The sequence below is a fragment of the Ctenopharyngodon idella genome, chromosome 21 (genome assembly GCF_019924925.1).
Source record: "Ctenopharyngodon idella isolate HZGC_01 chromosome 21, HZGC01, whole genome shotgun sequence".
Lineage (NCBI taxonomy): Eukaryota > Metazoa > Chordata > Actinopteri > Cypriniformes > Xenocyprididae > Ctenopharyngodon > Ctenopharyngodon idella.
Window position 1 is genome coordinate 370163 of NC_067240.1, and position 60948 is coordinate 431110.

Here is a 60948-nt window from a genome sequence, read left to right on the forward strand (position 1 = left end):
ACAGGAAGCACACGGGACATCGGCCATTTCAGTGCCAAAAATGCGACAGAGCCTTCTCTCGGTCCGACCACCTTGCACTGCACATGAAACGACATCTATAACCAAAACTGGAAGACCCCCAATAAAGTGACTAGTGAACCACGTGTTGCCTTTGAACAAGAGTCAACGAAACTCCATGACAAGCTGTGTTGTCCACAGCATCAGGGTTGGGACTTGTCTTTTTTTTGTTTTGTTTTTTTCCCTTTTTGTCGTTGTCTTCCAACATGCTGGTGGCCCTGTCCGTTTCCTGCACACTGGGACAATACTGGAATGTGCATCTACTTACCGACAAAACTTGGAGATGCCAAGTGCCAAACTAAAGACTGGAAATATATGAATATCAGGGATACATGGAAACATTAGATTATATGTATTAAAGAGGCCTTTAATTGACCTACATTCCATCACTCAATCCTCAAACACTGATCCGTCTTCTGGATTGTTTTGTTGCTCTCTCTAAAGCCATTAATTTCAGGTACAGAATAATTTATAAGTGTGTTACAAGATGGTGCTGAGTATAGCCAGGTGTATTCAGTAAGGTACCAAAGATAAAAGTGGATTTTAATTGAAGTCTGTGAGTTTTAGGGGCGAATGCATGACCTCTCCTTGGTGATGGCAATCTAAACTGCACTGTGGTTGCGAGGTGCAATAATTTTGATATGTAAGACATTCATATTTTTATATAAGAAGCAAACAAACAAAAAAATAACTCTGAACAAAGTTGTTTTTGTTTATAGTCAGATTCATGTAATATAATCTTAAGTTTTGTACATTTGTAAATACTTTTTCATTTTGTATTTTATGTATGAATGCAATCCAATAATAAACAAAACATAAAAGGTATGTGAGTTGACTTGATTTTTCAATTCAGTGAATAATAATGCATGATCAACAATTGTTCTATTTGCAACAAGTCTGAACGTTTGCGTGGATTAAGCTGCATTCAAACATAATCAGGTTTTTCTGCCTGTCTTAAGTTGCTTCTAATTATCATCTGTTTAGCAGCTTTTCTGTTTGACTTTCTTATTCATTTCTCTATAAAATTGGTTTCAGTCTAATTTTTGCTTTTGCCACATGTATTAAGTGACCTGCCTTAATATTTGTCAGTGTGAATCAGCATTTTAAAAAATACTGCCCAATTACAAAATATGATTCTTTGGTATATATCATTGTATGAAATTTCGGACATGCTTTTTATAAAAGTAAATAAGTCGATAATGCTCTCCTAATTTCAACAATACAATCTGAATATTTGAATATCACAATATTTCAATAATCTAACAAATTCATGTACAAGTTTCCTTCTAGTTATTATGAATCTAACATACATAACTCAATGAAACTATAGAAATTAAGTCATTTGAACTACTTAATTAACAGCTGCCTCACACCATACAAACACAAATCTTTGCACGGAAACATTGAGGAACAGTATTACAGAATGAACCTCACTATCTGTCTTCTCTTCACCTGTCAGACAACATCATCCGCAGTGCATCAAAGAGAAGTGAAGTGGATATAATTCAAAATGATCTTTTATTGGCATGCTTTCAGATTTTTAAAGACATGCCAAATGTTCTTGTTAAAAGTCACTAACTTGCTGATGTGCGTTTTTTATGACTTTTGATTACAGCCGCTCAACCCCTACTTTTAACATTAACATGTGAGAGGAGAGTAATGAAATATAGCCTAATGCTTTTATTAATCATTGCCAGCTTTAGTTTATGAGTGTGCACAGGTATTAAAATAAAAATATGCTGGAATTTACTGCATAGAAATTCGTCATAATGTTTTAATTATTCTTTAAAACACGCGGAACATTCTTTTAATATTTTACTAGGTATGCTATATTTTTGTTTACCTCTGAACGCCGACAGGAAAATGTTATATAAATTAATGGTTTTATACTCTGAATAAATTCATAGCAGTCTCAACACGCGTCATCCAGCTTGTTTCCAGCCGCGGTCAACAGCGCCCACTGGAGGACAAAGTCAGTCCGAACGGATAAAAGGGTCTGTTTTTTTTGTTTTTTGTTTACAGTCTATGGTTTCACGTTAAAACAAATATATGAATCTGTTCAATAATTCAAAATAACGAGACTATTGAAGCCCATCTCCGCCGCAAAATAAAAAAACCCTCATGCTTTGGTAAATCTTATGACATAAAAAGTCGAGATTATGACTTAGTATGTCATAATTTCAACTTTTACGCCATAATTAAGATTACCAAACATTTATTCTCCTTAACATTTGGTCCAACCGAGGCTCAATTCAGTGATTTTGATGTTTAAACAAAATGTAGCCTGTAATTTTGGAAAATGAAAGGGCATCTTACCAAAGCACACGTGAAATAAGACAAATTAAAATGTATGATTGGAAAAGGTGTTTCAATTCCAAGTATGTGAGGTAAAAGTTTGAGACGATGAGAGACATCAACTAACGTAGAGGACAAATATCTCTTAATTTCCCCCCTACTAGCTCTCCAACAGTCGTTTTTGTGGTTAACTGGCTCATGGCTAATTTTGTTGCAACACTTAAATTATACATATATTTTTTAAACTTACCTCTATGTAACTTGCATCTTAACGTTGTTATCGCTCACGTTATTTCTTACTTTTATAAAAGATTCTTGTTATAATTATACTAATATTTTGTAGTGAAGGGTCAGAAGTTCGCGCCATTCCTGACAGAGTCACAAGCGCGCGCGCTTTTCTGTTCACGTGCTATTTTGAGTTTGCGACACGATTTAATTACACTAAATATATAATTTTAATTTTTTGCATTATTACTGTACAATACAGTAGTATTGTACAGTAAAAAAATAAAAATAAAAAAATAAAAAAGTTCTTTTGTAAATACGCTGACAAATCTAAATGTTAATTTCTATATCCTGTTCTACTTTATTCTAATTATGGTCCACTTGAGGTTTAAGACATTACGTGGCTAGTTTGGGTCTTTCAGGTGTGTATACAGCTCCATCTGTTTCTCTTTTGCCGTTTTTAATGCAGTAAAATACACCTCCTAACAGCAAAACAAAAGATCAAGAACAGGTAATCTGCATTTACGTTGAAAACGTTTATTTCCCTGTAAAAATGACAGTATAGTGATATTAACGTCAAAACTATGGAAGTCATATACATGCTTTTAATGGTTCTTAATGTATATGAAAGGCCTGCATTTGTCAGTATTACTCAAAACATCCACAGCAAGAGCTGATATCCTTTACTGATACTTTCATAAAGAGAGGAACCAATCTAACATAACTTGTCATTTGCTTATTTAAAAATCTTTAGCTGCAGTTTTAAATGGCATTTGGGATCCCTATTAATGGTCAGCTTGAACGAATGAAAGAAAGAGCGATAAGAAACAAGAAAAAACACTGTCCTGAACAGGGACAATGATAATGCGATTAAACCAAACGTCCCGATCAATCTGGTTCCTAATTCAAGGAAAACAAATTCCACAAGCCCTTTGAACTTGCTAACATGTCCTAAGAATGGAGAAAACAATGCTTTTTATTGGTCATAAAAAAGATCAAATGAAAAACAAACAGGTATCACACGGGCAAATGTTAGATGAAGCAAAGAGGCTTTTACTGATTTCTGCCACTGGAGACCAACAAATGATGTCATCTCCAGATGGACGTGCTCATGTCATCCAGTGTGTAAAATTTAGACAGAATAGAACAGCCTGTGTGTGTGTGTGTGTGTGTGTGTGTGTGTGAGAGAGAGAGAGTGTGAGTGTATTTGTATAGATTTTCTTCTCCAAAATGATCATTCAAAAAGAAAAACAAAAAACATAAGAGGCGAAAATGATCAGGATGCCACTCCTCCTCTAATCATCATCAAAGTTCTGTTGTAAAAGGAAGTTTGCAGCCAAATTTTCATTCTTCTCACAAGCAAAGTAGGCCTGTATAACGAGTCCTTCTGGGAATCCAAGGGCTTTTAGCTGAGGAAAAACACAGAGGAAACATGGAAAGGTTAGATAAGACCACAGAAAGACTCCTGGTGTCCGTTTGGGGAAAAGACTTGAGCACCTTTGATCGTTTGCCAGCACAGATCCTCCATCTGTATCTCTCTCTCTTAATTAAAGGGCCTCGATGTAATTAGTTAAACTTGAAATTCAGACTTTATGGCTTTAACAAGTATCTTAAGTCTCTGACAGAGAACAAAGTGAGAAAAACCATAGTTAGGGAAGCACTGAAGCAAACTTTGTGGGCTGATGTGTGATAATCAACAGCTTGTTGAGGCCAATCGTTTTAACTAGTTTTCAACTTGTTAGCTAATTATAAACTCTCACTTAAGAAAATCCATAGTGACAAAAACATTATTCTTCACGATTTGCTGAGGGCCATCTGACCAACTCTACTGCTTTTTAACATGCTGACAAACTAAGTTTCATGATATTGACATATTAGTACATAAACCAACTGCAATACAAATGTATATACTTGATGTGCCACAACCTGCATAATTAAGTAAAACAATTTGAGATGTATGACTTATTTTGAGATTGTGTGGGTTTGTTCTGTTTGGACAAATTATTTTTATGTATGTAGGTTTTAAAATGTCTTAAATCGCATTTTAATTTAGAGGTGCCAATATGGTGGTGCAAAACTGAAAGTTTAAGAGTTTTACCCTCTCAATAGCTTCTTTCTCTTGGGGTGTGACCTGGATGTAGTTCATGCCTCCTGCCTCGGCCACGCCCCCACCACCACCTCCTCCTTGCCCCGCCTCCTGGACAGGCTCGTTAAGCATCTGGATGAACTGCTCCTGATGGCTGCTGATTTGCTGTGAAACAAGAAAGAAAGAAAAAGCTAAGTTCTGATTTGCTGAGGGTTCATTCATCACACTGGAACAGGAGGTCAAGAGCGCAGCATTGTGTGACTGAGTAAATAATCAGCATTTGTAATAAGAGCGCTATTTCAAATATTCTCTAGATCAGTGGTTCTCTTGTGGGTCGCAGGTCTGTTCTATAAAATATAAAAAGCCTTGAAGTTTCTAAGTTTACAGGCCTTATGGAAAGAGAGAATAATAGATTGATTGCTAAATGAAAGGTAAAAATGAATTATGGCAACATCCGAAACCATAAAATGGCCGTGAAAATGACAATTGAACATTTACAACACTTTGTGTGTAAAAATAATGGCTGATCTTCGCATTGTTCTGAACAAAAACGGCAGACGCACTCACTGAATGATAATGCAAATTCACTCAGTAAATGCTGTTTAAGAAAGCAGAAATATAGCGGTTACCCCGGTTCCCTCTGAAAACAAAGCAGTTGCGCTTATAAACACTACTTTATTAGAGGTACGATGAAAAAAAATATGGCATCAAAATTTTCCTCACCAAAAGACGACGGGTTTGACGGTCTGATATTAACACCATAAAGTAAACACTGTCATAATTCATCAACAGTACATCATAAGCAATCGCCTGTCATAAATATGGGCTATTCAGTGATTGAAAACGCAAGCCTGTAAAACGAGCACCAGCGCCACGTTTACTTTGATATAAATATCACATTAAACCAAAAAGTTTTCTATTCCTAAATTTATAGGGTTAGTTCACCCAAAAATGAAATGAATAAGCGTGTCGAATCATGATTCGGATCGCGTGTCAAACCGCCAAACTGCTGAAATCACGTGACTTTGGCGCTCCGAACCGCTGATTCGACACGCTGATTCATAACGCTCCGAAGCTTCATGAAGCAGTGTTTTGAAATCGGCCATCACTATATAAGTCGTTATTTTGGTTTTTTTGGCGCACCAAAAATATTCTCGTCGCTTTATAATATTAATATTGAACCACTGTACTCACAGTAATAAATGACAGAATTTTCATTTAAGGACCCACAGGGATCCTGAAACTACAGTATTTTGGCAAAAAATCATGTCACTTGGTGGAAGCTCCATGTCAGTTTCCTTATCACCCAAGTCACAATTTTGCTACCATCACTATTTGACGTCTAATGTAATGTCTCGTGAAACAGCGCTGTCTTCAAACTGTTTGAGCACCTGAAGGAGCTGAGGGTTCTCTCTGCCGATCTGCTGTAGTAGAGCTGGTAGGAGAGACGGGTTCTGCTGGATGATCTGTCTCATCTGCAGGAACTGTGGCTGGTTCCTCAGGAACTCCAGAGGATTCGCTGCACACACAGGACAGAGTCAGAGACGCGTGTCACACACTCCAATGGCAAGAACGGTCAACTGTGTGCATGTAACTCACCCCCTGATCCTGTGCTGGGCTGTGATGGGGCGGTACTGGACGGTGAAGTGAGACCCGTGGACACAGCAGGAACACCTCCTGCAGGAGCCACAGGGTCAGCACCTCCCACACTGCCCTCGCCCTCCGCAGGAATGCCCTGCAACACACACACAACCCTCAAAAGTTGGCATTGAGAACACACATCTGCACTTGCCAAAGCATTTTCAGCACAGAAGAACACGACTAGTAATAAATAAGAGGGCGTAATTATAATGAAGCCGGAATAAGAACGTTTTGAGCCAGTTCTGCTGATTTAAACGATAAATAAAGACACACTGTTTCTCACCGTGAGCAGGTACTCGACGGCCCGGTCAGGATTGTTGAAACTGGCTCTCAGTGCCGCCACCACTTTGTCTCTCTCGTATCCCATCAACATGATCTCCGTCACCATGTTCTCGTAGGACTGACCCGTCACTGCACACACAAGACACGTGAATGAACTGATCTTCATAACTAGTGCTGGTCTGTGTGAACCTGAGCATGTGTGTGTGTGGATTTACCCAGCGCAGACGTTGCCTCTTCAAATATGTTTGCATTTGGCGAAGAACCCGAACTGTAAAAAAGAAGAAAAAAAACATTAACCAAGCGTCACAGTTTTGGGTGAATAGACTTTCAATTAGCATTCACATCTAATCAACAATAATATAGTCTATAACATCCCGTGTGTTTACCTGACAGGTGTGGAGGAGGGCGCAGCGCCACCAGCAGGCTTCTCCTCGGCGGGTGTGTCGTCGTCTTTGGCCGGGGTTTCTGCGGGCGGGGCAGCAGACGGGGTCGGGGTCGCTGTAGTGCTGGAGGAGGCGGAGCTGGTCGCTGTGGCAGCAGATGATGGGGCAGATGTCGATGCAGGAGCCGCTTTAGGCTGCAGGAGACACAATCGCATTACTCTCCACTTCATATGAACACAGAAACATCAACATCACATCCATGAGTCAAGGAATTTGGCATATTTTGGATAAATACATCAAAAGTAGGACTGTACACTTAATTTCATAGGGTCCTACAACAGATGCTTGATTAAAAAATGGCCTCAATCTCAAAGCAAAGAAACTTTTCTTTTTACTTCACCCACTTCCTTTAATGATATTTGTGTTTTTTTAAAATCCCTCTTTAATATTTCAGAATGTTTCACATTCAGACGCACAAAAGACTGATAAATGTCTCACCTTTGCTACCATAACCACCACAAAGTTCTTCTCATCTATCTTGTACTCTTTGAGCGCCGTGTCATCATTCAGAATTTTGCCTGTAGGGGACAATATAATTAAAACAAACGAGACGTTATTCATCAGCCCGCAGCTCTTGCGCATGAATCTGACAGGTGTCTGTCATTCATCAAATGATGCTGCTGCATAAACAGATTTTATCGCTGCATTTCACATGATTATAGAGAAAAACCTGTGGGGACGAATCATGTGCATTACCCAGAGTCGCATCCTTATCAGCTGGAAACAGCCGTCCAAACACGCCACACAATTACACCTTATCACATGCAGAGAGAGAGATGACGTACCTGCGTATATCAACTTCTGTCCTGCCACCGGAAAGCCATCTTTTCCCTTTTCATTCTCTATTTTTTCCTTTAAGGCTTTTACCTGTGAAAGACAGCGCAGGAGAAAATAAATCACTAAAACCAGTTTAAAGGGGACCTATTATACCCCTTTCACAAGATGTAATATAAGTCTCAGAATGTGTCTGAAGTTTCAGCTCAAAATACCCCACAGATCATTTATTATAGCTTGTCAAATTTGCCCCTATTTGGGTGTGAGCAAAAACACGCCGTTTTTGTGTGTGTCCCTTTAAATGCAAATGAGCTGCTGCTCCCGGCCCCCTTTCCAGAAGAGGGCGGAGCTTTAACGGCTCGCACTTCGGTCGCTCAACAACAACAAAGCTGGAGAATCTCACGCAGCCAAAATGAGGATTGTCAGTAACGGTGTTCAGCCTTACATTGTTCAAACCGGAGTCGACACTGATGGAGAGACTCAGGAAGAAGTTACAACTTTTAGACGTTTCTGAATGCTTAGTGGATAAATTTATGTAGTTGCTGTGGAGTTGATTCAACTCATCCACTAGCATGTGCCGACATGTTAATCTTTTGTGTTAAATTGACCCTCGTTTGTGAAGCAGTCCGGCGTAAAATGACGGCATGACAACAACACTCTACTACAACAACTCTTCCTCTTCTCTAAATTATAATCACAATTATTCGCATTTAAAAAAAAGTTGACCCTCATTTGACTTCATTTAACCAACTATCATAGCTTCATCACATTGGATGGAATGGAATTTATTGATTACAATTGTATTGATAATAGTAAATTGAACCCTACTTGCCATCAATGCGACTTCTGTTTAGTGCTTTGTAAGTCACATTAGATATTTTATGAGAAAAAAATCAGTTGCAAATGAGTCAAATCAGATTCAAATCGCTCTACAAAAGCATATTCGTACAGACCATAAAGACCGATACTCGTCCTCTTTTTTTCATCTTTGAATTGACTAAACACTGCAAACACACAGACGGATACGTAGTTTTCAACTTCTTTACATTATGAAAAAGCTAAAAGAGCAAAAGCTAAAATGTGAAAAAGTTAAATTCCTAATATTAATTCCAAATTATATTAAATTTTCTCCTCATTTTGTATCACAGAGGTCGCACAGACCGCATTCGTTCACAAACCATGATCGCAAACAATATGGTCAAGAATCATGTTTGGATTTATAACAGGATCGTTCGCAGATTCAGTAGCAGCAAACGACACACGCGGCCTCATGAAGAAACGCAAAACATCAACATCATCAATATGTTATACGATTAATCGTGCAGCCCTAATAAACTTGAACTGATTTGATCTGAATAATGACACTTCACTCTAAAAAAAAAAAAAAAAAAAAAAAAACAGCTGTAAAAAAACAAACAAATTTACACAGAAAAACACAATTTTCCATTGAAACAGTATTATACCATAAAATCAATGCATTCTGGGTTATTTTATTTGTCACATAGCCTGTAGGTTGCTTTCTCATAAACAAGAAATATTCCCCAGAATGCATTGTTTTCACAATATATTACTTTCGTATTTTATAACGCATTCTGGGTAATATTATGTCATTTCCGAGAAAGTAACCTATAGGCTACTTTCTCGAAAATGACAATTATTACCGGTATATTACTGTTCCAATGGAAAACAGTATTTTACTTTGTACATTTTTTTTTTTTTTTAACAGCTTTTTAAAAGAGTTGTCTGAAATCAAACTTGTTTCATAATTGATGAATTTTACAGTTATTGAACTGAACAATGACTATTTTCTTCTGTAGAGCTGAAACTGAATTAATCTCATATTTGATGAAGTTTGCATCATTGATTCTGTTATTTTCCTGTTTATTACTGTGAAGCTGCTTTGAATCTGTATTGTATAAAGCGCCAATTTATAATTTGTATAAACTAAGTCAAAGTCACAATCGGATCTCAAATCAAATACAAAAGTAGTTTGGACTGGATCCGATGCAAGTTCTGGCTGTTTGAAGAAAAAAAATCTAAACTTATTGGAGCTAGATATGGAAAAAAAGGCATATTTTAGGTGAAAAGTTTTGCTGCTTTCCTGGAAAAGATCATTTCTAAGAATAAACTGTTCCAAAAGGCCTGATCAACAGGAAGTGTGGAGTAAACGCACCGAGCGTCTTCCTTCCTAAAGGTCCGGCTGATTTATTTAATGGCACACAGGTGTCATTTGTCCCAGATATAGCTGAAAAAGCTTTTCAGGGGCTGATGGGTAAAAATACAACTCTAAATATAACACATCAAGTTGAATAATAATGAATATGAATAAAAATGGATAATGAATGAATGAATAATAAATTAATGCCCAAAACATCCACCCTATTAGTCAAGTCAGCTTTATTTCTATAGCGCTTTATACAGTACAGATTGTTGCAAAGTAGCTAAACAATAATAAACAGGAAAATAACAGAATCACTGATGCAAACTTAGACAAATTCTGCTGTAAAGACAAGAGTGTCATCATTCAGATCAAGTTTAGTTCTCATCCGATAGTCACTAATACACAAACATGAGTATCAACAACAGTTTGATCAGTTATCTAACTGGATAACAGGGACCAAAAGACAAAGACTGAGATCATGCCACAGTCACGTGACTCAGCACAGACATGAGAAAACAGACAGAAATACTGTAATGAAAGTCACTGGGGTACAGTGAAGCCAGCAGTGACCTTCCATCAAACTAAACCAACTGTTGATGTGGGAAAGTCCCCATCTAGAAGAAACAATTAAAGCACACATTACTTGACTGTAAGCAATGAAAATGTGTTAGTAATCCATCAGAGAAGCACTTCTGTACACGTTTAAACCCTCGTGTGTGCTCGAATATACGGTTTCTGTCACTTCAATGTCTGGAAATCACATAAATCATGTTAATAGACCAGAAACACGCACAGATAGTTGTGTGTTTATATTAACCTCTATCACACACACTAATAACACACGTTAAACCATTTATAACAGCACAGCATGACTTGCTAAAACACCCAAATTACACATTAAATGTCCGCCTGGAACTTCTAAAAGGTCATATTTATGTTTAAATGTTAATTGCATAGGTTTTGAAGTAATTACAGTGATTTTGTGTCTTATTTAGAAAACTTTGATTATGTTTCGACTGAAGTAAAAACTCATTTTACGAGCAGCTAACATGCTAATGCTATAACGGCGCACAGAACTCCGTAAACAGCGCCGCGCGCACACAGAAACGCGTCTAATATGATCATACAAAACATAAGAGTTTAATTCTGGTGTATTTGTGTGGCTTATTGGAGTGTTTTCGTGACATTGCTGACAGAAATCCGTTAGCTGTTAGCCGCTAGCAGCGCGCGCTCCTCTCACGCGCTCGTCTCTCACCGTCTCCTCCGCGTCGATGTCGATTTTGAACGTCTGCTGCTGGAGGGTTTTCAGCGTGATCTGCATTTTCACGTTCTTCCGTGTCGCCGCTGTGGAAACTGTTCGAGGGCTGGATCGCTGGCTGTGTTTTTTTCGCCGTAGCTCATCACAGCCTGTCCGCCGCCATAACGCGCATAAACACTCGACGGCCCGTCCCCCCTTACGCCGCACTGCGCATGCGTCAGTGAACACAGCGCTGATGGGAAATTGAGTTTTTGTTGCGTTTACACAAAAATACAGTTTTCTTATGATATAAGAAACGCTATCAGGATCTCAGTCAGGGTGATAGCATTGAAATAAAACTGGTTAATTTAAAATAAACCTGTTAACCCTAACCTGACATCCTAACTCGACTGTATTTTGGCTTTAAGCACTGGTCTAACTTCAACTAGAAATAAAAACATGAATGATCAGGTGTAGTTGCCCTCCGGGAAAATATATAGTCACAGATTGGCATCATCAGTCACTTACAACATCAATGTTTTGCTTGTTTTCAAAGCCTTCCATTGCCGCACCTCCTCGAGCAAATGGAAAGAGTGGAAACGCAACAGATGCACAAACAATAGGGGCCGCCGCCTGCGGTCGGGCCCCTCAAACGTGTACGTCACTGAGTGACTCAGATCTGCCAAGAGACTCTGTGTGAATCAGGCAAGAATACCAATGATTCTGCATTACTAATCGCAGTCAATAAACATTTCTCTCATTTCAGAATGAGAGAGCAAATCTAGCTAACAGAAATATGTTCTAAGAATGTTTTTGCTATCGTTCCGATTGAGTTATGAAAAGTTATTTTCGAATATTCTCTGACCATTCAAAACGTACAGTTTTTGTGAATGCTAAGGGAACATTCTATTCTTCAAACATTATGGGAACGTTACTTTTGAATGTTCTCTGAAAGTTCTGAAACAAGTAGTAACATTTAAAAAACGTTAGTCGAATGTCCAACTAAAACGTTTCAGAAAAAATAGTTCCAACTATGTTTTTTTCTGAGAACATTATTATAGATCAGATAACTCTGAACGAACATTCTATTAAGCGCAACAGTCGGTTCCGGAAGTAAAAACTCATTCATTTTCTCCATAGGGAAATAAATTTTTTTTAACGATAACTTATAAATCGTTAAAGTCAGCCCTACTGTGAGCTACGAGGTTGTTAATCGATGGTATTAACTTAACTAAATAATACCATTTAACAGCAGAATTCATGGTGAAAAACTACATTACCCATAATGCTGTACAGAAAACCCACCAATCAGAGAATTGCTGAGTAAATTGCACCAAAAGAGCTGTTAGCTCCGCCCATTCCCATGAAGCACTGCAAATGGTGTAATCGAGTTTCTCTACACTCTCAAAACACTTAAATATTTGAATATATAGACATATTTTGCAATAAACTTAAAAAATATTGTTTTTAAAAGAGTAGTTTTATATTTTTCCATTGTTTTTAATTCGATTATGCTGTTCACAATGCTTCATGGGATTGTAGTTCTTTCCCTCACTAAAGCCATTAAGTTCAGTCTTGTATTTTTGTCCGATTTTCAAATAATTTTTTACTTCAAATCAAAGTTTGTAATGATATGATTCACCCTGTAGCTTGTTGGCTTGGTTTATGGCATATAATGCTTTAACAAAGACTTTTTTTTAAAAATCCCTATGGGAGAAATGAATGGAAAATATACTTACGGTGTTGTGCCAAATTTCGACCCCCATCATTGAAGTCGCTACCTGATTAAACCTACCAATACCAGGGGGGTAATAATCTTGCAGGGGGTCGAAATTCGGCACAAAACCAGAACGAGCGTTGCTGAAAAAGTGGGCAGGCACTAATGAACTCTATTACCATTACTGGAAGAACGTTTGTTCATAACTTTGAGAGAACCTTGCTAGAATGTTCTAAGAATGTTCCCAGTTTGCTGGGATGTCACATTATTGTAGTTTAGATTAATAATCAATATGCATTGCGTAAATGATTGTCAATGCCGTCTGAAATTTCATCCTGCTTTTAGCTAAGTGTAGATAATAATGCACGGGATGCACAGTTTGCAGAATGTCCACAGAGTCTGAGAACAATGAATTATACAACAAGGAGATTCAGCACACGTTTTAATAAAATATGTAAGGTTTCGCCCTAAAGGACGTGACCCTGCGTGTGAAGTCACCTTACGGTCTGGGGCTCAACCTTCAGAACACCCAGAGGAACAGCCACTTCTGCTCAAATTATCCTCTTCATTTTGAGCCACAGTTCAACCGAACGTGGAAGTTCTGCCATCATTTATTCACCCTCATGTTAGCCTAAATGTGTACTGCTTCATCTCTTCTGAGAGCCTGTCAAACTCCATGAGGACAAAATCAATGACACGTGAATGTAAAACATCTACTTTTGTCTGTGGTGTATCCCGCCTGACAGGGAATGTTCTCACAACTTTCACTAATGCTTTATAAATGTTATGAGAAAGATTTCTTTATATACAGATTTCAGAAACCCTTGTTATTAGCGACACCGGTGGCCGTTAAGTGAACTGCAGCAGCAACTTACTGCTCGTGCTCGTGCACCATTAACGCACAAGAGACTGAACGTGATTCAAGTTCTTTTTCGTTCTTTGTTTAGAAGCAAAAACAAGTTGGAAATACAAATTAATATAAACACATTAACTAAATTCTGAAGATTAAATTAATATTTCTCAACTTTCTGAATGTTATTAATTCATATAATTACTATTAATATTGAACATCAAACTGTTTTTATTTTTTTTTAGCATTTTCTTTACACAAAACACAAATGCAGTTAATTTTCCTGCCCTCCTTTGACTGACAGGATATATCGGCCCTGACTATCATCTGTTTTTAAACTATCGGCGGATAGTGTGAAAATTTGCTTTTATCGGCCATACCGATTATTGGCCGATATATCGGTGCATCTCTAAAAATTTTTTTTTTTTTTTTCGTGAAAAAGCGCTTAGCACCACGTCAGGTTCTTAGCATGCTTACGCAATTTAGAGTCGGAGTACTGCAGGTATTTGGAAATCTAAGCAGCAATAATAATAATAAAACCCTGTTAGCATAATTACACGGCATTAAAGTTCAATTATTTAGCATGCATACTTTGGTGTAAATTATTTCAGCCAATCTATAGGCTATAAAATGGCCTATAATGCAGAAAAATAGAGTTCACATGTGAAAGAGAAGCATGTGCACATTTTTTTGCGTGTACGTTATCTTCTTCAAATCACATGTATTTCTATGTATTTACAGTGTGTTTCTTCTCGACAGACACACAACAACCATTTAAGATGAACTATTAAAAAAAATTTAAAAAAATTCCATTCAGCAGAATTTAAACCTCAACTGCTTAAACGTAAATGTATTAAAAAACATTTACAGAAGCGGCAGTATAAATGCATTTTCTTTACACTGGTTTGATCATGACATTAACGTGTTTTCAAGTGAAGGGAATATTCCTGAGAAATTTCTCATCGGTCTGGTCATGCGTCCGTCTCTCTCTCATCAGACTCTTCTCTGGTTGTTTAAAGGCAGAATTCGTCTGTGTCTCTGAAGGGTCTCCGGGGTCTCCTCCTGCCGAAACACTCGTCTGAAGTTCTGATCCGCTGATCCCTCGTGTCTTGCAGATATTTTTAAAAGATGATGTTATAGCTGTGAAATAAAAGCAGCTCTGGAAACACAATCTCTTCTGTCGGGTTTCAGACGTGACTTCTTTATCATCAGCTGCTCAAACCGGACAGATTTGTTTGTATACAAATATTTTATATGCAGTAACACTGCCAGTGATGTGACAAAACAAACATGTTCTTGCTCTTACAAAAATTTTGCTTGATTGATCATTTACTAAATGATGTGATGCATCATCACACTAACACTTGAATTATGAAGTTATGAATGTTCTTACAGTAATGTTAATAGAACGTTCGTTCTAAGTTATCTGGTCCTTAATAATGTTCTCAAAACGTTATTTACACATCGTTCAATGAGCATTTTTCTGAAATGTTTTAGTTGGATGTTTGTCTAACGTTTTTTAAATGTTACTACTTGCTTTGGAACTTTCAGAGAACATTCAAAAGTAACATTCCCATAATGTTTTGAAGAATAATACAATGGAATGTTTCTATAACGTTTGTGAACTTTTTGAAACATTCAAAAATCTTGAACATTTAGAAATAACGTTTTCATTTCAACTTAAAGGTGCAGTAAGTGATTTCTGAGAAACGCTGTTGAAAGTGGATTTCGCCAAAACACACTTGTAGCCAATCAGCAGTAAGGGGTGTGTCCATTCATTAGGGGGGAGGTGCCTGTGTTACATAGCGTGTTTGTGAATTTGGGGGCTGAGCTATTAAGATAGGGGTGTGATCCTGTTGGGTAGGGGCGTGTTTGTTTGGGTGATTTCAAATATCAACAGCATTTCTCAGAAATTGCTTACTGCACCTTTAACGGGAACATCTGCAAAATATTATTAGAACATTTTTTTTAGCTGGGGGGGTTGAACAAAATCCACTGAAAACTCAACAGCTCCTACTGACATCTTGAAGGTCAAAGCTTTATCAGGGACTTTGCTTCATGTATTTCATAATCTGAATGCTTGTCATCCACTTCAGACTGATGAACTGGAGGGAAATGATGTTTCTGTCTTTGTCCTCCTCGACCCTGAAGAAACATTCAATCAAAACCGCATCAAGACGCTCGCGCACAAACAGATTTCTGCTCTTCCTGGCGTTCTGGAGATGAAGTCTCATGTGGAAAGTCTCTGTAGAGGTCGTCCTCTGTGGGATTTATCAAGGTTTTCCTCTCACCTCATAACACTGGAACAGGAAAACTCCAAAGGGAAGCAGCTCATGGAATTGCATTGTATTTCGACACTATTTTCAACTCCTGACATTTTGTCCTTGAACACAAGTGTTTATTTCTCTCCCCGGAGCTCGCTTTACCTCACAGATCGTCGTTTTACCATAGTGAGACGCATTATAACAACACTGTCAGGGTTCGAGAGCCCTGGAAAACTCCTCATGGGGTTTCCAAACTAAAGCTGAATGTCAAATGAAGAAAATATTTTTTTAAATCTTTGAGTTTTATGTAAATGTATTCTCTGTTCTGTGAGATATATGGTTGAACTGTGGTAAAATTTTGTTCAATCAAAAAGTTCCAAAAACATTTTAAGGGGTTTATCATAAATATAATGGTTGTACCATTTTATGGTAAATGTTTTATGATTTTTCTGATCAAATATCAACAAAACAGCTTTCTGCGTGTTGGTTACACTTTGATTTGATGAATGAAATAATGATTTCAAAAAATAATAAAATAATTTGGTAAAACTTTACAATAAGGTCTCGTTTGTTAACATTACTTAATGCATGAACTAACAATGAGCAATATACTTTTACAGCATTTATTAATCTTTGTTAATGTTAGTTAATAAAAATGTTCATGTTAGTTCACAGTGCTTGTTGTAAGGTCTTAATTTTGTTAAAGTGGACCTATAACGCCCCTTTCACAAGATGTAATATAAGTCTCTGGTGTCTCCAGAATGTGTCTGTAAAGTTTCAGCTCAAAATACCCCACAGATCATTTATTATAGCTTGTCAAATTTGCCCCTATTTGGGTGTGAGCAAAAACACGCCGTTTTTGTGTGTGTCCCTTTAAATGCAAATGAGCTGCTGCTCCCGCCCCCTTTCCAGAAGAGGGCGGAGCTTTAACAGCTCGCGCTTCGGTCGCTCAACAACAACAAAGCTGGAGAATCTCACGCAGCCAAAATGAGGATTGTCAGTAACGGTGTTCAGCCTTACATTGTTCAAACCGGAGTCGACACTGATGGAGAGACTCAGGAAGAAGTTACAACTTTTAGACGTTTCTGAACGGTTAGTGGATAAATTTATGTAGTTGCTGTGGAGTTGATTCAACTCATCCACTAGCATGTGTCGTCATGTTAATCTTTTGTGTTGAATTGACCCTCGTTTGTGAAGCAGTCCGGCGTAAAATGACGGCATGATAACAACACTCTACTACAACAACTCTTCCTCTTCTCTAAAGCAGCCCAACATGGCCCCGCCCCCTTTGTTGTGTGTTCTCGGGGGCGGGGTTTATGTAAATTTTAGGGTTAGTGATGTCACCAACCCGGGAAGAAGCTCATTGTATATGACATGTTGATATGTTTGACCACAAAATATTTTCTCTAACATCTCTAATATCACGAAAGACGTGAATTCGTCTCCGAAACAGAAAATGACGGAAGCGTGTGCATTTAGGTTATCTGATAACTTTATTACCAAGTTAAAAAAAGACAATGAATTACAATATTTACAGAATATAGAGAAATCAAAGGAATAAAACTGTAAACAACCAGTCTAGTCGACATCACAACCCACCATCAGAAATCATCAGGAGTTTCACAGAAGAAAGGCCAAACGCAGGAGATCTAAGGTCAACTATGGCGCACCTTCAACAGGAAGAGAGAATTAAAGGGAAACCATAAAAACTAAAGCGTATATATACAGATATCCAGTGTGTCACGATAGAGTCTTAAAAGCTTATTTCTGATGGTTCTCTACACGGGCGTCTTTTAGAAAGGCTGGGCTACTCCTTATGAAGGGTTTTAAGGGTACAAAAGGTCTTTTTTTTAGTATTTTTTTTCTCTTAACCAGAACATTTACAACAGCTTTGAACAGTGGAGAGCTAAAAAAACGAAAAAGAGACGTCATCTATTGATTTGTATTTTTCTTTCTTTCTATTCTTCTCTCTCTTTTTTTTTTGTTTAAGTTAAATATCAGAACAACACTTAAAGGAACAGACCCCGTTCTGAAACAGCACAGTTTCAAACACTTAGCTTCGAGTTTATACACGGCTGCAAAACGGCATGCAGATTACCCAGAAGGCAGCTGGGTTCGCCCTCCGCAATGTCCAGTCATTGCTCGGGAAAGACAATCATATCTCGGGCTACCAGAGCTTTGGGACTTTGGGAAGCGACACTTTTGGTACCAAGAAGAGGTTTGTTTTTTTCTGTAGTTGTGTGTTTAAATGATCGATACGTCGAGAACTTCTGCTTCATGGATCCAGCCGATGCTGGAAGGGAAGCGTCTAACATCCGCGTCTATAAGGCTTTGGGGTTTTCGAGCAGCAACTTCCATCACGTACAATCTCAGCCTTACGGAAAATGGCTTTGTTAAGCCTGGGAGTCTCATTCTGCTGAACTTCCTCTTTTAAAGGAACAATCCGAGTTCAAGAACCGGAAGTGATCGTCCTTCAGCTTATACAAACCCAAAAAAATCATGTTTACGGTACAGTAAAATACTGAATCTTGCATCTTTGTTCAAGCATTTGTTCCAGTGTAAAACACATGGTGTATTTTGAATCGCAATTACAGAGCTGCTTGTTTTGAACCCAGAATATTCCTTTAAACACACTGACGGACGGGAGGAAAATCTACCTGAGGTCGGCAGAAACACGTGATTTTGACCCATCGATGTTCAACACGTCTCGGGACCGACGGACGATGATCGTTCAATCAATATTAAAGTGAAGTGGAAGTGCAAGATTAGCCGGGAAGTGGCCGAAATCTTCAAAAAGTAGCAATTTGCTACGAGTTTTTTTTTTTGGGGCAAGTGTTGATACTCTAAAATCGTGTCTAAAAGAATCAAGATTATCTAGATAAATAAGATGACAACTATTCCTCAAGGAATTCAGCTACAGGAAGATTAACACAAGGCTAAAATGTAAAAAAACTGAAACCGTCAGTCGGCATATTCAGACCGAATCCCAAACCCTCCCGCTCCGGATGGATCGCCTCTCGTTTCTCGTCTGTGACGGATGTGAAGCGCGACACACCGTCTTCAAGACTATCAGTGCGCGCGTTCACCGCGGCGGAAGACATTCGATTCTTTACGTACGTTGGTGTTTGTAATAAACGAATGGCAAAAAGTGCATGAGAGAAGGGCTTTGAAAGTGGAAAATCTCTGGCTTGCGGACGAACCGGAGGGACTCAAGATTCGATCGGAATATCCAGCTCACGCTTTCATTCACTATTGGTTACCAATATATCAACATCTGTCCTGAGGGACCAAGTCACACTTTGTAAAATTCAGTGTAAGATTCAGCAACTGAACAAACATCTACCGATACTCCAAATCTAGCTTTTAAAACCGAAAACAATCGTGAAGCAGCCAAAACAAACGATAAACAAACAGACGAAAAAACAACGTACGACATTCTTAAGCCAACGGACGTGTTTCTCTACAGCTTTCGTTTTACTCCTAAGGGTCGTTTTTGGTCTCCAGCGTCTTTATGTCTTCCTCGTTCTGAATCGGACACTTGGATTGGTCAGGTTGATCCGCCCTCGCAGCGTCCACAGTGTTAGTGGATAGGTCCAGCCCCCTGTCAATCACAGCTGCTGGACCAATCAGAGGCAGAGCTGCTGATGAGGGAAGAGGACTGCTGTCTTTCTTGTTGCCGTTAACAGTCCTGAAAACATCAGATGCGGCTTTAACTCATGCATGTACAGCTTACTATTGTACATTGAGGGTTAAAGGGTTCGCCCAAAAACAAAAATCCTGTCATCAGTTACTCGACTTTCAAAACCCGTAAGACTTTTGTTCATCTTCAAAGCACAAAAATACATTTAAAATACATTAAAAAATCTATTCAAACAAGATGGTAAAATAAATCTGCTAAACGGAAGCTCAAGAATCAGTGAGGTTTGTTCTCACAGGTTGAGCTTCTGTTTATGTTTATATGCAAATCAAAGCCTAAATTCAATCGGTCCATCATATAAACCTCGGATTAAATCACTACATTCATATGGATTCACTTTACCATCTCTTTATGAATGTTTTAAAGCATCAAAGTTTCAATAGAGGGGCTCAGATTTCATTACAAATATATTCATTTGAGTTCTGAAGACGAACGAAAGTTTTGTGGGTTTGACACGACATGAGGGCGAGTAAATGATGACAGGATTTTCGTTTTTGGGTAAACTATCCATTTAAGTCAATCACAGTGATTGTGAGACTCACATGCCGTGTCGAAGGACGTGTCGTTCCCACTCCGTGCTCAGCGTGAACGTGCGGCCGCAGAACTCGCACGGATAACGTTTCACAGGAGACTCCGGAACCGCAACACCTGCATCCACATTACAACACAACAAAACTGTGACTAAACACAACATTTACTACACAAACGAGCAGAAAACATCCTAAACGTGTCATTAGTATCTTTAAACAATCAGTTTAGTGACATTTTGCATTTACATTCATGCATTAGACGGATGTTTTTATCTAAAGAACACTGCATTCAGGATAATCATTTGATCAGTTCATGCATTCGCTGGGAATCGAACCCATGACCTGAGCTGTCTGAGCGACAGGAATGATTTTGTTCAGGTATTACAGTATATTAGTATTTCATTTCAAAGATTTTGTTTCTTAACTGACTGTCAGAGGCTTTTCTAAATGTCTGTTTTGTTTGGCATTTATGTTAAAAATAAAGTTCCTGTGGACAAATGCATCAGACATTCGCCAACCATTGAGCTGATCGTCACATTAAAACCATATTTAATAAGATATTGCTGTTTAGGAAACAGTTTAGAGTAATACGATAAAGTGAACGGTGCTTTCACACCAAATGCGAAACGACTGATCGCTAATTCACGCCTGCATGATAGGTGCCGCTGACCGAGAATGCATTTTTCCTTGTGTATGTATTTCATAATATATAATCACAGCTGGGTAACAAGTGCATTAGAGCTACAATTAACATCATCAAGTGCTTGTAATAACATCTGATTGTGACCTAAAGTGGATTTTGATTATATAATATAGACATGAATTATTTGTAGTGTTTTATGTTGGACGGTTCTATTCAGCTATTTTTATGACAATGTTTTATATTTACATTTTGCACCTCCTGTTGATTATCTTTACATACAGACTCAGAATGAGTGAATGTGATGAACGTGAACACTGTTACCTGCGGCCTCCGTGCGGCTGCTCGTCTCCTCCGGAAGCTTCTCCTCCTCCTCCTCCTCCTCCTCATCCATCAGCTCTTCCTCCTCCTGCTCCTCTTCCTCGTCTGCCTCCTCTACGGCCTCGGCTTCCTCTCTCTCCTCTTCCTCACTGCTGCTGGCGTCCTTCATCTTGTCCTTTATCAGCTCCAGCTGGTCCAGGTTCACCCGCCCCACCAGCTCAAAGTTACGGATCACCTGCGGACGATCGGTTAGACTGAGGTCAGGTCACGCGTGTCACTAGCTGTGTTTCCATCCACAGTTATGATTTTAACTTCTGCGCAAAATTGGAATATCGCATAAAACATTTGTGAATAAAGCAGTGTTTCCATCTCATGTCTTCAAGAGTGCTTCCTGGTGCAAAATATCAGTAATAAAAATGTAAGTTTCTTCAATCGGGCTCTTTTCTCCTCCATCATAAATGAGTTGGTCTCAGAGCGCCTCAGAATGCTGTCATGTGATCTTGCGTTCGGATGCTGGTGTTTGGGAACACAATGGTGTGAGACGCTTCTGGAGGGAATTAAACCAAATCATTCTGATGACAGACTTTGACTGTTTCAGAACCACCAAACCAACATTTGAGATGCTGCGATATGATTGGTCCGCTGGTTTGTCCAGTTATCCAGCCTCTGCTGAGCCCAAGTCACAAGGTTTTGAGGGATTTATTCAGTAAAATGTGTTTCCATCGTAGTTTTTGTGCAAGTTTTCTTGCCGGATAAAACAATTATCTGCCTCAATTGAGTGCACGTGTTTTTTATATGCATTTTTATAATTTATGTGCATCTTTTTTTATGCGATATGAACAAATGTTAACAAATTACACCTTAGTGTAAAGTGTTTCCAGTTTTGTCTTAAAGGCACAATATGTAAGACACTAGAACAGTGTTATATATTTTGTTTCCCAAATGTTTCCAACAATGTTTAAATCCAGAGAAATCAGGTAGTCTAACGGCCCGTGTCATCGCGTCGCCTGTCAATGACGTCATATCCGCGCTACCCCCGATTAACGTTTACCGCGAGTAACATGTTCGTACTCAAAAAGTAAATCAGACAACACTATTTTTTTTCTGGCTAACATAGCATAATCAGAAAGAGTTTTATTTGTAGTATTAGTAATACAGCATTTTTTCTACCATACAATGATTTAAATTAACTGCATGCCATTTAGCAACACAAATCACCCAGCTTTTATTAATATTATAATATCACTTTATAACATAACTTTAAACACACTCAAATGTATTTTAGTATGATTGTTTTGAGCAAGTAAAACAGCGCTGCGTTACATCACAATTTTTACTCGTCGGATAAAGCGACCTGTATGTGAATTTAATAACAATGTGAATTCAAGTGATCAAATGTGACTGTAATAAAATTCAAGTTCAGGGAAGAAGGCGGACGTTAAACGTAACTTTAATCATAAAATAAACAAACACCAAAACGACTGCGGCATAAAAGCATAATAAAAACTGCCCTGCTTCATACCACAGTAACGGTAATAAAACTTTAGCTCATCTGTGATCATTATTTCTGCCTGATTCCTGTCGGCTGTGGAGGTGAAGACGACATCTCCCATGATTCCACGCTCATTCTGCTACGCCTTTGTTTTGAACAAGCGACCTCTAGTGGCCAAACTTACATACTGTGCCTTTAAGAGCAACGGTAGCATTTTCCGCTGATCTACGGCAGAACCAGCACCTTGTGTTCCTCGCGCAGGTGTATCTCCAGCTCGTGCAGCTGTTTGCTGTCGTAGTAGCAGAGCTGACACTGGTACGGCTTCAGCTCCTCGTGCTTCTGGATGTGCTGCTGCAGGTTCTGCTCGCTGGAGCAGGTGAAGGTGCATTTGTGACAGCGGAACACGACACCCTCCAGATGGCGCGACAGCTTCGAGCGCGACACCTCCAGCGGCACCACGCGCTCCTCTGAGAGACACAAACACATGATCAGACTCACGTTCTTCCAGCTGCGGCATCTTCGAGCGGCTGCCTTTTATTTCCTGTGGAACTGCATCGGATAACCTTGCCCTACTTTACTGGGAAGGAACTTTCTTCTCTTTCTCTTGCAGCATTGGACTTTTTCATTAATAAGAGAGACAGAATGAATATTCACAGTGTAATTGTATTAAACAATTTAAAAAAAAACATTTCACACACAATTTCATTATTAAAATGTGTGTCTCACCTCTGTGCAGGACGATGTGGTCGATCATGCTGCTCTTGTGTTTGCTGTGGTACAGACAGAAGGGGCAGCGCAGGTCCTTGTGCGGCTCGTCCGCGCCGCTGCTGTGACCGCCTTCCACGTGCAGCGTGAACGTAGACCTGACACACACACACACACACACACACACACACACACACACGATTAGATTCGAGACAGATGTCTGATATTATAAATCTATGCCATTTTGCCTGCTAGAACTATCAAACTCTAGATTGGGTTCGTGAGCGGATGAAAAGCTAATAATCAGTTGTCAAATTAAAATAAAGAATTTCAAAGTAAAAAAAACTTAAGTAAATTTATGAAAAGCTAATAATTTAATTAAAAAAAATTAAATATTTTATAACAATGTTAATGTACAATTTAAAAATAATTTAAAAATAACAATGAAAAAGCTATTAATTAAATCAATCAAAATAAGTTTAAAAAATGTATTATCATGTAATGTTAATGAAAAATTAAAAAACAAAAAGAGTTGATGAAAAGTTAAATGTAAATTTAAAATAAAGTTTCAAAATCAAAGTCAAAATAAAATAAAAAATAACAAAAATATATAAAAAACAAAATAAAACACGTAAAAATGAAATATTTTATCATGTAATGTTAAAATTTAAAAATCAAATCAAATCAAAAAGAGTTGATGAAAAGCTAATAATTAAATAAATTAAATTAAATGTGTTATAATATAATGTTAATGTAAAACTAATATTATGATATAATAAATATAATAATATTTAAATTAATAAATAATTTAAATATACAGACAAATCAAAAAGAGTTGAAAAGAGTTGAAATCATAAAAATGTACATTTAATTTAAAAAAAATCAAAATTAATGGAAGCTAATAATTAAATCATAAAAAATTAAATAAATATTTTAAAAAATCAAAATAAAACACTTACTAAAAATGAAATATTTTATCATGTAATTATTGTAAAATTAAAAGAAATAATAAAAAAAAAATCAAAGAGTTGATGAAAAGTTAATTAAATCAAAACTAAGAATTTTAAAATAAAATCAATCAAAATAAAACAATTAAAAACGAAGTATTTTATCATAAATGTTAATGTAAAATTAAAATAAATAAAAAAAAAGAGTTAATAATGAAATTGGATTTTTTTTTTTAAATGAACAACAAATCAAAATAAATCCCTTACTACAAAACGTAATATTTTATAATGTAATGTTATTGTAAAATTAACCTACATCATTTTAAAATCAAAACAAACCAAAAAGAGGATTATCAACCAAAACATTTTAATAAATAATAAAAAAAATAATTAGTTGATATATATTTTTATTTGTTAAAATAAAAACAAATAAAAAATACTTACTGAAAAAATATAAAATATTTTATTAGTTTGCCTGCATGTCATGTGACCATTAACCGAAATCAGAGAATCGTGAACATAAAAATGTTTTGTTAAATTACTGAAATATTATCAGCTTAAAATCTCAGAGGGGCTTCATGGAAATATTTGAGATCAAAGGGCTGCAAAAGTTTGTGAATCGCTGGTCCAGACCTCCAGTAGTTGAACATGTAGGTGACGGTTGAGCTCTAGTAAAGTGAACTTCTGGAGTAAATACACCCTGATTTAACAGCCTAACCAGACGGGTGAAGATAAGCTCCTGCAGCTCAAACACTAGCGCTCGCAACGCCAGGATCATGGGCTCGACTGAACGCAACGCAAGTCAACTGGTGAAAGTGCGAACGCATGTAAAGATGACAGAGATGTCTTACTTGTAGCAGGTGAAGAAGGAGCAGTCCTTGCATTTGAAGAGCTTCTTCCCTCCGTGCCGGTCGCGGTAGTGTCTGCGCAGACTCTGCATGTATCCGGAGCTGAACTCGCAGAACTCGCAGGTGAGGATGGAGTCGGGCCGGGCCTGAGGAACGGGAGCGTCCGGCGGCGGCGGCGGGGCGGCGGAGGCAGACGGGCTGGACGGAACATCGGCCTGGACTCGAGACGCCAGCTGGAAGTGACTCAACTGCTGCTGAACATCTGCCGGCTCCAGATACGCCACCGACTCTGAGACGACAAAGACATCAGTGTCGCTAGAGCGTCAACACCTGCGGTTCACATCTGTCTCCGCCGACACCGCCACGTGTTTCAGTCGCACGGCTGCCTTCTTTTAAAGCTGAATCAGTTTAATTACACTCAAAGCTCGTTCGGCACAATAATTACGAGTAGAAGCTGCATTTATTTGATCAAAAATACAGTAAAAACAGTGAAATATTATTACAATTTAAATCAGCTGTTTTCTATGTGAATAAATGTAATTTATTCTGCCTGTTCTTGGTTTCGGCAGCATCAGCACTGACCTTTAACCCCGTGAGTGTGGTCTTACCGGTGCATTCTGGGTCGAGGGGGGTGTTTTCGTCGCTGTGTTCGGCGCTGGGTCGGGTGGAGCGCAGGGCGGCTCCAGCTTTGAGTTTGGGCAGCGTGAGCGTCTCTCCGTGCTCCTGCAGCGAGTGCTCCTTCAGCTGGCTGATGGTGGTGGTGGAGAACGGACACGAGACGCACTTGTACGTGTGTTCACCTGCAGCAGACACACACCTGTGTTATTTTACAGTCCTCCTCAATCGCTTTGGCTCAGTTTCTTCCTCAAAACAAGTTCAGTTCTCTGAACAATCAGGTTCTACTTCACATCAGATTTAAATTTCTTGTTCATTAAAAAAAACTGTTGGCCAATTTACTGACAATAACTAGTTTTTGAAGCATTTTTTGTGTCACTTCAAATATTGCACCTATAAATAAACAGGAAACATTTACACACTTAGTTACGCATTTACATATTTATATTTTATTTAAATTCGATTGAATTTGGCATGTATAAATGGACAGGAAACTGATCACATGACTCAAGCATGAGCAGATTTCTTCATGAGGATCAGTCGGTGTGATTGTAGGAACCTGAAGATTCTTCGTCTCAGAATCTGAGTGATGTAATTCCCCGTTTCATCAGCTCTCGCTCAGATTAAAGCTCGCCCTTCTCTTAATGTTGGCCTTAAACGTCTCCGAAGAGCGCAGGAGAGGGGGCTGATGGGTAACGGGGATCGGAGGAGAGCAGGAGGGCGACGCTCGGTTTCTGTCGCTCTGACCTTCAGTGACTTTCACACTCCAGTGACAGAGACGCTATTAGCATCAGACGAGTGTGTGAGATTCCTCCTACACACACACACACACTCACACTCACACACACACACACACACACACACACACACACACTCTCACACACACTGTTTTCCATGGTTTACAGGGTCTCTCCGTAGGTGTGATGGTTTTATACTGTACAAACTGTGTATTTTCTCTCCTTACACTAACCCTAAAACTGACAGGATGTGAGTGTGTGTGTGTGTGTGTGTGTGTATGTGTGTGTTTGTGAGTGTGTGTTTGTGAGTGATTGTGAGAGTGTGTGTGTTTGTGTGTGAGTGTGTGTTTGTGAGTGATTGTGAGAGTGTGTGAGTGTGTGTGTGTGTGTGTTTGTGAGTGATTGTGAGAGTGTGTGTGTTTGTGAGTGTGTGTTTGTGAGTGATTGTGAGAGTGTGTGTGTTTGTGTGTGAGTGTGTGTGTTTGTGAGCGTTTGTGAGTGTGTGTGAGTGTGAGTGTGTGTGAGTGTGTGTTTGTGAGTGATTGTGAGTGTGTGTGTGTGTTTGTGAGTGTGTGTGTGTGTGAGTGTGTGTGTTTGTGAGTGTGTTTGTGAGAGAGAGAGAGAGAGTGTGTGTGTGTGAGTGTGTGTTTGTGAGTGTGTGTGTGTGTGTGTGTGTGTGTGTGTGTGAATGTGTGTGTTTGTGAGTTAGTGTGTGTGTGTGTGTGTGTGAGTGATTGTGAGAGTGAGTGGGTGTGTGTGTGTGTGTGTTTGTTAGTGAATGTGAGAGTGCGTGTTTGTGAGTGTGTGTGTGTGAGTGTGTGTGTGTGTTTGTGAGTAACTGTGAGTGTGTGTGTGTGTGTTTGTGAGTGATTGTGAGTGTGTGTGTGTGTGTTTGTGAGTGATTGTGAGAGTGTGTGTGTTTGTGAGTGTGTGTGTGTGTGTGATTGTGAGAGTGTGTGTGTTTGTGAGTGTGTGTGTGTGTGATTGTGAGTGTGTGTGAGTGTGTGTGTGTTTGTGAGTGATTGTAAGAGTGTGTGTGTTTGTGAGTGTGTGTGTGTGTGAGTGTGTGTGTTTGTGAGTGATTGTGAGTGTGTGTGTGTTTGTGAGTAACTGTGAGTGTGTGTGTGTGTGTTTGTTAGTGAATGTGAGAGTGTGTGTGTTTGTGAGTGTGTGTGTGTGTGTGATTGTGAGAGTGTGTGTGTTTGTGAGTGTGTGTGTGTGTGTGATTGTGAGTGTGTGTGACTGTGTGTGTGTTTGTGAGTGATTGTAAGAGTGTGTGTGTTTGTGAGTGTGTGTGTGTGTGAGTGTGTTTGTGAGAGAGAGAGTGTGAGTGTGTGTTTGTGAGTGTGTGTGTGAGTGTGTGTTTGTGAGTTAGTGTGTGTGTGTCAGTGTGTGTGTGTGTGTTTGTGAGTGATTGTGAGTGTGTGTGTGTGTGTGTGTGTGTGTGTGTGTGTGTCTCACCTGCGTGAGCTTTGTGCAGGTGGCTCTTGAGGCGGCTCAGGTAGGAGGATTTAAAGGGACAGGACTTGCAGCGGAACGGCTTCTGATGCCCGTGGTGTGACTGGATGTGACGGTCCAGGCTGGAGAGAGAGAGACCGGTCAGACACACGGATGGAGGAGGAAACAGCATCAGTGAGCAGACGGAGAAGCAGCACCAGTGTCAGTTTTGTGTTTAGCTTGTATTTATATTTTATTCCAGTTTTATTTGAATGAACAAACTGTATATATAGTTTTAGTTTACATGCATTTTTACATTAAGTATGTGAAAATGCTTTAGCGCTCACAGGTGTGCTGGTCGTTAACAACAAATTCCCAGGGAAGATTCGGGATATCTGAATGATTCCACAAGGGAAAGAACGTCTAATGACACTCTAAAGATCAGTGAAGGAGCGTCTCTCCGCAGAAGATCCCTGCTTTAGCGCTGAGACTCTGACAAAACAGCCGTCTCCGACAGGGATCTTGGGAATCAGTGTTTTTTATCCCAGCTCCCGTGTGGCACATGAATGCGGCACTTTCTGGGTCACGGAACATCCAGTCAAGGCGGATTTACTCCAGGGAACCAAACAAAGGTCCTGCGCTTCAGACGAGACTAACTGCTCCGTCAAAATCTCTCACAGGAAGTAAACGAGGAGACGTGCGAATCTGCATCCTACATACGTTTTCCCTCAGGATTCTCTGTATTTATCTATTTAAGCCTGGTGTCAGACAGCGGCTCAATGAAGAGTGTTATTATTTCAGTGATTTAGTGAAACATCAGGACTCACTTGTGTCTGAAGGGCGAGGCGAAGTGGCAGTACTGGCAGCTGTATTTGTCGTCTCTGTTGACGAGGGCGACGGCCGAGTGGCTCCTCTCGTGAGAGCGCAGGCCCTGCATGGACATGAACATGCGGTTACACATGCCGCACGGATGCCCGGGAACCACACGTGGCTTCTCCGGCTCCACGACCATCGGCCCCGCTTCCACCGGCTCCTCAGTCTCCATGTCGACGCCAGCCGGTGGTGTGCCGGTCTCCGAAGGGTTGGCGTTCACGACATCCACGTCCTCCACGTCTCCGTTGGTGATTCCGTCCACGGGAACGTCGCCAGACGTCTCTGCTGCTTCCTGCTGTCAGAGGAAAGGACTGAAATTAGCCATGCAAGATGTTTGGAAAACAAAAGTCAAAAGTCTGATCACCAAAGCTGCTTTTATTTGATCAAAAATACAGTAAAAACAGTGAAATATTATTCCAGTGTAAATCAGCTGTTTTCTCTGTGAATATATAGTAAAGTGTAATTTATTCCTGTGATCAAAGCTGAATTACTCCAGTCTTCAGTGTCACATGATCCTTCAGAAATCATTCTAATATGATGATTTAATTCTCAGTTATTATCAATGTTGGAAACAGTTGTGCTGCTTAATATTTTTTTGGAACATGTGATACTTTTTTCAGGATTCATTGATGAATAAAAGGTTAAAAAGAACAGCATTTACTCAAAATATAAATCTTTTCTAACAATATAAATCTTTACTATGACTTTCTATCAATTTAACACATCCGTGCTGAATAAAAGTATTAATTTCTTTCAAAAAAAAAGAAAGAAAAAAATGACTGACCCCAAACTTTTGAACGGTAGTGTATATTGTTACAAAAGATTTCTATTTTAAATAAATGCTGATATTTTTAACTTTTTATTCATCAAAGAATCCTGAAAAAGTATCACAGTTTATAAAATAATATTAAGCAGCACAACTGTTTCCAACATTGATAATAAATCATCATATTAGAATGATTTCTGAAGGATCATGTGACACTGAAGACTGGAGTAATGATGCTGAAAATTCAGCTTTGATCACAGAAATAAATTACACTTTACTATATATTCACATAGAAAACAGATATTTTAAATTGAAATAATATTTCACAATATTATTGTTTTTTCTGTATTTATTATGAAATAAATGCAGCCTTAATGAGCATCAGAGACTTCGTTCTAAAACATTAAAAATAGTAATGTTTCCAAACTTTTGACTGGTAGTGTATATATATATTATTATTATTTTTCATTCTGTGGTGAAATAACAACCCTGTAACATGTTTTTGACATGTTTAAGGTCTCTGCCCTTTAATAATGATGATAAATCACACACAGTCTGATATGATATTTCTCTCAGGACTGAAGCACAGATGAACCGTGTTTGATTACGGCCATTAAAGCTCTCTGAGGCTCCCGGCACTATTGGGACATCCCTCTTTCTTAATTTAGAAACGGCCGAGAGGTTCCTGTGTGTTTCTGAGACATCTGCTGCTTTACAGCCCACAGCAAATTCAGCATCTCAGAGAGAGAGAGAGAGAGAGAGAGAGAGAGAGAGAGAGAGGACTGACCCTGCACTTCAGACACACTCCTGCACCGTCAGCCAATCAGGGACAAACACATCCAGAGACAGAGAACTAGATTTGCAGATTTTCAGAAGAAATTGTGAGTTTGTCTGTGCAAAACTCACCACTGTGATGATAGACCGACCGATCTGACCTTTAATTCCACCATAACACGGCATACTGTTTCAAACTTATAAGAAAAAAAAAATAGTATGCAGCACACTAGTATGTATTTTCTATGTAGGAGCCCAGTGTTTCCCAAACTGGGGTTTAAATTGATAAAAACCACTAATTAAAATAATAATAAAAACAATTAAAATTAAAACCCTTATAAAAAATCCTATTTTGTTTACCAGCATATCATGTGACCATTAGTGAAATATTAACTTTAAATCTCAGGGGGACTTTAGGAATATATTTCAGCTCAAAGGGAATCTCTGCTCAGAGTATCTGCTCTGTGTCTGCGAGTGCTGCCCCCTAGTGTCCGGTGCGATTCGGCCCTGTCCTGGCCTGATCCTCACTGGGCTCCTGTTCAAATCCTCCCTGCCAGCGTCCTGGCACTCTCAGTGGAATACTAACACTAAGGCGCTTACACGCCGCTCTCCATGCCATACCGGCAAGCCCACCTAACTGGCTTTCTCTTCAGAGAGACGGAAGTCTTCCGTGATAAAGAGACTGGACTATAAATGCAGTTCTCTGCACCTTAAACGCTGTGGTTAATGAGGAAAGTCCTCATTAAGAAATCCATCACACTGACACACAGTTCTTATATAATATTTACATTCCAACCACAAATGCAACTGCATTAGCTGATTGAAATTAAAGTAATAAAAAAGATTACGCACTAGTCTTTAAACAGCATTTTGCTTGTTTAATTATCATGCACAGAGATTTCACAAGCTCACAGTAATTTAAAGACTATTCCAAATAGTGATGATTAAAAGTGGACCAAAAGAAATACACTTTTCTATTCAACGTTAACATAAATGTTTACCGAATATCTTTTAAATAGACACGTCAACTACCTAGAGAGCATTTCAAGGCATCATAGGTGCGCTCCAGACACAAAGACGGTTCTAAAAGGTTGATGGCAACATTGTTGCCTTCTAAAAACCTCATTTAGTCCAAATTCTAAGGCAGCATCACATTCAGAAAAGAGCTTTAGAAATAAGAAGAAAATCTTTCATTCTCTGTATGCAAAATGTGTAACACAAGGCCACAAGATTTAATTACATGATCAACTTTACGACACGTTCAAGGCTTTCTTCATGAATGCCCACACGGGGAAATAAACACTCTTGAGTTTAAAAGTCATAACACTGCACTCGTCCATTTTCCTTGTTTCTTCTGCAACACTCAAGGATTTGCTCTATTTGTCTGTTTCATTGAATGTGCAGCTGAATTGTAGCAGTTGAACCATCCAAAAAAGAGAAAAAGACACTTGAGTGGAAGGTAAAGCGGGTCCAAACGGCCTGTGAATGCGGTTGAGAAGTTGCTGGAGATGAGAGGCCACCTCAGGGAAAAGACATTGTGCTCAATGGCTAAAACTGAAAGTTCAGAATAAGACTAATGCAACTCTGATAGACAGTGTTCATACCTTCACGTGTCCCTCCTTGGCCTCCCCGTACTGCACATGCTTTCTCAGGTGGTTACAGATGGCACGGAGGGTGGGGTGGACCTCCACGCAGAAGTTGCACCTGTAGCCGATGGGAGTCTTAGCAGGTGTGCTGTCCACCTATAGAGAGAGACGATGACAACCATTAGGAAATGTCTTTACTGATGCAAACTAGTTTTTTTTAAACATCCTGCAACTCTAATTAATGAAGCTGTAGTGATGCTGCCGGCTTGCAGGGTCTAGTTTTGTCTGCTGTCACTTTAAGACTTGACGCATGGATCCATTACACTGTTATGCGTTTTCTTTCTCAACTGTTTACGTTCACTTAAAACATAACTGACTGTGTTTATGTGAAAACTCCGGCATTTTAACATTATTTTGTGTGCATTTGACTGTTCAAGTGCGAAAAAGAACTCAATTTAGTACTGAGAGGTTTTATGTATGCGCACTTTGGGCCCAGTAAAGCCCAAAGTATAGTTGACTTTTTACGCTTCAGCATACAGTGCACGTGACGCAAATTTTGTCATCAGAAGAGTACGCACGTACTATACAGGCACTGCTGGATTTTTGTAAGTAATTGGTTTACCCACAAGGTGGCAACCGTGCAATTGGGGTGTCGATTCACAAGGAAGAAAACCTGCATAAACAGAACAGACCGGAACGCATGCAAGCTACAGCGACAATGGAGGCCTACATAGACGACAGATTGTGCGAAGAGGTTAGAAAGTGCCCTCATTTGTACAACTCCAGCATGAAAGAATACAAATATATTTACATGGGTTGTAACTCGTGGTGAGAGATTGCTCAAAACTGTGCATGCTTTGAACGCCTGTGTACATGTACGAGTCAAATGAAGTATATTTTGCAAGTATACCCAGGGCTTAACACCAACAACCGGAGCATCATATTGTGAAAGTGCCTAATATAAACATTTATTTTATGCCTTGCCAACAGATGAATTAATATACTATTTTTTTAACTTACCTTATTCTCTGGTTTGGCTTCTGGTGTCTCTGTCGTCCTCTGCTTGCTTTGAAGCTGTTTTCTCCTCTCCAGCCTCATGGCTCTTTTCTGGAAATCCTCATTGTGGTTCATCAGATGGACGCCGAGTTCTGGAAGAGTCAAGAACTTGATTTCACAGTGGGTGCACTGGTAGAGCTCCGTCCCATCTTCCGCAGGGCTCGGAATGGTGACGAAATCCCACTTGAGTTCCTTGCTGTGGCAGTCATTGTAATGCATCACCAGCAGCTCTTCTGCGCTGAACGAGAGCTTGAAGCATTTAAGACATTTAAAGGGGAGCCAGTCCAAATCACCTTCAGGTTCAACCTCATCCTTAACTTCAACTATTTCCACTTCCTCTGTGGAAGGAGGCTTCTCTGCTTCCTTGGAATAGATCACAGTGAAGTAACGGCCCAGTTTGCTGGAAGGCTGCTTCTTGGGAAAGACTCCTGGGTGGCGCTTTATGTAATGAGAAACAATACTCTTCCTGCTGAAAGCCTGGAAGGAGCAGAGCGAACATTTCCTTCGGTCCACCGCGAGCCTCAGCTCCTCGCTCATCGCTGGAGCCTCTGCATCTGATGCCAAGGGCACCATCACCTTGTTCGGTTTCTCCCCCACCGTCTTGGACGCTGCCAAGCAATGCGTGTAGTAAGCATCGATGTCATGCCGTTTCTGGTAGTGTGCCGCGAGGCCTTTGCGGATGGGGTTGGTGTAGGCGCAGAGGGCACATTTAAAGACATTGTTCTTGCCCTCAGGCTGCGCTCGGACATTGTTATGCTTGATACGGTAGTGTCGAGCGATACCCTTCCGGGTGGAGCAGAAGTATTTGCACAGCTGACATTTAAACACAGCATTCTTGTCGCTCTTTGCAACTTCGGAAAGCGTGAGGTCCAAGTCGCAGATCTCAGAAACTTCGGTCACACTGCTGCTACTGCATTCAGCAACCAAATCGTCTCTTCTAGCCGGCGAATGCGTGGCGATTGTTTTGAACATGTCTGCAGCAGGTTGGTTATGATATTTCTCATAGTGTATCTTGAGTTTCTCTAAAGTGCCATGTGTATAAGGGCACATCTTGCAGCGGTACGCACCATAGCCCTGCCTCTGTGTTTTAGATCGCTCATCGCCCTCGCTAGCTAACTCGTGTACCTGCTCAACATCATCAGCAAAGTCCTCAGCCGTGACTTTGATGGAGGGATGTCGTTTCTGGTAGTGTGTGAGAACTCCGTGGATGCGGGAGTTCACGTACGGACAGTGTCTGCACTTGTAAACTGAGCTGGGGTTAATGTCTGCTTCCTGAGCAAAGTCAGCAGCTTTAACTTTCATGCCCGGGTGTTTTTTGCCATAGTGGGTCAGAAGCCCATGAAGACTGTTGTACTCAGACAAGCACACGGTGCACTGGTAAGGGTTGTTTGAGATAGATGAGGTGGCAGACAGAGAGAGATTAGATTGCCGCTCATGTGTTGGGCGACCGACTTCAACTGCAGTCTCTTCCTGCTGGTGACTATTGAACGGACTGGATGTCGCAACGTGTCCTTTGGCCAGTTGTGGGAGCAGCTTATCAGGTGCTTGGTTACCCTTGATAATGTCGATGAGGACAGACTCGTCACCTTTGATGGCCCAAGGGTGCACTACTTGGTAATGGTTAGTAATGTCCCAGATGGAGCATGCCTCAAAGGCGCAATCTCTGCATTGGTAATGCTTCGTTTCGGAGTTCCCACCCTGTCTGCTTGTGGAAGTATCAGGACCAGCCCAAAGCTTGCTGGCCATGTAAGTGTAGTCAACATTGTGCTCAGGGTGGCGTCTTTGGTAATGCATGAGCAGCCCGCTTGGTTCAGCGTGGGAATATATGCACCACTCACAGTGATAACCAGCCTCCAGCACACCGTCCTGATAAGCCCAGTGTAAGATCGTCATGGCCGTGGCCTTCACAGTAGGATGATCCTTCTTCAAATGCTTCTTCAAGGCATATACATAAGGAGAAGTGTACACACAGTGTCTACACTTCAAAGATCGCAACGACCTGGATTTTTCTGCTTCAGTAGCAACAGTTGCAGTGGATGTGGAACTTCCTGCATGGATCATCTGCGCTCTTTCTCTCTGACTCCGGACCACAGCTGTATGTCTACGGACGAGATCGGCATTGGCTTTCACATCCTTGTGCTTCTTCTGGTAGTGAATCAACACCCCCTTCACAGTGCGGTTCCCATAGTCGCAGTGCTGGCAGAAGAACAGCATTTCAGGTTCCCCTTTGTCAGATGATCCTTTAGTGTTGGAACTACCTGACCCTTCAATCCCGTTGTTGTTGAATTGCTTCAGAAACTGTTTAGGGGGTGCGATCTGCAGCTCATCCATGAGTTTCAGCAGTCCTGGGGTTGGGGGTGCCTGCTTTATGTACTTTGCTGTTACCTTAATCTCTGGATGTCGCTTTTGGTAGTGGACCAGAACGCCCACAACAGAGCGGTTGTTGTAGACACAGTGTTTGCAGTAATAAACATCTTCATCCAGAGCCACAGGTAGGATGGCGTTCGAAGACTTGGGGGTGCTGGTTAGGCTGTAGGTTGAATTGCTCGACAACTGTGCTCGGTCAACAGATATGACCCGCATTGTTTTCTGAATGCGGAAGTACGAGGCCTTTTGCTCTGGGTGTTTTTTCTGATAATGGACCAGTACTGAGTGCATGTTGGGACTTGAGAAAGAACAGATGTCACAGTCATACACCACCACATTACCACCCACACCTTCTCGAAAAGCTTCGGCCTCAGTGTTTGCTTCTGGCGTTTTGCAGATGCTTTTGAGAGCCGGACTGGATGATGATCTGGACCCAGACGAGGTGGAGCCTAAACTCTTCGGCCCAGAATTCAAGATCTCTCGTAGTGTTTGAGACTCAGTAGCACTCTTATGAGGCTGATCGACCATGTAGCTGGAAAAAATCATGGCATTGTTGATCTTCACTGAAGGGTGCATTCTTTGATAATGGGGCATCAGACTCCGCACATTTGGACTTGTGTAGGAACAGAAACGGCACATGTACACCAGATCTGGCTGGTTAAAGTTTAAGACATTACTTGCTTCTGGATGGTGTGTCATATAGTGCTGGTGCAGATCATTAAAGTTGTTATATTCAATGAAGCACTCGAGACAACGGAAGACTGCGCTCTGATCCTCTGGGTCCAGGATGTATCTGAAGCTAAACTTGATGTAAGGGTGCATCCTCTGGTAGTGTGTGCTGACACTGCGAGCTGACTTGTTTTGGTACTCACAATGTTTGCAGTAGAACAGGTTCCCGGGTTCCCCGGTGTATTCAACAGTGTCCTGATATGTCTCTCTGCCATCTTGACTGCTTTGATCTTGGGCATCTTTAGATTCCAAAGAGGCACTATAATTATCTTCATCATCAGAAATGGTTACTTGAACGGGAATGTTTCTTGAGCCTAGTTTGGACTGCAGACTGCGCTTTCTTTTCCCAACGCCACGCTCCGTCTGAAGACCTCCAGAATTCCTAACATGAAGGTTCTGAGTGTTGAATGTGTAGTGCTGACTTTGAGCATCAGGGGTTTCTCTCTCTTTGCTTGTTTCTACATCAACGTGATTGCCATTCTCCTCCACGTCATCATCCATGTCCTCAAGGTTAATCACATCCTCGTGCTGTTGGCTTTGACTAATCTTGCTCTGGAGATTATTTGCAATTTCATCAATCCTTGTCCGTTTTTTGACGGGAGAGAGATCCAAGGGCAAATCATTGATGGACTTTCTTGCTGTCTTCCCAATAAGGTGCTTCTTGGTTGAAAATCCAAGGATTGATGTTTGAGTTTTCTGGACGAAGCTTGAGGAGCTGTAGGACTCGGACTCAGAATCTTGCTGCTCATTAGACAAACCCTCTTGACCCGTGACCTGTGTTCCATCACAGTATGAGTGTTTGTGTTGCTGGTGGACACGTAGACCTTTCAGTGTGATGGTGGAGAAGTTACACAGTGAGCACCGATGAGGACCCTGCTGTTCCTCGACTGCATTGGATTTTTTCCCGTTGATTTTTGAGCTGCCGTTTCCTCCATTCACGGGCTCGGAGCGTTCACCTTGACCATCTAGACTTTCACTGGTTAAGTCCATGGTGTCCCATTCGGAAGACCCACCATGACATTGTTTGTGCGCGTCAAGCTTTAGTGGGTTGGTGCAAAGAAAGGGGCACTTGTCACATTTATACACTGTAGCTTTCCCAGATAAGTGTATGTTCTCTATGTGACGAGAAATACTACGTCGGTGCATGGTCAAGAAGGAGCAGAAAGGGCACTGGAACCTGTTCATGTGTCTTTTGAACGGAACTCCTTTCGTTTCTAGCAGGTCATTAACCTCTTCTGACAGAAGCAGCTTAGTAGAATCCTCAGCTGGCTCCGTGTAATGGGGATCATCCAAGTCGCAGAGTTCATCATCTGAACTGCTTCTGGAATCATTTAGAATGCTGGCATCTAGATCCAAGCCAGACCTAGACATATCTGACATGGTGAAAGTCGATCTCTCTGACAGTATAGAAGATCCTGTGCTGTTAGGTATTTTTGCTGTGAGCTGTGAGTACTGAAAACTTGATATCCCTGAAGTGGACTTGAGTGATGCATTGCCAGAGGATCCTTTGATTGACGAGGCATTTGCGGAGGGAACTTCATTGCTCGCTAGATCGTTCAGGTTTAAATTGGAAGTTGGAGTGCTTCTCCTAGATGAAGCTGAATCAGACTTGCTGGATCCTGCACTTCCATCCTGCATTTTGGGCTGTTGCAACGAAACCATAATCTTCACCATGTTACGGTGTTTCTTCATCATGTGATCGGCTAACTGCTGCCTTTGCAAAGTCTGAAAGCCACACCACTCACAGTTAAAGCTTCCTTTCGACTGGGGTTTGATCATAGATTCCAGAACGCGACGTTCTACATTCCCCGGTGACTCTTCACACTGTCCTTCAACGGAAGAGGCGTCAGAGTCCAAATCCAGAACTTCTGCTTCGACAGGAGGAGCCGAGTGGCCTGGTTGACCTTCTTTGTGATGCACTTTCTGGTGTTTCAGAATCCGTGCTCTGTGTGGGGATTTATAAGTGCAATACTGGCAGGAAAAGACAGTTCCTACACCATCGTAAGTCGCAGCACTGCAGCTGGCCTGCTTGGAAGTTTTGAAGGATCTCTCATCGCTTGCTTCTCCGTGGACCTTCCTGGTGTGTTCACTGAGAAGAGAGCTGGATCTGAAGTACCGCACACAGAACTTGCATTGAAAAAATGAAGTTGAAGTTTTGTTTGAAGGTTTTGCTGATTGGTTGTGTTTAGCTTGCTTTGAACCCGAGGAGTGCCCAAGGTCTTTGTTAAAGGAGTGGATGCCTGAAACATGAACAGAGAAAGAAAAACGTTGAGCGATTCAATTTCAGAATGACTGTTCTGATGTGGTTTCTTTACTTCTAGAAGATGCTGCACTCATCAATCACAAACATAAATGTTGATATACCTGCTTCCTTTTTCAAGGAGTCATAATCGTGATTGGTCACGTCTTCCTCGTCCTCTGTTTGGCTGTGGGAGTTTAACGAGTTTGACCTGGACCGTCTGGGAGACTCCTCACCTTCTCCCACTTCTGTGGGCTGCAGGAAGGCTGTGTGGACGTCCTGTATGTGCGCCTTGAGCTCATCGTTCGACTCTGCACGGAAATCACATCCATCGCACTGCAGCACTTCCATCGCTTAGGACTCCCTGGAAAATCAGGGAAACCTGTTTAGAGACAGAAAGAGAGGAAGGGGTAAGAGTATAGAAATACAGGCTGTAAAAACTTGGAAAGGACATTTTATACCACAGAAAAGAGACGAAAGCACTCTGAAATTCTGACAACGCAGAATACAACAGAAGAATCTATCTGTTTTTTGGCGAGGGGTCAGTCTGCTCCAAGAACAATAGCTGAGGAGGGATTATGGGCTGATTTGTTCCATTTTTTTATTACCCAGGGATAAGCCTCAGCTGGAGCACACCAGTGGGCCTTGGTATTTACATCAGCATGTCCCATCAGATTGCATCAAGCCCTTCTGAAATAAGATTGAGTGAATCCGCCGAGGGATGAGGAATGCTCAGGGCTTCAGAGATGCAGTGCAAACACAAAGGATTATGGGGCGGGCCGTCACTTGGAGGTGGCATTATTATGTCCCATGACCTAAGAGCACCCGGCAACTGCGCCAATCAATGAGCTGAAATAAAGTATGATTCTGTCCCTGATCAATACTTTTTCATTAATACGTACGCCGCTGCCAAATTCAGCACATACACATGCTGTCCATGCACAAATCTCTGATGTATTTGGGAACATTGCAATATTTCATTAGACTGCAGTGAGCATTTTCATAAACCAATAAATTTTTTCATGAAAATCTACAAACTGAGCCAGAAATTACAGAGAGTGTGTGAGGAACATATGATTCGAATGTAACTAATTCAGCACTGACCTCATGTGAACCAAAAATATAACATAAAACCACAACCGCTGCCAAGACTCATGGTTTTCTCTGCAACACTAAGCGGGTCTTCCGGTGAAAGACCATGAACAGATACAGCAAACATGTTTTTCTTTCATCATGGGTCATTCTCGATGTGATCTGTGTGGCAAGGACATGAGTATTAGCATGAACTCAACAACAGCAGTCGTACAGCACGGTACCAGCTCTGCATATCTGACAGCAATCAACACAGAGCAGAGTGATTCTTCAGCCTTGGCTGGCTCACACATCGGGACACATTCTGTGGGTGATTTCTGCAAGAAAAGGCCTCAATGTCAAGGCCAGAATTATATGGGTTTAGTGCAATGCTACACATTAGAGGAGGCCTTGAATGCTGTAAAAGCAAACGAAAATAGATCTTAGTCGCTCCTAAAGTTACAAGGGCCATTTTCAATGGGAACTGAGGACAAGATGTGATAAAATCAGTGAAGTAACTGCATTCAAAAAGGGACCAAAATACTGTCGAGGACATGTTTTGCAATTGTTCTTAAAGTAAGAGGCACAAAAGCATGATCTACAGTTATCATACAACATATGTGCCTTAAAGATGATGTGAAATCAAAATCCACTATTTACTTGAATAAATTTCACTGTTCTTATTTTGCACGAATATCAATGCGTGCAATTCCGAAGCAATTGTTTGCGTTCATCAATTGGTAAAGTCTTTCTGCTCATGTAACCAAGGCCATGTGGGTGAGTAAAAATAATATTCCATAACCTTCTTTTCATGGTCCAATAAAGTCCTGGTAGCTAAAATTAATTATTGCTGCTTCACCACCCTGACAAAAATAATAAATCAGCACATCGTATCTGTAGCACAAATGTTGCAGTTTGAGTTATGAATCAACGTTTAATGCTTAAAGGGTTAGTTCGCCCAAAAATGTGTGACACGACTACGAGATGATAAAATCACAAAAATCACAGCCAATCAGAAGAGTGTGTGGGCGGAGTCTATCTGCAAGAGCACTGCACTCGCAAACAAATCAATCAAAAACCACAGCCAATCAGAAGAGCATGTGGGCGGAGTCTCTCTGCAAGAGCACTGCACTCGCAAACAAATCAATCAAAAACCACAGCCAATCAGAATAGAGTGTGGGTGGAGTCTATATAGAACTCTAGGGTTCTCGACTCAATTTTAAAGAACCCTTTATACCAAAACGGTTCTATATTAGGAGAAACGTATTAAGCAATCGCATAATACTTTCATGTTTAATGGATTATGTCAATTGTTTCTAGTGATAAAGTATGTTTATGAGCGGTTTTAAAAAATGCATTGAAACTAAATCTATAAAATGATCCCATAATGGGAAAATGTTCTGGTATGAAGTGCCTGACGAAACCCTTTAAGATTCTATACAGCGTAGACTTTACCAACAGCAGAGAAAACAGGTTTCTTGGCTGAATGGTTGGAATTCCTGCTAGATGAGAAGAGAATAAAGACATCCGAGCCCTCACACCTACATCTTATCACCTGTGGCCTCAAACTGTAAAAGCAGACACTGGTTTCAACCTTCATTCTGAACAACACTGCCAGTGTGTCCCAGGGCAGGTTCGCCCATTGTCTCTCGAGGTCGAGTTTCAGCTCCGCCCTGATCTGTTCCGGCACTCCAGAGGAACTCAGAACAAAGTCACATCCATATCTGGACAAAGCCAGGTAGAGGAGAAAAACACAAAGTCGAAAATAGGAGACATAAAACGACGCAAATCGCACTGTCTGTCGAATCCTTCAGCGCCTGGCCGGGCTAATGGGGTGAAATTTGTAAAGCTTTCATGTGCTTCTGACAGCCACTGAGCGCCACAGATGCTTTGAGCTTCAAGGGCAGCCATTTTAAGAGCAGCAATGTGTGCTGAGGTGTTCAGGCAGAGCGTAACATGGACTCGCAGATCTGATCCTCTCGCTGCCACTGGAGAGCAGCTGACAGAAATCTATCTAGCAGATGTAACGCACCCAAAACCTTCAGCCTGCACAGCTCAGCAGAACCGCAGAAAGAGAGAAAAAACCTTCTCTCGTGCCAGCCTGAGCTCAGCTTGTCATATTTTCAACATCTTGGGATTTAAAAAAGACATATTGCATTTTACATTCGGCACCCAAACTGATGTGCAGTAGATGTGCGACTGGAGAACGCTTCACACTTGTTTTAACCTGTTAACCGTCAATCGCTCTTTGATCTGAACTTAAATGGTTGTGGTTCAAGAATGCTCTGGAATATAGACCTAAGGTCGATCTTTCTAAAGTGACACTCAGCAGACTGTTGCAGAAGTGAAAGCGCTTCAAAAAAATGAAAGTGTAAGAAAGTTATTGAAGTTTAAGGTTACTGGTAAAGCAAATGGCCTTTAACTTATACACAATGTATAACAAAACAATTTGGCCTCTAAAATTGCTAGAAAAACTTGTTCCAAATTTGAAGTTGATATCACGAAAATTGAGCCTCTTCAAGAGAGTTTCCACAGGATGAATTTTGAGCGTTTAAGCTTTTGAATGATACCTAATGTCATGTATGATGATTACTAAAACATGTGATGGAGATACACCAAGGGTTAAAAGGGTTAAATAACCACCAACCTTCAAACTCCTAAAAATGGTGCACAGTTATATTTGGGACAAAACAAAGGGCGGTCAAACCAATTATTGATTTTATTCAGTTAACAGAAGTTCATTCTTTACAGCAGGTCGGTTGTTCCAAGCATCTTGTAGAAGATTCCCACTGGCACACTAAAGCAAGGATATAAATAACCATCTTAAATGTGAAACATTGTTGACACAGAATGTGTTTTGTGTTGCTTTTCCATCGTTTTTTCTGTATAGACGGACATTTTTGACTCCTGCGCTTTCATCTTTTGCAGTGTTTCGCTTGAAAGAAGGGTTATACTTTATTTCAATGGCCCACTTTAGACATTACTACTAACTAAGTAAATTTGCAACTTGTCCCAATTCATTGCATCAATAAATTTAAAGACAATTTTTAGTTAACATGAATCTAAACCGGTTTCCTCAAGACTGACTAGTCTCGGCTGGTTAACTTCTGACTAGTTTCAGCTCCACACACCCACACAGGACAGAGTTAGAAGGACTCTCATGTCCTCAAAACAAGCTGAGAGGAACTAAAGCTTCACGAGGAGGTCTAAAAATGCAAAGCATGCCTGAACTTCCCTCTTTCAGTGCTTAGAAAACATCTGCAGCCCTGAGGTAAGAGGAAGACGATGAGTGAGCGACTGAACACATGGGGAAAAACTGGAAGAGACGCCCGCGAGACCTTTCTATCCCAATGCAAACGTCCGACTCCACAGATTCCAAAGTCTACTGATATTTGTTAATCACCAACCGACCGACGTGCCGTAACGGCCTGCTCTATGCGGCTCCCAGCGCAGCTGCCCCTCTCAAAGAATAAGCCAACATTAAGCTGATTAGAAGCACAGGGGTTTTGTCCTTAACCGTCGGTCCACCGTCTCACACAACAGACACAGAGAGAGAAACGGTTCTCTCATTCATTATTCTGTTTCTTCAACAGAAACATCTAATCAGCTCTCACGAACGAATAATGACACAAACATTAACTGATGGCTGAAGAACAATCACGCATGTTAAAAACAAACCGACAGAATCGAGTATTAATATTTACCCTGATTATTACAAATAGATATAGTGAGTAATGATGTATCCGCTTAAGGACTGTTCAATTCCTCAATGATTTCTTTCATAGTTCAGGCAACGTATGAGAGCTTCATTGAAGTGTCATCTTTGTCTCAGATGTTCCTTCATGAAATATACAGTAGCGTTCAAGTTTGGAATAATTACAATTTTTCAGTGTTTTAGAAAGAAGTCTCTTCTGCTCAACAAGGCTGCATTCATTTAGTCAAAAACATTACAAATTGTGAAATATTTTTATAAATGTAAATCAACTGTTTTCTATGTGAATATATAGTAAAGTGTAATTTATTCCTGTGATCAAAGCTGAATTTTCAGCATCATTACTCCAGTCTTCAGTGTCACATGATCCTTCAGAAATCATTCTAATATGATGATTTGATGATCAAGAAACATTTATGATTATTATCAGTGTTGAAAAGACTCTTTCAAAAACATTGAAAAATTTTAATTATTTCAAACTTTTGACTAGCAGTGTAAAAACACACAATAGAGATAAAAATGAATACGATAGCAGCTATTTCAGATATTAGAGACATCATTAAAGATTTTCTTTCATAAGGTTAGTGACTGTAAACTCTGTCAACGACACGTTTCTGGTCTTTCCACAGTCTGAAGATTCAGGAACTGAAGATCAGGTTCTTTCACTTCACGTCGGTGCAGACGAGTGGAACGGGATCTTCAGCGTGCGGTTTGGACGCATGTGTGCCGATCTCAGCGGAGGTTTGGCTGTTATATAAGCTGATGGAACACATTATGTAAAACACACGACAGGGTCGATCGACAGATTCGTCTCATGCTAGAGATGGTCAAAGGTACTGGTACTTCAACACCAGTTTGATACTGAAATAAAACTAGAGGAGGAGCAGAAAATCAATATGGTTATATTTATATTAGTATTTACCTTTATAAACAAAGCGGCACATTAGTAAACCTGCTCTCCTCGACAATCTGCCGTTTGAGACACCAGAAAGCATTTATCAGCGGAAAGCTCAGATTCAAACACATGATCTTTGATTTCAGTATGATGAACAATAATCTAATTCTCTTCCTCATTTGCATTCAGTGAAAAACATGGCATGTCCGAATTTACTTCTTGCTTAATGGGATAGTTTATCCATGCTTTCCTCATTTACTCGCCCTCATGTCGTTCCAAACCTTTCTTTCTTCAGTGTGAACGTTAAGGATGTTTTGAAGAGCAAAACAAAACTGGACCCCTTTGACTTTCATTTTACAGACACATTTCTCAAAGCATCTTCTTTTATGTTCTACAGAAGATAGAAAGTAATTCGTACAGGTTTTGAACAACATGAGCGCGAGTAAATGATGACCGATCGATTATGAGTGAACGATCCCTTTAAAGCCCTTTTAGAGGAAACACATCCCTCTTTTGGAGCGCAGATCTGAAATTAAATGGTTGTAGTTTGAGAATTCTTTGGAATACAGACCTAAGGTTGGGCTCTTTTAAAAGCAGATTATTGCAGAACTGAAAGCACTTAAAAAATGAAAGTGAAAAAAAGTTATAGAAGTTTAGGTTTACTGTAAAGCAAATGTACTAAACTAAACATTTTTTTTTATTTTATACTAAACCTATATTTTACAAAATATATCGCACTCTAAAATTGCTAGACAACCAAAACAGTGTTGTGTTCCAAATTTGAAGTTGATATCACAAAAATTGCACAAAAAAAAAAAACAATCACTCTTATGCTTTGCCAAAAAAAAGATTCAGCGAGGTTCTATACAGAACTCTAGGGTTCTCGACTCAATTTTAAAGAACACTTTACGACAAAAAGGTTCTATATAAGGAGAAACATCTTAAATAATTGCATACTATTTTCATGTATAACAGGTTATTTGGATTTTTTTTTTCTAGTGATGTTGATGTTATAAGCTGCTTACTTCATAAAACAAAAAATGAATAAAAACAAAATTAAATAAAGCTAAATCCATAAAATGATCCCATGATGGAACCTCTAAAAAGTTCTATATATGAAGCACCTGACAGAACCCTTCCATATAGAACCTCTTCTTCTAAGATCCACTAATGTCACATGCTGACCAGTTTCCTGAAGAAGACTTCCTGAAGCATGCTTCGAGAGTTATTTCGGGTTGAATTGGGAACGGTGCCCTCAAGGTTATGCAAGCGACCAAAATAACCCTGGACTGAGGGTTTGAACAAACCTACCAGCATTCTGAAGCTGTAGGATGAAGCAGAATGATGAAGAAGTCAGCAGTTGCTTTGATCACTGATGGTGTCACACAATGCTCGAGATCATGAGAGAAGAAGAGGAAATGCAGCGAGACATTCAGTTTCATACGTGCCGAGCAAAACTACCCAAATAATTTCCACCTCAAACACATGTTCTCCATTATAACAGGAGAAGCTGAGCTCTGCAAACCTCTAGTTCCTCAAAGCACTCGGTCATGCGCTGTCTGTCAAATGAGGAAGTCTCAGATGATTCTCATGATAAAGCTCAGTTCACACCAAAGATCTGCCAGATGAGATCAGAGAAACAAACAGAGCTGAGCCCTCGAACACAACCGACACTATCACAGCTAGTTCCTGTTCTCACTGGAGTTTCCTGATAAACTGGATTGAGAAAATGCCAGTGAGACACACATACTGGTGTCTCCAACCGTTTTCAACATCAAGTCTAAAAAAGAGTTTTTTTAACACTCTATGAAATCTGGTAAAAACTTAAGAAGCTTCTCTCCAAGTTGACACAGTGACATTCACAATATTAATTGCGATAATTCCAAATTATGGTAATGTTTCTCAATTAAAACAACGACAAAAAAGACTTTGTATTGTAAGTGTATTTATTTAGCGACCAAAAACGCAAACAATATAGTCGAGATTCATGTTTGGCTACATCGATTATGCTTAAATAATCAAGGGAAGCAGGATCACAATAAAAATACGAATAATCGTGCGGCAGCGCTATAACACAATAAAAAATAAAAAATGCAGCATTTTCAAACAGATGATGATTCAAGAATGCAGAAACTCCCTGCAAAAGTGGCTAGTTCAAGATCACAAACATGAGAAAATGAATCACTTCACAATACGCTGACTATTTCCCAATGTTCATATCAACAGATGTGAGATCTTCTGGAGTGATGTGCTCATAATCTTCTTCCTCCATCCAAATCATTGGCTTTTATGTTTCAAAGCAAATCCCTTCCAGGAAGCATATGGCAGCAGAAATAGGTCAGCCATTAACAAACCTACATGAAGCTTCTGAGACGCATCCAACACAAGCCGTTCCCAAGAGTAGATTTAAGACCCGCTAACCTCTTCTGCAAAAAACACCAGTATTATTCTCGTTCTTAACTGGCCATGAAGAACAGAAAGAGAGTGACAACGAAACCTCTTACTGTTTTTTCCCTGAGCCACACTATCCTTTATAAAACACACACCACACTAGACTGATATATCAGCAATATCACACAAGCACGAGTTCTGATGATCCAGAAAACAGCTTTTATACGTTGATAATGAGTAACTCATGTTTTAGACATATTACAGTTACTTTGTCTTGTTCCTGTTTGAATCATTTTGAATCATCTGAATGAATGATTCACTGGATTTCTCTGAATGAATCATTGTTGTTGAACAAATCAGATTCAAGTGAGACACTCAATGACAGCCCACTGATTTGTTTCTGAATAAAACAGCATTTTCAACAAATAAATTAAGTGAATGATTCAATGACTCATTCATGAAGACAGCCACATTTTTTTTCTGAAAGAATCTGTGTTGAACAAATCATTTGAATAACTCATTCATAAAGATTCAATCACTCATTACAAACAAATCAGAATGAGTCATTGAATCTAAATGATCCAAAAGAATCATGCTGCGTCCGAAATTGCATACTCTCGAGTAGGTACATATTTTGAATAAGTAATTACTTCACAGCTGATAAAAACGTATGTTCCATATTGTATGAATGTAATCTGGATGTACTACATTCGCCATGTTGTCATTATCATGTGACCAATGGCGTCAGTTGCGTCGCTTCACTGTCATTCATAAATCATCTCTTGTGGCCTCATGGGATAGTAAAGTGTCCGTCGTAGGCACACTTCAGAAGCAGGCCACCCGAGGACTTTTTTTCAGACATACTTCTTTCATCATATACTGTTTTTCACCTACTATATAGACTCAGTGTTGAACCATTAGTTTGAATGATTCAATGAATCATTCATAAAGCCCGTCACTTGTTTCCTTCCTGCGCAAATCATTTGAATGAGTGATTCAATGACTCGCAGATAATAGGCTTGTTCGATTCAAAAGGAATGCTCCACTTGGTTAGTTTCTCAATGAATCATTCTATTTGAACAAATTGACTCAATGAATGATTCAATGACTCAAAGACACTCAGTTGCTCAATTCCTAAACGTATCAGTGTTTTGAACGAATCAGTTGACTGGATGATTCAGTGAGTCACTGCGTGACAGGCACCTGCTGCCACCTACTGGCATAACATTGTAACCTGCAGAAAGAGTCACTGAATCATCTGTTGCACATATACTTTAAGAATGGCAGATATGATGCACACAAAATAGGCAAATTTAAATGACACATTTACGCAACTCACTAAAATGATTTATGAAGACTGCGATAGACTGAGAAACAGCATTAATAATTTCACATATTGTCTATACATTTCAGTGATGATCTAACATAAAATCAGTGTCCTGAAGAGAAACACTGATCAAGATTAAGGTGACCAGATTCCTAAAAAAAAATATCAATGAAATCCTTTCTATGAATTAAAAAACAGGAACAAAACATACACTTGTTTTTTTAAATTGTTGTTGGTTCCATATACTATTATTATTATAATTAATAATTATGATGTTTGTGGGTCAAACTGACCCTACTGGTTTTAATAAAATTCACCAAAAACCAGGACTGTTCCTGGAAAACGTCAGGTCAGAAATGACAGCAGAAACACATTGATCTTCAGCTGCTGCTCTGAAGCATCTCAGAAACGTGCTGCGCTTGAGGAGTCACATCGCTCCACTGCTCCTGACTGAATTATCTCCTGCATCAGCGCTAGCGACTCCATTTCACACCAGCGTCAAGGCAACTGCTGACACTGGTCATCCACCATTTTGTGCTCCTCAAGGCAACGGCAGCAGATCTTCCTGACTCTTCAAACCCTGCTGGCCTTTTCACAAGAGACCGACACGTGCATGCATTCATACATGAGAGCAAACACCTCCACCAGCTTCCTCCAGCGGCCTGTGAAAGCAAAACTAACACCAGCGCGAGTAACATTAATCACAAACAGGATCTCTTTAATATCAGCACAAGAATCTGTTGTCTCCTGAAACAAAAGTCTCAGCAATGTCTCTACCTGTGTAATCGGACGTGAAAAATCTCAATGTGAACTCAAACACTTTGAGCTGCTTTCACAACTTCTCTTTATTTTAAGTTGATACTGAATGAAACACCATTAAACCACTGGAGAAACAATTGAGCAATAATATATCGGAGTTTGGTTTCTCAACTTCACAAAATAATTCAAATAGAGTAGGATCTACTTTTCACTCAGAAATTGCTAGTAAATTTCACAAATAATTACAATGAAATGGTATATTCTTGTAAAATATACTCCAACAATCTTCGAAAAATCATATTTTACAGTATATTTGATCAGATTCACATAGAACTACAATGCGAGTCTGATATCTGTGCAGCTTCGCATCAAATAAATGTCTTTACACTTATAACCCAAGTCTAAGACACAATCTCAGCTCTGAATTATTGAAAAAGACATATTTCATCCTTCCTGAGCTTCACTAATTGCCGGCCTCAGGCGTGGGAATGTTTTATCTAATGATGATGGATGAAACTCTTGGAGATCCTCCACTCAACAAGGTCACGCTTTCCACAAGCACTTTAACACCGATCTGATCACCGAAGAAACGGAAAGAGATTTCATTCATGTGCTGGATTACAGTAAACGCCACCCAAAAATACGGTCGTAATTTATTCACCCTCATGTCGTTCCAAACCCAAATCATCATCAAGGACTCAAATCTCATTTCTGCACTTTCCAACATGGACTTCCGTGATTGGTTACGAGAAACACATCTACCAATGGCATGCTGCATTATTTGCCCTTCACAATACATGAAAAAATACATGAAAACTAATGAGATTTGAGAGCTGTCATGAAGAAAAATATCAATTTCAAACCTTTATGCATTGATTTATTCTGTCAAAAAACAAAAGATATTTTGAAGAAAGTTTCAATTCTTGAACAACTGAACAATCAAAACACTGAAACTTTTTGAAGAGATCTTCTTTTGTGTTCCACAGAAGAAAGTCAGTCATATGAGGGTGAGTAAATGATGACAGAATGATCATTTATGTCTGAACTATTGCTTTAAATAGTTTAATAATCTCAAATACACAATCTCCAAAACAAGTTCAACTCCTGTTCAGTGAAATTAAACTTTCAGCAGTTGTTATTAGGATTAATGCACTAAATTCCACATATTCTCTTATATGTAAGAGACAACAGTGGAAACTACACAACAGCACCTGATCAACTAGCACTACGTTATACTATATACACTATACTACACCTCATCGCACTACACTATACTATATTACAGTATACTACATCACACTACACTATACTATACTACACTTCACAATACTACACCTCGTCGCACTACACTATACTATATTACACTATACTACATCACACTACACTATACTATACTACACTTCACAATACTACACCTCGTCGCACTACACTATACTATACTACACTTCACAATACTACACCTCGTCGCACTACACTATACTATACTATATCATTATACTACATTATATTACACTACACTTCATCGCACTACACTATACTATATTACACTATATACATTTCAATACACTACACTTCATCGCACTACACTATACTATATTACAGTATACTACATCTAACTACACTATACTACACCTCATCGCACTACACTATACTATATTACACTATATACATTTCAATACACTACACTTCATCGCACTACACTATACTATATTACAGTATACTACATCTAACTACACTATACTACACCTCATCGCACTACACTATACTACATTTCACTACACTATACTATTTTACACTATACTACACCTCATCGCACTATACTACATTTTACTACACTATACTACACCTCATCACACTACACTATACTACACTTCACAATACTACACCTCATTGCACTACACTATACTATATTACACTATACTACATTTCAATACGCTACACTACACCTCATCACACTACACATACTACATTTCACTACACTATACTATACTATATTACACTATACTACACCTCATCGCACTACACTATACTATATTACACTATACTACATCTCACTACACTACACCTCATCGCACTACACTATACTACATTTCACTACACTCCACTATTTTACACTATACTACACCTCATCACACTATACTATACTACGTTTTACTACACTATACTATACTACACTATACTATGCTATACTACACCTTACTGCACTACACTATACTATAGTACACTACACCTCACAGCACTACACTTGTTTTTTTACACTTTAAAATAAAAAAAAACATTTTAGCTCGATAACAATTTTTCTACTGTCACTGTGAAGCTGCTTTGCAACAATATGTATTGTGAAAAGCGCTATATAAATGAAGATGACTTGACTTGACTACACTATACTATACTGCACTACACTACACTACACAAGCTCTGAGGTCAAGAGGGCAAGATGCTACAAATAGTGTCATTAAAAGTCACGCATCACCATCCAATGAGGCCAACAGAGCTTTGGGAGCGACTGTAAGAAGAAAAGAATGAAACGCTCAGGACCAAAACATTGGAAAATAACCAGGAAGCGTTTTCCCTCAGGAAACCTTCAGTTCCAATTCCGCTGTTCTCTTTCTGCCTTTGGCCTGATTTGGGCAGTTTTCTCAAGCCAATGAGTGTTTCCATCAAACCGCATAGAACATCAAAGCATGAAGACGGCTCGACCAAAGACAAGAGAAACGGTCCTCTGTTTGGACGCTACGATCTCTGAATGATCGACTATTCCCAGCTGAAGGAAAACAAGAGCCAGGGAGGTTTCAGAGCAAATACTGATTTAACTAAAAATTAAGTGTTTACTGAAGAAACAGCCTTGTTTGAAATGTACTTCACTTGAGATTTTAATCAGTTGCACCACAGTATCATTCTAACTGAGTCAAAGCACCCATATGATCACTGTGTCATCACAATCATTTCCACAAAGAGCAGCTTACATTTAGTTTGTCTTGAAGCTGACGTTTACAGCAAATAAACGTCATTTCATACGAGCATAATGAAACTTCACATCTTTCAACAGCCATGATTAGACAAACGCTACAGACACTTCAGAACAAATTGTGAACGTAAACTGTTTACTGTCATGTTCCATGTGATCATGTGACCGAAGACTGGAGTAATGATGCTGAAAATTCAGCTTTGATCACAGGATATAAATTACACTTTACTATATATTCACATAGAAAACAGCTGATTTACATTGGAATAATATTTCACAGTTTTCACTGTATTTTTGATAAAATAAAAGCAGCCTTGGTGAGCAGAAGAGACTCTTTCAAAAACATTAAAAACCTTACCGTCCCCAAACTTTTGACCAATAGTGCATACTGATAATTTCACATTTTGACTGTAAATATTACATCCGTCACGCTGGAGTCGGTCACTACAGCTTTACAAGCAGACAAACTTTTATCATCTGTTTGTGTTGTAAATGTACAGTACAGGACGTACAGGAAGAGTACAGGAAGAACCAGTTACTACGAACCCATTCACTAACCTGAAGGACTTGAAACCATAACAGATTGTCGATGATTCTGCACATTTCAACCGAGAGGCGGTTTTCAATGGCCAATAACAATTACAATATCCAAAGAGCCGATGTTTGCCGATACACAAATTATACCGTAACAGCAACTGAGATAATACAAATTACTTTACACAATACCTGCTTAAAATACACAAAAAACAAGTGTATGATCAATTGACGAGGCTGTCGATAGATTTGTTAATCGTTCAAGTGTTTAATCAGATCATGCAAACGAGCTCAAAACAGCTGAAAATGGTCATCCACAAAGTTCTGCAAAATTCAACACAGAATTACCAAGCTTCTTCACAAAACACAGCAGAAGTTGCAAGAAAACCCATAAGAGTAAGTGAAGACTGAAGCAGAATAATATATGATGAACGTTCCTGCAAGAACAACCAGAAGTCGACGTGATCTATGTAGCTCAAGGATTTCAAACAGACAGACTCTAAGAGCTCACTTCTATAAATAGCAACACAACATGCCGATGTCCTGCGTTCACATTCACACGCTTCCCTCTCCAGTGGATCCATACGTCTCACTGCTGCTGTTAAACGCGACCGAACCAAACTCTCGTCCACTTACGACACGCCAGAAAGACGAGAGATCCATTAATATTAACTCACCGACGAGAGCTTCCTTCCTTCCAACTTCTTCAATATTTAATCAGACTTGGACACTGGCACCTTCCAGTTGAGCGGGACAGAGGCGAGCGGATCTCGACAACACCGCTGCTGTTCGCTCTCAAAGGACGCCTTGTCCTGCCTCTGCGCTCGGCCTCTATAGGAACAGAACCGTCTAAAGAACGCTGAATGTTTCCAGACATCTGCAGAACCCACGAGCCCAAGCGACTGCTGGAGCATCAGTGAAGGAGAATAACAACGAGTCTCTCCATAGAGTTTATACTGGAACTCAATGGAAATCAATGTAAAGTGCTGCTCAAGAAACATTAATGATTATGATCAATGTTGAAAACAGTCATATTTGTGTGGAAACTGTGATACATTTTATTTTTCAGGATTCTTTGATGAATAGACAGCTCAAAAGAGCACCATTTATTTAAAATAGAAATCTTTTGTAACATTATAAATGTCTTTATTGTCATAATTTAATGCGTCCTTGAGTAAAAAACATTGTACTGACCACAAACTTTTGAACGGTAGCATATCAGAGTTTCCACAAAAATACTATTTTCAACACTGATAATAATCATAAATGTTTCTTGATCAGCAAATCATCATATCAGAATGATTTCTGAAGGATCATGTGACACTGAAGACTGGATGGTGAAAATTCATCTTTGATCACAGGAATGAATTACACTTTACTATATATTCACATAGAAAACATCTGATTTACATTGGAATAATATTTCACAATTTTACTGTATTTTTGATCAATTAAATGCAGCTTTGTTATGTAAAAACATAAATTGTAATTACATATATATTATATTATCATTACTATTATTATAATAATAATATCAGAAACTGGGCCGATATTGGTAAATTAACCAAAATGTATTTTATGATTCCAGAAGTTTCAAGAATGGTAAAACCTTAATATTATTATTATATAATTATTACTATTATATAATCTTAATATGTTGCCATTTTTTTATGTTTTGCATTGTAATTACGTTTTTGTCAATATTAATAATAATAATAATATTTATGTTATTATTAATAATAATAATATTATTATATTTTATTATATTAATATTAATAACTATACATGATATTATATATAATAATAATATTATTATATTATATTATATAATTCATGTATACTGAAATATGTAATACACATTTTGATTATATTTCAAATACATTGATTTAAATAATATTTCAGTTCATTGACTGATATAAAACTACTAAAACTGTCATATAAGAATCAATCTCACACAAAACAACCAAAACGAGAAGGAGAGTTCTGGACGAGCAGGTTTGATGTCAGACAGTTTCTCTCAGACTCTTCAGATCAGATGCTGTCACCGCCGAGCAGCGAAAAGTTCATGTTGTGGTAAAACAGTCTCAGAATAAAGACTCTCGAATGGTGTGAGAAGAGAGAGAGAGAGATGCGATCTGTGGTCTGAGATGTCAACAGAACCTAGATGGCCACATCCTACTTCTGGATCCATCAGAGGACCACCAAACCTCTGCAGAAACTGGATCTCAAACACTACAGTCGAACAGAAACACTTATATCAGCAGAAACTGAGATCATCTGAGAGCAGGAACTAGATGAAGACAATCCAATTAAACTAATAACGCACAAATTCACAGTCAGACTACTGGAATTCCAATAAAAACACACAAAGCACCACTAATTATGAACAAAACGAGGTTACGTAAATAAACGCAGCAGCACAGTCACTCTTAACTCGAGGCTCTGTTTCTAATGTCCACCAGAACGTTATATAACTCCGTGGAGTGAATGACTGAGACTGCAGAAGCCAATGCATCATGTCAAGAAAGTGTCCGCTGGACCATTTCAATTGGCTTTTGTGTGTCTCGTTTCTTTCTCCGTCCGGCTGCCTGAGGAACAACTCCAAACTTCAGCGTTTCTGTGAGTTTCTGCCTCCTTCAGCGGAATGAAAGGTCCATTTTGTAGCTCAGATCACTCGACCATCAAAATGGAAGCCCTTCAGCTGCCTCGAACGCACGGCGTCCTTTAAAAACAATCAGAAACGCAGCGCGCTTCCCACAAGCTCCTGCAGGAGAGACAGATCACAGACCAGAGCGCTTAATCTCACGGGTGTTGATCAAAACTCAAAGATTCCAATACGCAATCTTAGGAGAAACATCTCTGAGAGACGTAGCTGACATTACAAACACTGTAACTCCTAAACAAGAAGGCTGTTTTATGGTCTGGAGGGAGAAGTCAGAGTAATTAAAGTGACCTACAGAAAGCACAACATCGCAGGACGCTTCTCGACATCACCCGCATTATTAATAACAAAATTATGCAGATGAAATCATCACATTACTCCACACACACCAACATCTACGGCCTGTGATCGCTGAAGAAACAGAACTTCATCTTTATCTCACTCGCACATTTCAGTTTCTGCAACTAATCCATGAAAAACAGTAAAAATTAATTGAAATGAAATCTTTGTTAATCTGTCAGTAAAGGCTTTAAGGCTCCCTGCAGTTTCAGTCAAAATAAAATCTCAATGGTTTAATGTTTGAAAATGAAGAAAATAAGATATTAGTATATGCAATATAAAATATTTTTCTTAAATACTCATTTTTTAATTTTATGGTTAGGGTTTAATATTTTATTTAGCAATAATAATCATAATAAAAACAATAATTATTATATTTATAGTCAAATTAATATGTAATTTAAAAGTAAGATTTTTTCCCCAAATCCTGCATCTCTAAAATAAAAAATTAAAATACCACAATTTTAGACACCAGTGAAACTTCACAAATCTCCAATAATCACAACGAAAACTAATAATACTCTACTTATGTTCAGAGTTTCCCACTTGTAAATACGACATCATTCATGTGCTCGAAACTCATAATTACGAGATTTCAAACTCCACCTGAAGTCTGTAATGTGCTGAGCTCAAAGTGAACACTAAGTATACTGCGTGTGCACTAGAAAGATTTCGTTGTCCAGTTTGCGTGTGATTTCAGATAAAAACATCTTTTAATTTCCTCATCAATATTCTCCAGTAGTTTGTTGTTGTTCAGTTTCTTCTTCGACACAAGGCCAGTGTTGCAACCTTATAGAACAACTAATTAGTGCAAATAACGTCAAGCTCATGAACAAACAGTGCACATGTGATCAGGAAAAATGGTAACACTTTATTTCAATGGTCTACTTTAGACATTCTACTGACTGTAAGTAACTTTCCAACTGACGTGACGGGTCATTTTTTTGTCCAAAGGCATTAATAATAATAAAAAACAAAGATATGACATCCAAAGTATGTAAGGTAGTACAACTAGATCTCTTTTACTGAATACAGAAGGTTTTAATTATATTTAACTACATATAAAGGTATTTTAAAGATTTTGAAGTGTCAAAAGGTCATTCAGGTTTAACCGTCCAAAGGCCAATACAGCCATTTCATTTGTGATTAAAATATCTTAAAATGTAATAAATGTATATATTTTTTTTTTATTCTGGCATGATTTTATAACATCATATATCAACATAGTGCAAAATGGTGTTAAAATTATGTGTAGAAGTCGTTACTTTGTTATGAGAAAGAATGTCCGGAAAAATTAATTTCATTGATGTCATTCGGAGTAACCAATATAAAGGGACCATTTTGGATCAAGTCATGTGGTCAGTATCATGTGACATCATTCAGACACCTGCAAAGGACCACATGGTCGTGAAGCAAAGTAACTAACTCTCTCTTAACTATTTGTAAAATTCATGTTTTCTCTTGATCATACGCATGTCCCGAAACATCAGGTCATTCGGTACAACCGCTATAAAACATGGAAAATGTTTTAATATTTTAAAAACTTGTTCTAAATATAAAATGTTTGATTGATTGTCCTTTTGCATATCAGCCTGTTAGCATTGTTTGAAAATATCGTCATTCGGTAAAACCGAAATTTTGGTAAGACTGAATGACTTTTTTGGTGACAAATTTTGTCCATCTTGTAAAAAATGACAAAAGCAGTGTTAATAGATTATAAAAACCACATAATCTCATTGTTAACACTTAATAAAACTTCAAAATTAATTATATCTCCATTATGGGTTTTTTTACACTTTTAAAAACCTTATTCGTCAATGACCCGAATACTCTCATTAGAGTACTAGTAGACTGTTAGGTTCAGGGTTAGTAAAATAAGTTGACATGTAGTTGCAAAGTTACATATAGTCAGTTGAATGTCTGTTGGAGGAGCATCAAAATAAAGTGTTTTTAAGCAGTCAGTCTACTAATACTCTAACGACTGCTAGTTAACATGTAGTTGCAAAGTTACTACTAGTTAGTAGAATGTCTAAAGAGGACTATCGAAGTAAAGTGTAACCAAAAAACCAAGCTGTTACGTCAAGATCTCACTAGTGTATGCGTAAAAAACATTTAATTTGGTAATTTAAACTTCTGCTTCTTTGGACAAGCAGTTTTTGGTTTAGAATGAGATGTTTACATTATAAACATATAGATACATTCACTAGATTTGTTTTTATAGCGTTCGGTTTGTCTGTTGTTTGGACGATAACACTGGCCATCATGTGCATAGAACTTTTTTCCACTGGAAAAATACAGAAAATAAAATCTTCATAGAAATAATCAACAGTTAGTTGCAGCCGCAATGCTGGGAAACATCTAAAACATCAGCTATTACAGAACTGGTTTTGTCTAAATGTTTTAGTAAGCCGATAAAGCATCCACCGATGAACATGTTCTAGACGAAACCATAATCCACACCTGGAAAATAACACTGCATTTCACAAACACAGTCGGTTTAAACATGAAATAAAGTCAACGGGTACTACAGGTCATAAACCATAGTGAACTTCTTGCATAGGCAGCAACTCGTGTGTCCACACAAAAAAGTCACTCCAACAGAGTTTTACAATGCTATGATGAACCATACAAACACTTACACACTTATACTGGGGAAAACAGTGAATTTTCCATGATGTCTTTATATGCCGTCTAGGTAGGCAGCTCAATGGGGTTTGGAACGGAGCTCATGTTTACACTGTGAACTTCATCCTCATTGGTTTTTCATTAAAAATAGATGTGAAGCCTTTGTGTCTATTTATTGGTTTTCTGTGTTCAACATGAAAGAGAGACAATAAAGTACGTGCAATGAGCTTCATAAACGGATCTGACGCATATAATCCAGAACGACAAACTTCTGATCATCCTCTACAATCATCTACCAAAAATACTACAGCTCACAACAAGATCTCGAGATTCTCTCCAGTGGACTTGTTATGTTTTACTTCATATTTGATGAAGTTTGCATCATTGATTTTTCTTGTGAAGCTGCTTTAATGATCTGTATTGTGGAAATAAAGCTTGAAACTACAGAAAACAAAGCAAAAGTTTAGGTGCTAACTACAATTCCAGCATTTCTCCTGCCAGCTGAACAGGCTTTAGACTGGATCTTCATGAAAAGTGGGTCAGCGGTGAGCTTGAACCATGAGCCATCGCTGTGTGCTCAACAGTTGCATAAGACGGCTTTTAGCTTTTCCAGGTCAGACGCTCGACCAGATCAGAGTCGTTACTGTGAAACTACAGGAAAAATCTCAAAATCTACAGGCTGAAAGAGCTGCGGAAGAACTGGATGAACAAGTTGCCAAGACAAACTAGCCCATCACATATGCATTGGTTGCAAACCCATAGAACACTATGCATTTTTGTTCAACAATCTGAAATCTGTAAAATATTACAAAGACCATGCATACGGCTACATGAAACCACAAAGAACCCGCTTAGAAACATCAGACAGCAGCAGTCTCTCAAAAACAGCCAGTAACCTTCATGTGAGAGAACCTGTTTGCCCTGACATGGGAGACGTGCCACCATTTTGAGTTCCTCTGGCCTGCGTCTGTCGCATTGAGAGTGTGTGTGTGTGTGTGTGTGTGTGTAGCGCGCTGTCTTTGTCAGCGGGATTTCACAGTGGCCAGAGCGATTGCAGAAGGACACACACACACACACACAGACGCCTTTCACCATAAAGCTCTGATGGTGTGTCACAAATAATCATACATGTATCAGGTCAGATTATTAGACTACAGCCAGACAAGTGCACACTTTCACTTCCAAGCAGAAGCTTCACATTTGGTCCAAAACAACACACAGGTGCATTAAGGGAACTGTACAAGCAAAAAGTTCAGTATTAATGCATTCACAAGTTCTAAAACCAACGTGATGCATGAATATGCATGACTTCATCCACTAAAAATGCACTAAAATGACACTAAATGCAGATTTTGAGAGCTTCTATAGAGCAGAAACTCTGTAGGAGCGTCTGTAGGCCACTGTGGAGCTGCACAATTCAGCATAAACACGCTAAAGTCATCGTGAACCCTCCAACTAAAGCACATTTGACTCCAAAAACAGCACAATAACAAACCGCAGCGTGCGTAACATCGCGCGTGGGTCAAACTAACAGAGGGAAAAGTGCAAAAAAAGCATGAAATGTGTCACCGAACGTCTCGCTCGCGGCGCGTCCAGCAGGTCCATGCAGTGGCCAGCAGTGGCAGCAGGAGAAAGTCAACCTTTGTTCTCCAGTGAGGCTCCAGCGAGACTCCATTTTCTGGAGGAAGCCTCGGTGTCATTCTACACCTGCGGTGACAAACACCTGGAGCCCGGCGCGGAAAAACAACAACAACGGCGTTACATTGTAACACCGTCACGTCACGAGAGCGTAGTGCGCGCGCGTCCGCACGCGTCGCGTCCGTCTGTCTCTCTCTGACTAATGGACGCGGAGCTCCAAATCCGCGCAATGGCTTCCAGCGCTCCCGTCACATTTCACTCGCAACCGAACGCGTCCCTCAAACGCCCTCGCGACGAAAAACACGCGTGCGAACAGGGGACGCTCCAGCAACGCGTCACTCTACATGCACCAAGGTGCCCGTTTTGGAGGATTCGCTCGGTTCCGTTCCCCTGCTGGTGGGAAGCGCTTTTCCAGGTCGTTCCCGAAGCGCCTCTCCACGGATCCCGAGCTCAAACGCGTCGTTGTGGGTTGAGGCGAGATCGAGAAACCGAATACTCACGGCTGGATCCTGGATCTTCTGTGAAGTTGTTCCCGGTCTAGAGCAGCAGAATGTTCGCCATCTTCCCTCCTGCTTCTTCTTCTTCTTCTCCTTCTTCTCCTCCTCCTTCTTCTTCTTCTTCTTCAGTACGGCAGCTGCAGATGACCTGAGCTCCGGCTGTCTCTGAATAATGAGCAGCCTCAGAGACAAGGAAGACAATCTGCTAAGCAGGCAACACAAAGAAGTTTTGGAGTCTAGCAAGCACCAGAGGGTGCACAAGAGTTTGCGATGAGACAGTGAGACAGGAGGAAGGTCCACAGAGCCTCTCATGACTCCAGCAGTAATGGAGCTCAAACATGGAGCCCCTCACGGCGCTTATGACACATTATGATGAGCCATATGATGAGGACGCGTCATTACAGCGCTTCATTATGGCGCGCGCTATAGACCGCAGTCGCGTCACATGTCACATATAGCGGCGCGTTTGGTCGAGATCGATGAGATTTTCATAATATCTCCATCATGCGTTTTTTCACATGTTCTCTTTTCAGAGGAACCTTGTCAAAAAAGATAATTATCCAGCACATTATATGCACCACAGTCATGTGATGTTAATTTGATGGATGGACGAAAATAAATAGCATTTTGTGAATCTTATGGAGTGATTGTTTTTATTCAGATATTACTGACTTCAATAATTTCATATGTTTTGACACATATATTCTGAAAAATAAGAACGTTTTAGTCTTTTCTTCCCTATTGTGACGCGAGTTAAACGGCTTCTCGAACAAGAACAAATGTAGGGCGGGGCTTGATTTTTTTTCCCGTGGGGAATTGATTGGATGGTTGTGGTTTGCTATTAATGGATCTAATGTGAGTGACAGATTGCCCCGCCCTCGCGCCAGTAAACATGTCATCACGTTTTAAGAACATTAGTAAAGACCAGAAAACTTTTAATGTTATTAGAAGAATGTTTGTTCTTAACTTTGAGAGAACCTTGCCAGAACCATTTTAGCTGGGAAGATTTAAAGGATTAGTTCACTTCAGAATACAAATGTCCTGATAATTTACTCACCCCCGTGTCATCCAAGATGTTTATATCTTTCTTTCTTCAGTGGAAAAGAAATGATCCTTTTTGAGAAGGATTTTTCTCCATA

General features: G+C 39.5%; 3 protein-coding genes across 8 annotated transcripts in view; 1 reads left to right on the forward strand and 2 right to left on the reverse strand.

Annotated features, from left to right (window-relative positions):
* Nucleotides 1-882, forward strand: part of klf4 (Kruppel-like factor 4) — a 4309-nt gene extending 3427 nt beyond the window's left edge. For both annotated transcript variants that reach the window (XM_051877381.1, XM_051877382.1), the window contains one exon: nucleotides 1-882. This exon is cut by the window's left edge and continues 75 nt beyond it. In XM_051877381.1, coding sequence (XP_051733341.1) covers nucleotides 1-101 — 101 coding nt within the window. In that variant the 3' untranslated portion in view covers nucleotides 102-882.
* A 2212-nt stretch (nucleotides 883-3094) lies between these two features.
* On the reverse strand, nucleotides 3095-11457 carry rad23b (RAD23 homolog B, nucleotide excision repair protein). The gene is made up of 10 exons (XM_051877383.1): nucleotides 11220-11457; nucleotides 7815-7896; nucleotides 7468-7547; nucleotides 6973-7163; nucleotides 6802-6854; nucleotides 6588-6715; nucleotides 6263-6398; nucleotides 6055-6182; nucleotides 4676-4828; nucleotides 3095-3986 (listed from the first exon to the last, which is right to left on the reverse strand). The coding sequence occupies exons 1-10, from the start codon at nucleotides 11283-11285 to the stop codon at nucleotides 3873-3875; spliced, it is 1131 nt and encodes a 376-aa protein (XP_051733343.1). The 5' UTR covers nucleotides 11286-11457; the 3' UTR covers nucleotides 3095-3872.
* Nucleotides 11458-17506: 6049 nt separating this feature from the next.
* On the reverse strand, nucleotides 17507-60428 carry znf462 (zinc finger protein 462). Of its 5 annotated transcripts, none has more exons than XM_051877115.1 (13): nucleotides 59813-60423; nucleotides 38517-38773; nucleotides 33021-38392; nucleotides 32019-32156; nucleotides 28829-29166; nucleotides 28026-28144; nucleotides 25821-26012; nucleotides 25216-25501; nucleotides 23439-23575; nucleotides 22956-23179; nucleotides 21224-21455; nucleotides 20272-20377; nucleotides 17507-19720 (listed from the first exon to the last, which is right to left on the reverse strand). In XM_051877115.1, exons 2-13 carry the CDS (start codon nucleotides 38740-38742, stop codon nucleotides 19513-19515), a joined length of 7578 nt encoding a protein of 2525 aa, XP_051733075.1. In that variant the 5' UTR covers nucleotides 38743-38773; nucleotides 59813-60423; the 3' UTR covers nucleotides 17507-19512. The 5 variants fall into 5 exon arrangements, with proteins under 5 accessions (XP_051733075.1, XP_051733073.1, XP_051733072.1 ...); XM_051877113.1 differs by having other exon boundaries at nucleotides 28829-29169; nucleotides 59244-60423; XM_051877112.1 differs by having other exon boundaries at nucleotides 28829-29169; nucleotides 59813-60422.
* Between the last annotated feature and the right edge of the window lie 520 nt (nucleotides 60429-60948).

Coding starts and splice junctions, on each gene's coding strand:
- rad23b (XM_051877383.1), bottom strand. CDS start 11,285: ATGCAGATCACGCTGAAAACCCTCCAGCAGCAGACGTTCAAAATCGAC. Junction 7,897..11,219: donor ACATCGACGCGGAGGAGACG/GTGAGAGACGAG, acceptor TGTCTTTCACAG/GTAAAAGCCTTAAAGGAAAA. Junction 6,183..6,262: donor GCCCAGCACAGGATCAGGGG/GTGAGTTACATG, acceptor CTGTGTGTGCAG/CGAATCCTCTGGAGTTCCTG.
- znf462 (XM_051877113.1), bottom strand. CDS start 38,742: ATGGAAGTGCTGCAGTGCGATGGATGTGATTTCCGTGCAGAGTCGAAC. Junction 21,456..22,955: donor ACCTGCGCGAGGAACACAAG/GTGCTGGTTCTG, acceptor GATCGTCCGCAG/GTGATCCGTAACTTTGAGCT. Junction 20,378..21,223: donor CAGCCGCACGGAGGCCGCAG/GTAACAGTGTTC, acceptor ATGTGGATGCAG/GTGTTGCGGTTCCGGAGTCT.